The sequence below is a fragment of the Salmo trutta genome, chromosome 13 (genome assembly GCF_901001165.1).
Source record: "Salmo trutta chromosome 13, fSalTru1.1, whole genome shotgun sequence".
Lineage (NCBI taxonomy): Eukaryota > Metazoa > Chordata > Actinopteri > Salmoniformes > Salmonidae > Salmo > Salmo trutta.
Window position 1 is genome coordinate 39,740,974 of NC_042969.1, and position 65,495 is coordinate 39,806,468.

Genomic DNA, 65,495 nt, shown 5'->3' on the forward strand with positions numbered 1-65,495 from the left:
GTACTATAGGGATGTGTGTAGTGTAGTGTAGTACTATAGGGATGTGTGTAGTGTAGTGTAGTACTATAGGGATGTGTGTAGTGTAGTGCTATATGGATGTGTGCAGTGTAGTACTATAGGGATGTGTGTAGTGTAGTGTAGTACTATAGGGATGTGTGTAGCGTAGTACTATAGGGATGTGTGTAGCGTAGTGTAGTACTATAGGGATGTGTGTAGCGTAGTGTAGTACTATAGGGATGTGTGTAGTGTAGTACTATAGGGATGTGTGTAGTGTAGTACTATAGGGATGTGTGTAGCGTAGTGTAGTACTATAGGGATGTGTGTAGTGTAGTGTAGTACTATAGGGATGTGTGTAGTGTAGTACTATAGGGGTGTGATTCTGCAACTACGGGCACTTCCATGTCCTCGGGTTAATTTTGATAATTTTATCAAAAATAAAACAAATATTTGTATGTTAAGTTCACACTGGAATCACCCCATACTTTTATAAATGCCTCTCTATCAAGTATTTTAGCTACTTTTCAGATGCATTTTATACCTCAACTTCACTATTTTGCCCTTGTCCCTGACCCAGACTTTTAAGTTTCTACTATGTTTTTCTATGAGAAAACTATAATTACACATTATATAATGTTATGTACTACAGAAAGAGTCAATTAAATAAAATCTATATAAATATTTATCGTGAGTATGCCCTTTATATTGTTTGTTTTTTTACACAAAATATACCTGTCCTTTGGGAGGTGGTGTCATTTCCACCACTGAGGACAAATTCCTCATTAATAAAGTTTTTTTTCAAGAGGATGTTAATTTAGTTACCATGGAAACCGTATTGTGACACTGAAGCACATGGCTGCAGCGGACAGTTGTCCCAGATGCGATGTTCAGTAGTTGAAGAAAAATCTAGGTAAATATTGCTTGTGTAGAGAATATTTTAATTGTCAGTCATTTCCAAACAGGCTATAATTTCTTTCATTTGTGGTAGAACTTTTTTAATTAAAAAAAAATATTTTATGTATTTAGTGTAAACGTTATGCTAGCTGTAATACTAATCATGCTAAGCTGTCTGTCAATTTTCTCCAGAAACTGTAGAAATGTCATTTCCATCACAGTCATTTCCATCACAAACTTACGTGTGGTGGAAATGACAGAAAGTGGTAGAAATTACATAAATCCATTATCTTATTCATTTTTACTTTTTTTTTTTACTTTAGGCTTATTTAATCATGTTTTAAATCAATGTAATCTAGAAAATACTCCAAGATGTGCACAAGTTGAAAACTAAGTAGTATTTGTCTTTATTTTTAGAAGATGCCACATAAAACAGCACAGAGGTCACAGACATATAGAAACAACATTAAAAAAAATGATCCTATACGATACCAGGAACATCTGCAAACAGACAGGGAGAGATACTGGAAGAAAAAAAGAGAAGGGAGAAGTGAAATCTCTGAGCTTACAAAGCGAGAACAAAGAAACAAGAGATGGCAATGAAAATGTAACCAACGGAATAGAAGACAGACAGTTGCAATGGAGACCTACCTATCAGGCACCACACCACCTCAGTCACCAGATGGAGACCTACCTATCAGGCACCACACCACCTCAGTCACCAGATGGAGACCTACCCATCAGGCACCACACCACCTCAGTCACCAGATGGAGACCTACCTATCAGGCACCACACCACCTCAGTCACCAGATGGAGACCTACCTATCAGGCACCACACCACCTCAGTCACCAGATGGAGACCTACCTATCAGGCACCACACCACCTCAGTCACCAGATGGAGACCTACCTATCAGGCACCACACCACCTCAGTCACCAGATGGAGACCTACCTATCAGGCAACACACCACCTCAGTCACCAGATGGAGACCTACCTATCAGGCACCACACCACCTCAGTCACCAGATGGAGACCTACCTATCAGGCAACACGCCACCTTAGTCACCAGATGGAGACCTACCTATCAGGCACCACACCACCTCAGTCACCTACCTATCAGGCACCACACCACCTCAGTCACCAGATGGAGACCTACCTATCAGGCACCACACCACCTCAGTCACCAGATGGAGACCTACCTATCAGGCACCACAACACCTCAGTCACCAGATGACTTGCAGCCAGAACATGAGGCTAACATACCTGCCCCTAACTTACCTGCCCCTGATGCACACCCTGATACCCCTTCCTCATCATCTGCAACATGAATGAGAAGTCGAATACTTGCTGGAAGGAAAAAGGTTGGAAGAGGTCAGACAAAAGCATACAGAGATCTTAGTATGACAAATGTCAAATGTGATAATGCTTTACGGAAAGCTGAGAAATACAAAAAAAAGGTATGATCGACTGATGAACAAAATGAAGAGACAAGATTCCCCAAAGACAAAGACAAAACAGCAAATGAAGGGAACTCAGAAGAACTTGAGAAGGATTTTATTGTTTCAAAATGCCATCATTGCAGAGTTAAAACAAAAGTCTAAAAAAATGTGCAGTGCCAAAGACAAACAAGTGGCTTGAAAAATGTTCAGAGGCAACATCCTGAGAAAGTATGGCCTGGTCAAAGCTGCAAACAGAATTTGGATTTTCAGCTAAAGCAATGAGGGCAAATGAAAACAGGCCAAGTCTTCAATACTCCAGGAAAAATCAGTGTAACAGAATTAGCACTGCCACAGAAGAGAAAATCACTAGATTCTATGAATGTGATGACAACAGCAGAGCAACAACAGGGGGAAAAGGACACACTAACGAGGAACAAGAAGAAAAAGCAGAAGCACTTCTTGAATGGCACAATTCAGAACCTTTTATCAGAAGTTTAAGAGGGAATATTCAGAAATTCAAATTTACTACTGCGAATTCTGCAAAATACATAATTTTTGGGTTGTCAAGGCAACAGTCCAGGATAGGGACACATGTCTCTGCAAAACCCACGCCAACGTCCTGTTCATGGCGGACAAACTACAGCATCACAAAGTGATCAGCTTCAGCAACATTGAGAACCTTATTGAGTCTTTGCCCTGTGAGAACCTTATTGAGTCTTTGCCCTGTGAGAACCTTATTGAGTCTCTGTGCTGTGAGAACCTTATTGAGTCTGTGCCTTCAGAATCTTATTGAATCTTTGTGCTGTCAGAACCTTATTGAGTCTGTGCTGTCAGAACCTTATTGAGTCTGTGCTGTCAGAACCTTATTGAGTCTCTGTGCTGTGAGAACCTTATTGAGTCTCAGTGATGTGAGAACCTTATTGAGTCTCTGTGCTGTGAGAACCTTATTGAGTCTCTGTGCTGTGAGAACCTTATTGAGTCTCTGTGCTGTGAGAACCTTATTGAGTCTCTGTGCTGTCAGAACCTTATTGAGTCTCTGTGCTGTCAGAACCTTATTGAGTCTCTGTGCTGTCAGAACCTTATTGAGTCTCTGTGCTGTGAGAACCTTATTGAGTCTCTGTGCTGTGAGAACCTTATTGAGTCTCTGTGCTGTGAGAACCTTATTGAGTCTCTGTGCTGTGAGAACCTTATTGAGTCTCTGTGCTGTGAGAACCTTATTGAGTCTCTGTGCTGTGAGAACCTTATTGAGTCTCTGTGCTGTGAGAACCTTATTGAGTCTCTGTGCTGTGAGAACCTTATTGAGTCTCTGTGCTGTGAGAACCGTATTGAGTCTCTGTGCTGTCAGAACCTTATTGAGTCTCTGTGCTGTCAGAACCTTATTGAGTCTCTGTGCTGTCAGAACCTTATTGAGTCTCTGTGCTGTCAGAACCTTAGAGTCTCTGTGCTGTCAGAACCTGAAGAAAGAGTGCATGTATAGAGAGTGCTCCCTTTGTCAAGCAAAAGAGCTTAAAACATCTGACTTTGATGCTGGTGAGCAGACATGGTGGTTTGAGCTGGAAAAACAAACAGGGGAAACATGGAGAAGTTCACTGTACATTTGACAGTAAAAGAAAAGGTATGTGGCACACTGCAGTTTCTACTGGAGGACTTCTCCAAAGGATTGAAAGAGAAGTTGGGGAAACACGTGAACAACCTTCAACACCAATACTCCAAACTGAGAGAATTAAGAGAATCTGGGGAAAGAGGAGATGATTGTGCATACCTGTATAAATACACCAGTGAAATCCAGGCAGTTCTCACAAGCAGGTGACCCTCCACACCTGTGTTGGATATTACCACAAATGATACAGTTTCACTTTGCTCACTGAGCTCTTCTATGTGGCATGACACTTCTGCTATCTGGGCCCATCTCTTAAAAACACCAGCCTACCTCCTTGAGCTCTGCCCATCAGCTACTGCTGTACACTTTGTGAGTGATGGACCTACAACCCAGTATAGGTCTGAAATGTTTAACAATGGTTGTTGTTCAAAATGTTTGCAATAAAATATTGTTCTCATATTTCATTTATTTTTTTACATAGATGTCATTTTCACCACACCTTGTCATTTCCATCACAACCCATATTTTGAGGTAAATTAGTATATTATGTATAATTTACATACATTTATTTGTTTTAGATATGGAAATCATATGGTTGTTATCATAATCTCACAAAAAGGTTGGGTAGAAATATCTTATTTTTCATGATAAATAAATGTTTTCAGCTGTCACCAAGGCAAGTATAAACATTCAGGAGTCGTGTTGAATTATTCATATTAGGAAAAACTTAAAAATCACTTTAAATAATATTCAATACAAGTTCATGTACAAATGTATAAGAAATCCGATTTTAGAAGCCAATGACCTACTTATATACAAGTGATCTTGACCGCCGACACATGACATTGGGGATATTACACCGTCACACTCATACTGTCATTACGGTAAAACAGACAGGATGGAGTGCGCTCTCTCAAATGCGCCCAAATGGGGGTAAAACGTTTACTGCCAAACCCAAAACAAGTGTCAGGGTTTTCTACCGGCCATGTACAATCAGCTGGAGTATATTGTGATTACAGTTTGGCGGCGTCTTGTCAGATATCCCGCGTAGGATGTTGGTTTCAGGCGTTTTGGAATACAAGGTGTAATGTTTGTACCTTTCTTTATAATAGTGGTGAAATCCACGGAATATTCCACATTGGAACAGCTGACGATAATGCCGCACCGAAAATATGAACGAGATATGAAGAATTACAAGGAGAAATATAATTAAATCAAATGCTTGCTAATTAACAAATCAGGTAACGATGTTGGACTATATTTATCAAGTTGTCACTACCGTTTGCATAGGTGTTGTGTTTCTGTTTGCGTGTTTGCAGTTTTTCCAGGGGCTGCGTTGAGCCTCGCTGTTTGTCTTTTCCCCTAGACTGCCTTGAGCCCCTCCTTGTTTTGTATCTCGCTAGGAGAGAGAGAGAGAGTAATGTTTACATTCTGCACAGGGTCTATAGCGCAAGGCTAGAGACCGTGTCCTATCTCCCATTTTACGAACCGGTGTTATGTGACAGATGATTAGAACATCCCAATAAGAATGCATTGGTCTCCTTCCCCCCTTTTTATAGTGATATTTCCGTCTGCAACATTGCAGTGTTTTTTCTCTGCAGTGAAGCAATCGGACAGCCAGGCCTGACGTGCAGATAGATGCTCAGACATAATACATGATGTAATGTTTCTGGGTAAAATATGTATGCTGGATCAATAGACTTCTAAAGACACTATTTCTTTCTTTGGTCTAAGGCAATTCGCACTGTCTGTCTCTCCCTCCCATTACAGGCCCACTTCATTTTATTCCACAGATAACGATCCGGTGCAAGGACTTCTATCGTGAGTACCTTTACATGCATAGTGATAAAGTGATTATGGCAGTAGGGAGATTTATATAATAATCATGTAAACACCATACTATGTTTATCTTAATCCGCATAAAGGGCAAAGTCAAAGTAAGAATACCCCGTTTAAAACACCAGATTTTCTGAGAAATCTTTCGAATTATTAGGACACGTAAACACCCTAAACTGTGATCAAGAGGTGTGTTTGATCTGCGCATGTGCTAGAACAGAGCAAGCCTTTCAAGAGCAGGTGTTCCCCAAACTTTTTCACTCGGGGCCCCCCATCCAGCATTGGGGAACATTTCCCCCCCCACCACCTCATTCGCATGCGTCACGTCTATTTCTATGGGCACAAGCACTGTTCATGACACAAAATGTTCACTTCCATCTTGTTGGAGGGAATTTTGCAGGTTTAAAGTATATTTCATGCAATTCGAAACATTTTTGTTCATAGGGTGCAAAGAACATTTTGCAGTTTTAAAGCAAAATGAATGGTGGATAGACGACTGGAACCATTTCCCTGTTTGACCACTAGGTTTTATGGGTATTATGACACCTCCACTGTGGGGCTTTCATTAGTGAGAGTGAAGTGAGCTCGGAAAAACTGAATGTATAGAGGTAGTTTTCCACATACAAACTTAATATGTCCGAACTCAGAATCAAATATGGTTCCCAAAATAACATGGTCGCTGTGGTAGAAAGTTTTATTTTGATTGGTGATTTTCTGCATTTATCAGAGTGCCATCAGGTAGCCTGATTTTCAGATGTCTCCATGTAAACATCATTATTAGGGAAATCGCAAAGCATGTAAACGTTTTAATTGAATTATTATAGTAATCTGACTTTCTACAAATATCTCTATCTCATGCATGTAACCATACTCAAGACTTTTAACCACTTTTTTTTTTTTTACATACTGGCATTCATAACAAGTTGTGTTATAACATATCAAGGCCCCGTTCCTGACAATTAGGCCCTAATTTGGCCCTCCAGAGTTGCATGTGTTACCTAATTGGCTAAGAGGCCAGAGTCCTCTGTGGGGTCTCATATAGATTACTGTATGCATTCACTGATGAGGAAAGCACAAACTAGGCTATACACAGCCTACAGTGCCATCTGCTGGATAGGATAAATAGGGTTTAGTGTTGTCTCAGACTGGTCTCATAATAGACGTAACATAGTTCATGTAAATGCGGGACTCTCAAATTAGTATGATATGTTACGTTTTGGTATGATTACATAAGATAAGGTTACTTTTTTAAAGCAAATGTCAAAGAAGGCTGAATGGGCGGGCGTGTAACGCAAACGTCTAACAACCCAAAGGTTGCGTGTTCGAATCTCATCATGGACAACTTGATCATTCTAGTTAATTAGCAAATACTTACTACTTTTTTTTCGCAACTTTGCAACTACTTATGTTAGTTAACTGTTCCCCTAACCTTAACCCTTTTAGTTAACCCTTTACTAACCTTAACCATAATCTTAACCCTTAACCCCTAGTGCTAGCTAACGTTAGCCACCTAGCTAATGTTAGTCACATGTTTTGCAAATTTGTTACTGTATATAAAAAATATACTTTTTTTTACAAGGCCTAGGCTACATGTGAAGTCATTTTGGTTATGAGTCATAAACCAGCATACTGTCTCAGTTGTGCTGCATGCATGCAAAAAATATATGTTGGAGAAAAAAAATACATTGTGTATGAATGTTACTGTATGTGATTTCTTGTAGTCATTGTTCCAGGACAAGTACAGTCAAATCAAAATCAAATGTTATTTGTCACATGCTTTGTAAACAACAGGTGTTGACTAAAAGTGAAATGCTGACTGATGGGTCCTTCCCAAAACAATGCAGAGGGGAAAACAACAGAAATAACATCACAAGGATGAAATACACAATGAGTAGCAATAAACGGGGTGCCGGCACTGAATAAACGGGGTGCCAGCACTGAGTAAACGGGGTGCCAGCACTGAGTAAACGGGGTGCCAGCACTGAATAAATGGGGTACCAGTACTGAGTCGATGTGCAGGGTTTATGAGGTCATTGAGGTAGATAAAGTGACTAGGTAACAGGACAGATAATAAACAGTAACAGCAGCGTATGTGATGAGTCAAAAGAGTGCAGAAAGGATCAATGCAGATAGTCCGGGTAGCTATTGGTTAACTATTTTAACTATTTATCCATTTTATGTCATGGCGGTAGAAGCTGTTTTAGGGTCCTGTTGGTTCCAGACTTGGTCCATCGGTACAGCTTGCCGTGCGGTAGCAGAGAGAACAGACTATGACTTGGGTGGCTGGAGTCTTGGACCATTTTTAGGACCCCTTCTGACAGTTTCTCTATTGTTCATGAAGGGAAATGACAGACTGGTTCCCTAAGGCTGTCTTGGTTTAGAGGGAAGGATATAACTGGCTGAGATCCCATAGAGGAAGTTACTAGTAGAGAGTACATAGAATGACTGAGGGGCAATCTGAAATTCGAACAACAAACCGGACACCCTGTCTCTTGTTTTGGTATACAGTTGAGGGATGAAACTGGATAAATTGAACTACTCTCATATTTCTAGACAGAGCTATAGAGCCAAGCACTGAACATCCATATCACATATTTTAAAGTAAAAAAAAAAAAAAAAATAAAGTATTCATCCTGGATTGCCCCTTTAACAAATATGGGGAAAGTTGTTGTCTGAAGCAGAATGTATGTGTACTTAATCCCCCCCTCCTCCCCCCATATGGTTTAGGTCCCATCTGCCTTGTTGTGACTAGTTTACACGTGAGACTATAAAATGTGAGACATGAAACAGCAGGCAGAGCAGCCAGCAGTTGGCGGCAATTGCCAGTTTTTATCTTTGTTTGGCTTCTGTCTGGGCAAAGGTGATCGACTTATAGTGATGTTGATCTGTCTAAGCTTCAGATTGTTACACCAGATCATGGGATTTAACCAAAGATTTTTTTTTTTGGTATCCATTAATGGGAGTTACAGGATAGGTACTGTTTGGTGTAAAATGTTTGACCAACCTTTGCTTGGCGTTAGCGATACTGTCTTCGTCCTCGATTCGTCGAAACAGGAGTCTCATAATAAGTCTATATCCAGATACAGGGGGGTCTGTTTGAATTTTTAAAAAAATGCTCTATTAAAATAAATACCTTTTTGCTCCATGAAGTAATCCAACAATGTGTACGCTGCCATCTTGTCTATTTCAAGTCTTCTCTCAACTCTAGGTCTGTGATTGATTAGTAAGGTGCAGCATCATAGCCTGATGTTACTAACTAGCAGGGTGTGCTAACATTTTTAAAATATATATATTATTTAACTTTTTAACTAGGCAAGTCAGTTAAGAAGAAATTCTTATTTACAATGACTGCCTAGGAACAGTGGGTTAACTGCCTTGTTCAGGGGCAGAACGACAGATGTTAACCTTGTCAGCTCGGGGATTCGATCCAGCAACCTTTTGGTTACTGGCCCAACGCTCATGACTAACCTAGCAGGCTGTGCCAACACGACTAACCTAGCAGGCTGTGCCAACACGACTAACCTAGCAGGCTGTGCCAACACGACTAACCTAGCAGGCTGTGCCAACACGACTAACCTAACAGAGTGTGCCAACACGACTAACCTAGCAGAGTGTGCCAACACGACTAACCTAGCAGAGTGTGCCAACACGACTAACCTAGCAGAGTGTGCCAACACGACTAACCTAGCAGAGTGTGCCAACACGACTAACCTAGCAGAGTGTGCCAACACGACTAACCTAGCAGAGTGTGCCAACACGACTAACCTAGCAGAGTGTGCCAACACGACTAACCTAGCAGAGTGTGCCAACACGACTAACCTAGCAGAGTGTGCCAACACGACTAACCTAGCAGAGTGTGCCAACACGACTAACCTAGCAGAGTGTGCCAACACGACTAACCTAGCAGAGTGTGCCAACACGGGAAGGGGGGGTAAGGGGGGGCTTGCCTGCACTGCAGATGGCTATATTAGTCTGGTTATTAAATACCCACTGCACTACTACCCAGACTTCCTGCGGCTATGGTTACATGCTACTTCAAGATTGAGTGGAATTCATTAGGCACCAAACGGAATTAAACTGACCAGGTGGTTTGAGTTAAATAAAGGATATCTACCTACGCACGCACGCAACATGTAAAGTGTCGAAATGAGCGGAAATAAAAGTTCCAATAAATTTTCCAAATGCACAAAAAGCTTATTTCTCTCAAATGTTTGTGCACAAATTTGTTTACATCCCTGTTAGTGAGCATTTTATCCTTTGCTAAAATAATCCATCCACCTGACAGGTGTGGCATATCAAGAATCAGATTAAACAGTGTGATCATTACACAGGTGCACCTTGTGCTGGGACAAAAGGCCACTAAAATGTGCAATTTTGTCACACAACACAATGCCACAGATGTCTCAAGTTTTGAGCGCGAGTGAAATTGGCATGCTGACTGCAGGAATGTCCACCAGAACTGTTGCCAGATAATTTAATGGTAATTTCTCTACCATAAGCTGCCTTCAACATCGTTTTAGAGAATTTGACAGTACGTCCAACCTGCCTCACAACCACAGATCATGTGTATGGCGTCATGTGGGCGAGAGGTTTGCTGATGTCAATGTTGTGAACAGAGTGCCCCATGGTGGCGGTGGTGTTATGGTATGGGCAGGCATAAAGTACGGACAACGAACACTTGCATTTCATTGATGGCAATTTGAATGCACAAAAATACCGTGACTCAATCCTGAGGCCCATTTCTTTTTTAAGGTACCTGTGACCAACATATGCATATCTGTATTCCCAGTCATGTTAAATACAAAGATTAGGCTGTCATTAATTTATTTCAATTGACTGATTTCCTCATATGAACTGTAACTCAGTAAAATAAATGAAATTGTTGCCTGTTGCGTTTATATTTTTGTTAAGTATATTTTAGATTTACATTTAGTGTTTCTTGTCCGGACCGAGTGGCGCTGCGGTCTAAGGCACTGTATCGCAGTGCTAGAGGCGTCACTACAGACCCGGGTTCGATCCCGGGCTGTATCACAACCAGCCGTGATCGGGAGGTGCACAATTGGCCAAGCATCGTCCGGGTTAGGGGAGGATTCGGCCGGGGTAGGCCGTCATTGTAAATAAGAATTTGGTCTTCACTGACTTGCCTAGTTAAATAAAAATAATCACCAAAATTAAAGCTAGACAGTCAGGGAGCATCGTACATTCCCAAAACAATGGATAGAGGACCATTTTTATTTTTATAATTTTGACAGCAGGCAGGGGTGAAAATCTTATATCAACTTTGGAGGGGACAATTACATTAAATTTTCTCAAGAGCAATTCCTGAGGGGGACACCAAAAGTAGTGCTGTAACACAGCCTACATTGTAATATGGTAAATGTATATTGAGGAACCAAAGAAATAAGGTGTTTGCCGTACTCCTAACTAGCGGTACCCAAAACTACACAACTAATCACAACAGCAATACCATTGCCTTAAACTGGTGACTGAACTAAGATTTGTTAAAGTCGAGAGTGGGGGCATCCATGGCATTTTCCAATTATGTTCCTATTTTACAAGTAAAAAAAATGGAGAACCTTTCATAATGTTGCCAAAAAAAGACTCAACAAACTTACCTGAGACTCCCTGTCTCTGCCAGTCTGTCCCTGCATATCTGTCCCCAACTCTGCTGTCTGTGTGCCATCTGTTGCCTGCTCTGCCTAATGACATCATTGTGAAACATTTCCATTAGAATTTCATTTCTTTCTTATGAACATTTTATCAACTAGTCTGTGAGATATTAGGCTACTAGGGTTCTTACTTTGCATTTTGGTGTACTGAAAAATACTCTGATGTCCGTCTTATTTATTTTTCTGCCATTTTTCTACCTGGCTGGCTGGCTGGCTGGCTACACACACACAGCGTGTAGGTTATTTACAGTAGGAGATGGGCTTCTATCATCTTATCTTCTATCATTCTATTTGGGCTTTGATCTAAAAGGTAGCTAGCAAATGTGAAACGGATTGCAGTGACAAGAGTTGACAGCTGTATGAGTTCACCTTTTACACAACATATGCTGCAACCTTTTGTAATTTTAATAGTTTGTTTCATATTGGCTGGCTTCCAACAATAGCTGAATTTGCAAAGCTAGGGAGCACCAATTCCGTTTCAGTGGTGTTTGCTATAATCTTCGCTACCCGGGTTAAATAAAGGTGAAATTAAATAAATAAAAGTTCCCTTTGCGACAATTTAGCTTTTGCAACGAGACCATTAAATATATTTAAGACAATGGTAGAAGAGTGTAGTTCTGTTCAGTTTGGACTTCAGTTTATCGCTAACCTTATCACAGGGACTTTGAAGCACTAACTTACATCTGCATGCTGATCTTGGAATAAATTGACGATAGCAAAGATTCCATTTTTGACGACGCCACAAATGGAATAGGTACTAGCTAGCTTAATAGTTAATATTTGCGCGCTAGCTCTGCAAATTCAGCTAGTGTGTGTGTGAACCCTGCCAACATAAAACAAAACATTGCTATGGCACGATTGACTGGATGAACCTCCCGTCAGTTACGTGCATTGAGTGCTTTTCAGACAGTAGACACGAACCCTCTTACCTTGCCAACTAAGGAACTGGCAGTGGATCAACCATTGTGAGGCAAAGGGTGGGGGGGTCGCAATCTTTTGAAACTTAAAAACGCGCTATTAAGTGTCTATAATCAGCACAATTGCTTTCATTGCGTATTATTAATATTATTTAAATTATAGTTATGTTTACAGTGATATATTGGGGGAGACAAATCATATTTTTCCCAGGATGGGGGTCGTGTCCCCCCCGGGATTTCCGCCCCTGCAGCAAGGAAATATAACCGATTTTCAGTGCAGTCCTCTGACTGAATGCGCCCACCGGGGCAAAATGAGTTTGACAACGCTGGTTCTCGTCCTTCTTACAAGCTGTGCATGGTTGAGTTGCATCGTTTGTTCAGCATCAAACCTGTGTATGTCTCGTGCCTGTATTGGCTTCTTGATTTTATTGTATTTGTGATCAAGGATTCATAACCTCACAGGATGTGTTTATGTGGGATATAATGTAGCTGATTGGTGTTTTTAACACTAGCGCAGGACAGAGGTGTGGCTTCATCAAAACAAGTAACTACAACCTTTTCTTACTGTACCACCGTGACAACACGCCAATGTTGTCAAATACATTTATCGGAATTTATCATTCTAAACTAAGTACATACACATATATATATATATATCATTTAAAAAAATATGTTTCTAGCTTTTATTTCTTTAGAATGATGGATGGACTATGCAATAACGTTAGCTAGCACATAGGCTATCTACTAGCATAACAACAGTCGGCGAACGTTAACCCAGGAGGTAGCTAAGCTAACGATATCTGCATTATCGTCGCAACTGAAACTTCAGACACCCAAGGGCACCTGTCAAACTTAAAAAACGACAGCACTTGCACTCCCCACCTCATAGCTAACATAACCTCGGCCCGTTCACCCCTCGTCTTCTTTGTTGAGACTAAAGCAAGTAAGCTAAAGATGGCTAGCTAGTTCTGCATGCTCAGTTAGCTATAAGGAAAACACGATTAGCTAGTTAACTGTAGCTTACCTTACTACAGTTACTAAGCTCGCTAATCATGTGTTCCTTTTTTGCATTTAGTTATTGATAATAGCTAGCATAATTGTGAAATATGAATTGAAAAGCTTGATTATTTTGTGCATGTGTTGCACACTGCAGAAATGTGGTTGACAGTTGATGGCTACCTCCTTGGCTTATAACGGCTAGCTAGCTCCTGTGTCCATTGCAAGCAATGCCTTTGTGCTTTTTGAGGCTAAATGCGTTAGCATCATGGAATATCAGCAATGCAACTTGAAATTAAAATAGAAGTGTAACGTTAGATGCTTTATCGTTGCATGCCTGTCTTATTGAAATGTGAAAAATCTATTATTGCTACTTATTTAGCTAGCTAACTCCTCGTCCTTTGTTGTTGCTTTGTTTTTCTGAGCACATGGCTTTCCTTGTTTTTGTTTCAGTTAGCTACAGCGCCCCCTATTTATAAACTGATGATGTCAAATAATTCAGCATTTCTTTGGCTGCGTTTTATACAGGCAGCCCAATTATTTTCTTATTTTTTTGTTACTAATTGGTCTTTTGACCTAATTGGTCTTTTGACCAATCATATCAGCTCTGAAAAAGATCTGGTGTGGAAAAATTGGACTTGGTCAAAGGACCAATAGTGGAAGAAATATCAGAATGGGCTGCCTGTGTAATTTCCATTTTTGTAAAAAAAAAAAAAAAAAATGTATACCTTTAACTTATTTACAATGACGATAAATGCATTGCAACTTGCACAACTCGCTAGATAGCTATACATTTCTATTTAGCTGATGCTTTTATCCAGAGCAACTTAGTTAGGCCTATTGCAGTCAAAATCCAAATGTTTCCTGTGTTTTATCTCATATTGTACAACAGTTGATGAAACTAACACTGTAAAAGTTATGACAAGTGTTATTTCCAGATAGTTGCTGGTTGAAAATCTAATCTGCAGGTTTGGATGGGTGTGTTTCTGCTTTCCATGGTGACATCACCATGCGGTAAATTAGTTAATAGACCAATAACAAAGAGTTCCAAACCTCTCTGCCAATAACAGCTAGTTTTCAGTTTTCCACTCCCAGACAGTCCTAGCAAAATTATTGTTGAGAAATAGTTGTTTGCTTAAAAAAAAACATTTGCCCATTTTTTTTATTTTTATGGAAATGTATTACAGTAAGGTACTAAATTGTTACCCAGAAATGAGTTGATATATTGCAGTAAGATATACAGTGGGTATAGAAAGTCACCACCCTCTTTCAAAATGTTCACCTTTTGTTGCCTTACAGCCTGTAATGAAAACACATAAAATCAGACTTTTTACGGCTGTATTTACACACAGTAACCCACAATATCCAAGTGAAAAAAATTATCTAAAAAAACTCTGAAAACGAATTAAAAGTGAACCCCCCCCAATTGCAAACATGCTGAGGTATAACCAACCACCTTCCAGATCACAAATCAAACTAATTGACTTCTGTCTGTGATCAATTGTAGTGACTTTGATTAGTTCAGAATAAAAGCAGTTGTTCATAGAGGACTCCACTCCAAAGCAAATAATCCACTATGGCCGGAAAGATACTTTCAAAAGATCTACGAGATAAAGTTGCGGAAAGGCACAAGTCAGGGGATGGAGATTAAAAGACTTCAAATGCTTTGTCGATCCCTCTGAGCACAGTTAGCGCCATTATTAATTAGTGGAAGGCGTATGGCGCCACCCAGACCCTGCATAGATCAGGCCGTCCCTCCAAACTGGATGACCGGGTACGGAGGAGACTGATCAGAGGCGCTACCCAAGAAGCCAATGGTGACTGAAAGAGTTCCAGGCCTTTATGGCAAAGACTGGTCAATGTATGCATGTGACCACAAGCTCTCCACAAATCTGGCCTCTATGGGAGGGTGGCAAGAACAGAAAAAATAAAAAAAGCCACATTAAGTCTCGTTTGAAGCTTTGCCAAATAGCACATTGTAGATTCCGAGGCCAAGTGGCAAAAGGTGCTGTGGTCAGATGAGACCAAAGTTGGCCTGAATGCAAAACGATATGTCTGGTGAAAACCCAATACATCTTTCTACCCAAAGAACGCCACGCCTACGGTAAAGAACGCCACGCCTACGGTAAAGCACGGCGGTGGCAGCATCCTGTTGTGGGGGTGTTTCTCTTCAGCTGGGACTGGAGCACTTGTCACAATAGAAGGGAAAATGGACCATGCAAAATACCGACAGATTCTTGAAGAGAACCTGCAGCCCTTTGCCAGGAAGTTGAAGATGGTTCACGTTTCAACGTGAACTATGACCTAAAGCAACCATACAGTGGTTGAAGTGCAAGAAGGTGAATGTCCTTGAGTGGCCTAGTCAGGGCCCTGACCTAAATCCCGTTGAGAATCTGTGGAATGACTTGAAGAGTTCAGTCCATGAGCGGTCGCCATGCAATTTGACTGAGCTTGAACAATTTTGCAAGGAAGAATGGGCAAATATTTCAGTCTAGGTGTGCAAAGTTAGTAGACACGTATTCAAAGAGACTCATGTGGTATTAACTCAGGAGGGGGTGTTCATGTAACCGATGTGAAATGGCTAGTTAGTTAGCGGTAGTGCGCGCTAATAGCATTTCAATCAGTGACGTCACTCGCTCTGAGACTTGAAGTAGGGTTTCCCCTTGCGTTGCAAGGGCCGTGGCTCTTGTGGCGCGATGGGTAACGATGCTTCGGTGGGTGTCAGTTGTTGATGTGTGCAAGGGTCCCTGGTTCGAGCCCGGGTTGGGGCGAAGAGAGGGACGGAACCTACACTGTTACATTCACTTATCCAAATAGGATATTTTACTGTTTGAAGTTTATTTAAAACTTTTTTTTCACTTGGATATTGTGGGTTACTGTGTAAATAAAGCTGGAAAAAGTCAGATTTGATGTGTTATCATTTTAGGCTGTAAGGCAACAAAAGGTGAACATTTTTGAAAGGGGGTGGTGACTTTCTATATCCACTGTATATATTACAGTAAGGAACATAATTGTTACACAGAAATTCTTTAATATATATATATATATATATGCGCTACATGACCAAAAGTCTGTGGACACCTTCTCGTCGAACATCTTATTCCTAAATCATGGGCATTAATATGGAGTTGGTCCCCCCCCTTTGCTGCGATAACAGCCTCCACTCTTCTGGGAAGGCTTTCCACTAGATTTTGGAACATTGCTGTGGGGATTTGCTTCCATTCAACCACAAACATTAGTGAGCTCGGCCACTGTTGGGTGATTAGTCCTGGCTCACAGTCAGCATTCCAATTCATCTCAAAGGTGTTTGATGGGGTTGAGGTCAGGGCTCTGTGCAGGCCAGTCATGTTCTTCCACACTGATTTCGACAAACCATTTCTGTATGGAGCTCGCTTTGTGCAAGGGGGCATTGTCATGCTAAACAGAAAAGGGCTTTCCCCAAACTTGCCACAGAGTTGTAAGCACAGAATCATCTAGAATGTCATTGTATGCTGTAGCATTAGTATTTCCTTTCACACTAACTAAGGATCCTAGCCCGAACCATGAAAAACAGCTCCAGACCATTATTCCTCCACCAAACTTTACAGTTAGCGCTATGTATTGGGAAACGTAGCATTCTCCTGGCATCCACCAAATCCAGATTCGTCCGTCGGACTGCCAGATGGTGAAGCGTGGTGATATTAGGCTTGTGTGTGGCTGCTCAGCCATGGAAATCCATTTCATGAAGCTCCCGACAAACTGTTATTGTGCTGACATTGTTTTCAGAGGCATTTTGGATCTCAGTAGTGAGTGTTGGAACTGAGGACAGAAGATTGTTATGTGCTTCAGCACTCGGCGGTACTGTTCTGTTAGCTTGTGTGGCCTGCCACTTGGCGGCTGAGCCGTTGTTGCTCCTAGACGTTTCCACTTCACAATATCAGTACTTGCAGTTGACCGGGCCGGTCTAGCAGGGGAGAAATTTGACAAACTGACTGTTGGAAAGGTGGCATCCTATGACGGTGCCACGTTGAAAGTCACTGAGCTCTTCAGTAAGGCCATTCTACTGTCAATGTTTGTCTATGGAGATTGCGTGGTTGTGTGCTCGATTTTATACACCTGTCCTGGCTGAAATAGCCAAATCCACTAATTTGAAGGCGTGTCCACATACTTTTGTGTATATTTTTTTATTTAACTAAGCAAGTCAGTTAAGAACAAATTCTTATTCACAATGACGGCCTACCGGGGAACAGTGGGTTTACTGCCTTGTTCAGGGGCGGAACGACAGATGTTTACCTTGTCAGCTCGGGGATTCGATCTAGCAACCTTTCGGGTTACTAGTTCAACGTTCTAACCACTAGGCTACCTGTATTCAGACCCCTTCCCTTTTTCCACATTTTGTTACATTACAGCTTTATTCTGAAATGGATTAATTCAAAATTCCTCAATCTACACACACCCATTATGACGAAGTGAAAACAGGTTTTCCCCCAAAAAATGTTGCAAGTGTATTAAAAAAATAAACATACCTTATTTACATAAGTATTCAGACCCTTTGCTATGCGACTCAAAATTGAGCTCAGGTGCATCCTGTTTCCAGTGATCATCCTTGATGTTTCTACAACTTGATTGGAATCCACCTGTGCTAAATTAAATTGATTTGGAAAGGCACACCTGTCTATATTAGTTCCCAAAATCGACAGTGCATGTCAGAGTAAAAATCAAGCCATGAGGTTGAAGGAATTGTCTGTAGCGTTCCGAGACAGGATTGTGTTGAGGCACAGATCTTCCTAGATGGTCTTGGTCAGGAAGGTGACTAAGAATCCAATGGTCACTCTGACAGAGCTCCAGAGTTCCTCTGTGGAGATGGGAGAACCTTCCAGAAGGACAACCATCTCTGCAGCACTCCACCAATCAGGCCTTTATGGTAGAGTGGCTTGACGGAAGCCACTCCTCAGTAAAAGGCACATGACAACCCTCTTGGAGTTTGCCAAAAGGCACCTAAAGTACTGTCAGACCACGAGAAACAAGATTCTCTGGTCTGATGAAACCAAGATTGAACTCTTTAGCCTGAATGCCAAGCGTCACGTCAGGAGGAAACCTGGCACCATCCCAACGATGTACAATGGTGGTAGCAGCATCATGCTGTGGGGATGTTTTTCAGTGGTAGGGACTGGGAGACTATTCAGGGGAAAGATGAACAGAGCAAAGAACGTCTCTGGAGAGACCTGAAAATAGCTGTGCAGCGACGCTCCCCATCCAACCTGACTGCGTATTGAGAGGACCTGCAGAGAAGAATGGGAGAAACTCCCCAAATACAGGTGTGCCAAGCTTGTAGCGTCATACCCAAGAAGATTCTAGGCTGTAATTGCTGCCAAATGTGCTTCAACAAAGTACTGAGTAAAGGGTCTGAATACTTATGTAAATGTGATTATTTCAGTATTTTTTTATATACATTTAAAAAAATGTTTGCTTTGTCATCATGGGGTATTGTGTGTGTAAAAAAAACAAAAACAACAATTCAATCAATTTCAGAATAAGGCTGTAATGTAACAAAGTGGAAAAAGTCAAGAGGTCTGAATACTTAAAATGCACTGTATGTTAATACATTTCAAATCACTCTCAGTTTTGAATATCCAGGCTAGTATTTGTATTTTTTATGGATCACCATTAGCTGCTGCCAAAGCAGCAGCTGCTCTTCCTGGGGTCCAGCAAAATTAAGGTAGTTTATACAATTTTAAAACATTTAAAATACATTCACAGATGTCACAACACACTGTGTGCCCTCAGACCCCTACTTCACCACTACCACATATCTACAGTACTAAATCCATGTGTATGTATAGTGCATATGTTATTCTGTGTGTGTGTGTGTGTGTGTGCATGCATGTGTCTGTGCCAATGTTTGTGTTGCTGCACAGTCCCGGCGGTTTCATAAGGTGTGTTTTTAGCTGTTTTTTAAAATCAAATTTTACAACTTGCGTCAGTTACTTGATGTGGAATAGAGTTACATGTAGTCATGGCTCTATGTAGTACTGTGTGCCTCCCATAGTCTGTTCTGGACTTGGGGACTGTGAAGAGACCTCTGGTGGCATGTCTTGTTAGGTATGCATGGGTGTCCGAGCTGTGTGCCAGTAGTTTAGACAGACAGCTTGGTGCATTCAACATGTCAATACCTCTCATAAATACAAGTAGTGATGAAGTCAATCTCTCCTCCACTTTGAGCCAGGAGAGATTGACATGCATATTATTAATATTAGCTCTCTGTGTATGTCCAAGGGCCAGCCGTGCTTCCTTGTTCTGAGCCAATTGCAATTTTCCTGAGTCCTCTTTTGTGGCACCTGACCACACGACTGAACAGTAGTCCAGGTGCGACAAAACTAGGGCCTGTAGGACCTGCCTTGTTGACAGTGTGTTGTTAACAAGGCAGAGCATCGCTTTATTACAGACAGACTTCTCCCCATCTTAGCTACTACTGCATCAATATGTTTTGACCATGACCGTTTACAATCTAGTGTTACTCCAAGCAGTTTAGTCATCTCAACTAGCTCAATTTCCACATTATTTATTACAAGATTTAGTTGAGGTTTAGGGTTTAGTGAGTGTTTTGTTCCAAATACAATGCTTTTAGTTTTAGAAATATTTAGGGCTAACTTATTCCTTGCCACCCACTCTGAAACTAACTGCAGCTCTTTGTTGAGTGTTTCTTAAGTGTTGCAGTCATTTCAGTCGCTGTAGTAGCTGACGTGTATAGTGTTGAGTCATCCGCATACATAGACACTGGCTTTACTCAGTCAGTGGCATGTCGTTAGTAAAAAATGTAAAAAGCAAGGGGCCTAAACGGCTACCCTGGGGAATTCCTGATTCTAACTGGATTATATTTGATAGGCTTAAATTAAAGAACATCTTCTGTGTTCTGTTACTTGTCTAACCTAATCCACAATATAGCAGGGGGTGTAAAGCCATAAAAAAGTTTTTCCAGCAGTAGACTATGATCGATAATGTCAAACGTTGCACTGAAGTTTAACAAGACAGCCCCCACAATCATTTTATCAATTTCTCTCAGCCAATCAGTAATTTGTGTAAGTGCTGTGCTTGTTGAGTGTCCTTCCCTATAAGTGTGCTGAAAGTCTGTTTGTTTACTGTAAAATGGCATTGTATGTGGTCAAACATAAATTTTTTTTCCAGATGTTTACTAAGGGTTGTTAACAGGCTGATTGGTTGGCTATTTGAGCCAGTAAAGGGGGCTTTACTATGCTTGGGTAGTGAAATGACTTTAGCTTCCCTCCAGGCCTGAGGGCACACACTTTCTAGTAGGCTTAAATAGAAGATGTGGCAAATAGGAGTGGCAATATTGTCTGCTATTATCCTCAGTAATATTCAATCTAGATTGTTAGACCTGTCTGGCTTGTCATTGTTGATAGACAACAATAACTTTTGACCAGGGCCTGTAGGGTAGTGTACTATATAGTGAAAATTGTGCCGTATGGTGCTAGTGAGTGAGGTTAGGTAGTTTTAATGGTGTTTTATTTTCAGGGTAAAGACAGAGGTTAATAGCCACAAGTGCCGCCAGCACCCCTGGTCTCCTTTTCGTCGGGTCCCCACGACGTCACCAATGCGACCATGGGACATAGCAGTGAATAGGTGGCCACCGACAGCCCCCTTGAACCAAAGGAGGTTCCTAGGAGAGCCCTGCAACACCCCAGTGCACCTCAGGAGAAGGTGAATAGGTACTCCCTTAGTACTTGGATGTGTTCCAAATGACACCGTATTCCCTATATAGTACACTACCCTATAGGCCCTGGTCAAAAGTAGTGCACTATAAAGGGAATAGGTTGCCATTTGGGAAGCAGAGCCCCTTTTTTTTTTTTTTTTAAATCAACTGTCATCATGCGATGACGGGCTATCCATCCTGATGTTTCCTGTATAGTGTGTTCTGGTCTACTCCATACAGTTTAGGAATCATTTGTGCTGTATTCAATGACCAAATGCCCAGACAACACTTATTTGAATGTATTTGATACACTATTTTCCCAGTTTACATGAAAAAAAAAGTTTATCAAAAAAATGACAATTGTCTAAGTACAGTTGAAGTTGGAAGTTTAGGTTGGAGTCATAAACTCGTTTTTCAAAAACTCCACAAATTTCTTGTTAACAAACTATGGTTTTGGCATGTTGGTTAGGACATCTACTTTGTGCATGACACAAGTAATTTCTCCAACAATTGTTTACAGATTATTTCACTTATAATTCACTGTATCAAAATTCCAGTGGGTCAGAAGTTTACATACACTATGTTGACTGTGCCTTTAAACAGCTTTGAAAATTCCAGAAAATGATGCCCTGGCTTCTGATAGGCAAATTGACATAATTTGAGTCAATTGGAGGTGTAGCTGTGGATGTATTTCAAGGCCTACCTTCAAACTCAGTGCCTCTTTGCTTGACATCATGGGAAAATCAAAAGAAATCAGCCAAGACCTCAGAAGAAAATTGTAGACCTCCACAAGTCTGGTTCATACTTGGGAAAAATGTCCAACTGCCTGAAGGTACCACGTTCATAATAATAGTACGCAAGTATAAACACCATGGGACCACACAGCCGTCATACCTTTTAGGAAGGAGACGCGTTCTGTCTCCTAGAGATGAACGTACTTTGGTGCGAAAAGTGCAAATCAATCCCAGAACAACAGCAAAGGACCTTGGGAAGATGCTGGAGGAAACGGGTACAAATGTATCTATATCCACAGTAAAACGAGTCCTATATCAACATAACCTGAAAGGCCGCTCAGCAAGGAAGAAGCCACTGCTCCAAAACCGCCATTAAAAAAGCCAGACTACGGTTTGCAACTGCACATGGGGACAAAGATCGTACTTTTAGGAGAAAAGCATGCTGTGGGGGTGCTTTGCTGCAGGAGGGACTGGTGCACTTCACAAAATAAATGGCATCATGAGGAAAGAGAATTATGTGGATATATTGAAACATCTCAAGACATCAGTCAGGAAGTTAAATCTTGGTCGCAAATGGGTCTTCCAAATGGACACTGACCCCAAGCATACTTCCAAAGTTGTGGCAAAATGGCGTAAGGACAACAAAGTTAAGGTATTGGAGTGGCCATCACAAAGCCCTGACCTCAATCCCATAGAAAATGTGGGCAGAACTGAAAAGGCGTGTGTGAGCAAGGAGTTCTACAAACCTCACTCAGTTACACCAGCTCTGTCAGGAGAAATGGGCCAAAATTCACCCAACTTATTGTGGGAAGCTTGTGGAAGGCTACCTGAAACATTTGACCCAAGTTAAAGAATTTAAAGGCAATGCTACCAAACACTAAATGAGTGTATGTAAACTTCTGACCCACTGGGAATGTCATGAAAGAAATAAAAGCTGAAATAAATCACTCTCTACTATTATTCTGACATTAAACATTCTTAAAATAAAGTGGTGATCCTAACTGACCAAAGACAGGGAATTCTTACTAGGATTAAATGTCAGGAGTTGTGGAAAAACTGAGTTTAAATGTATTTGGCTTAGGTGTACGTAAACTTCGACTTCAACTGTATATCCTAAACTGATCATGTTAATTGTCCATGCATGGTATCCTTGATGTTTCATGGTATGCTTACAATAAGGCTACCACCATATCTTTTGGATTCTAGCTGTTGTTTAAGTACCTTTTTCCCACTGACCTTCTCTAACTTGTAATGTTCATAACATTTATGTAAAAAAACAACAACATTACTTTAAAGGCAATCTAAGTATACCCTAAACAGAATTTCATACCCTTTTTTAAATGCATGATGTTTCATGATGTGCTTACTTGATGTTCCTGCAGCCCGCCAGTGAGACGACAGTGGGGGAGTCGAGACCGACTGGTAGTACTGCATAACGCCTTGCTCCAGGATGAGAACTTCCACCACCCTCTCTTCTCCCAGCAAAATCAGCAGGTTCTTTTAGATGAGGCCAGACAGTACAGCCATACCAGTGCACCGCCGCGCATGCTTCACCCTGCCGCACACCCACCTCAGCATCAACAGACCTCCATCATGGTGGAGCTAAACGACCAGGTACGTAGGTACACACTGTTGTAGTAGTGGGGACAGAAGATAAAAGGTGATGTCCAGATGGGGCCCTGGTTCCCTTTCATTACTATCACAGTGTATGTTGTAGTCTAGCTAATTGAAATTCACACTGGTTTAAGATCTGGGCTAGATGTGGGGTATTTATACCGTCTGTTAGGCTCTATGGTACCGTGAGTTTTGGAGAAAGAACCTATGTGAATATGATACGCAGAACAGTCTTCAAAATTAAGAGTTTCGAAGTTGTTTTGAAAATTGTCTGAATTACTGTTCTCTCCTGTACCAAGATGCACCAGGAATCCGTTCCAATCTCTTACACCGTTACCACGGTGACAACGCACGGTTTCCCCATCCACACTGGGCAACCTCTCCCAGGGTGCAACAGTCAGCAGCTCCCAGCATGCTCGGTAATGTTCAGCGGACAGCTCTCTCTGCTCTGCTGCCTTCCTCCTCCTGTGAGTTTGAAAAGGAAGAGCTGGAATGTCAGTGAAGTCCATGTCAGCAACGCACCATACCCACTGTTAACACACCGCTCCCTACGCGCCATACCCACTGTTAACACACCGCTCCCTACGCGCCATACCCACTGTTAACACACCGCTCCCTACGCGCCATACCCACTGTTAACACACCGCTCCCTACGCGCCATACCCACTGTTAACACACCGCTCCCTACGCGCCATACCCACTGTTAACACACCGCTCCCTACGCGCCATACCCACTGTTAACACACCGCTCCCTACGCGCCATACCCACTGTTAATACACCGCTACCAACAACACACCATACCCACTGTTAATACACCGCTTCCTACGCGCCATACCCACTGTTAATACACCGCTACCAACGCGCCATACCCACTGTTAATACACCGCTACCAACACACCATATCCACTGTTAATACACCGCTTCCTACGCGCCATACCCACTGTTAATACACCGCTTCCTACGCGCCATACCCACTGTTAATACACCGCTACCAACGCGCCATACCCACTGTTAATACACCGCTACCAACGCGCCATACCCACTGTTAATACACCGCTACCAACACACCATATCCACTGTTAATACACCGCTTCCTACGCGCCATACCCACTGTTAATACACCGCTTCCTACGCGCCATACCCACTGTTAATACACCGCTACCAACGCGCCATACCCACTGTTAATACACCGCTACCAACAACACACCATACCCACTGTTAATACACCGCTACCAACACACCATATCCACTGTTAATACACCGCTACCAACAACACACCATACCCACTGTTAATACACCGCTTCCTACCCGCCATACCCACTGTTAATACACAGCTTCCTACGCACCATACCCACTGTCAAGTTGTGTATGGTTCACACCGCAGCTCTTTGCCCAAACTTGAAAAAGGCCTCTTTAAGGACTGAAGGATGCAAGGGACAACTCAATTTTCTTCTGACTTCTTTTATTTAGTCAGTTAGTTTGTTCGTTTTTTAGTTAATTAGTTAGGTTGATAACCTTCAAAGGCAAAACACAAAAATAAATATACATTACTTCAAGTAAGGTCATTTCAAATTAAATATATAATCTCAATGTAGTCATTATCTAAATTATACTATATACTAAATTAGACACTTGGTCTCAATTCTCAACACAAATAAACACCTAACTGGCAACAATTTTACACAACAATGTCCATGTGCCTACCGGTTGAGTGTCCAGAATCCTAAATGAGCTGAATGTGTATGAATGAGAGTCTCCTCTTCCATGAAGGACTTCCAGTGAAATGCTTTTTCACCAAACATTTCACCACCTGCTATCACAAAGGTGCACCAGTATATATGTTCCCCAGGGAAACACAAGCTAATGATGGGTTTCACAATGCATACACTCTTTCGCCCCTGCTGGTGTTTTATCTTTGAAATCAATTGAAAATGTGAATGCCTTGAATATGAATACCTGTCTTGACGCAACACCCACTGTTAATACACCACTTCCTACGCACCATACCCACTGTTAATACCCCGCTTCCTACGCACCATACCCACTGTTAACACACCGCTTCCTACGCACCATACCCACTGTTAAAACACCGCTTGCTACGCACCATACCCACTGTTAATACCCCGCTTCCTACGCACCATACCCACTGTTAACACACCACTTCCTACGCACCATACCCACTGTTAATACCCCGCTTCCTACGCACCATACCCACTGTTAATACCCCGCTTCCTACGCACCATACCCACTGTTAATACCCCGCTTCCTACGCACCATACCCACTGTTAATACCCCGCTTCCTACGCACCATACCCACTGTTAATACCCCGCTTCCTACGCACCATACCCACTGTTAATACCCCGCTTCCTACGCACCATACCCACTGTTAATACACCGCTTCCTACGCACCATACCCACTGTTAATACACCGCTTCCTACGCACCATACCCACTGTTAATACACCGCTTCCTACGCACCATACCCACTGTTAATACCCCGCTTCCTACGCACCATACCCACTGTTAATACCCCGCTTCCTACGCACCATACCCACTGTTAATACACCGCTACCAACAACACACCATACCACTTCAGTCGTGTTCACTGTTGATGTAGCACCCCTACCAACAATGCTTCTTTGTGCTGCTAAACAGCATAAGAATCTTTGCAAATACTTTTGACATCATTGCATCTGAGCTGTGGACATATTCCCTCCTGCCCAGGTGTTTGTGTAGAGTAAGGATTGGCCATATTTGGCTGGTAATACCCATAGAGCCGACAAGGTAAAAATCAGTCGTTCTTCCCCTGAACAAGGCAGTTAACCCACTGTTCCTAGGCCGCCACTGTAAATAAGAATTTGTTCTTAACTGACTTGCCTAGTTAAATAAAGGTTAAATAAAATGTAATAAGAAATTCATAGATTGCTTATAATCCATAGATGATTATTTTCTTACTGCTTTGACTGATGTAGAATTGGTTTCTTGAGGACGGCCCTGCCAGTGTTGTTCTGTATGGTTAACCACTGTTTATTACTACTGTTCTTGTTATTAACAGTGTGTCTGTTTTTTCCTCTATTTTTCTAGCTCATCCAAGCCTGTACAATGCAGCATTTGCCAGTGTCTTACCAAGCTTTCCCACCCCTGATCTCCAGTGAACATTTTATATTGCACCCCAACCCCCCGGGGCCACCACCCCACCAGCCTCCTCACCTTACTCCTCTCAGCCAGTTTCTCCCTCTCCAGAGGCAGCACCCACGCATGGTGAGTACCTCCATCTGAGTCCCAAATGGCTCCCTCCACCCTACATAGTGCACTACTTTTGACCAGAGCCCTGTTCCCTATATAGTGCACTACTTTTGACCAGGGCCCTGTTCCCTATATAGTGCGCTACTTTTGACCAGGGCCCTGTTCCCTATATAGTGCGCTACTTTTGACCAGGGCCCTGTTCCCTATATACTGCACTACTTTTGACCAGGGCCCTGTTCCCTATATAGTGCGCTACTTTTGACCAGGGCCCTGTTCCCTATATACTGCGCTACTTTTGACCAGGGCCCTGTTCCCTATATAGTGCACTACTTTAGACCGGGGCCCTATTCCCTAAATAGTGCATTACTTTTGACCATGGGCCCTGGTCAAAAGTAATAATCAATTATTACACTTTTATAGCGCTATTCATTACATTTAAAAACATCTAAGCGCTTTAAAGTAATAACAATACATGCCATTTTAGAAAAACCAACATGATGGACAGTCATTAGAAAGTTCATGGCTTGAGTGGTCGTCTGAGGGAGGTGGTCAAGTTGGGAGAGAAAGTCTGTGGGCAGGAAGGAAGCACGGTCTCTTCAAGGTATCTCGCTTTCTCTGGCTTTTCCATAGTAGGAGCTCAGCCACTGCAGATATGCATCTGTTGGTCACAGATACCTTAAAAGAAAGGTAGGGGTGTGGCTCAGAAAACCAGTCAGTATCTCTCCTGTGACCACCGTTTGACACATCTCCTTCGCATAGAGTTGATCAGGCTGTTGATTGTGGCCTGTGGAATGTTGTCCCGCTCCTCTTCAATTGCTATGCAAAGTTGCTGTATTTTGGCGGGAACTGGAACACGCTGTCGTACACGTCGATCCAGAGCATCCCAAACATGCTCAATGGGTGACACGTCTGAGTATTCAGGTCCGTGGAAGAACTGGGACATTTTCAGCTACCAGGAATTTTGACATGGGGCCGTGCATTATCATGCTAAAACATGAGGTGATGGTGGTGGATGAATGGCACGACAATGGGTCTCAGCATCTCGTCATGGTATCTCTGTGCATTCAAATTTCCATTGATAAAATGCAATAGTATTCGTTGTCCGCAGCTTATGCCTGCCCCATACCATAACCCCACCACCACCTTGGGGCACTCTGTCCACAACGTTGACATCAGCAAACCGCTCGCCCACACAACGCCATACACGCTGTCGGCTATCTGCCCGGTACAGTTGAAACTGGGATTCATTTGTGAACAGCACATTTCTCCAGCGTGCCAGTGGTTATCGAAGGTGAGCATTTGCCCACTGAGGTCGGTTACGATGCCGAACTGCAGTCAGGTCATGACCCTGGTGAGGACGACGAACACACAGATGAGCATCCCTGAGACGGTTTCTGACAGTTTGTGAAGAAGTTCTTCAGTTCTGCAAACCCCCAAGGTTTCATCAGCTGACCTGGTGGCTGGTCTTAGACGATTCCGCAGGTGAAGAAGCCGGATGTGGAGGTCCTGGGCTGGCGTGGTTACACGTGGTCTGCGGCTGGTTGGATGAACTGCCAACTTCTCTAAAACGATGTTGGAGGCTGCATATGGTAGAGAAATGTAACTTTAAATTCTCTGGCAACAGCTCTGGTGGACATTCCTGCAGTCAGCATGCCAATTGCACGCTCCTTCAACTTGAGACATCTGTGGCATTGTGTTGTGTGACAAAACTGCACATTTTAGAGTGGCCTTTTATTGTCCCCTGACCAAGGTGCACCTGTGTAATGATCATGCTGATTAATCAGCTTCTTGATATGCCACACCTGTCAGGTGGATGGTTTATCTTGGCAAAGGAGAAAAGCTCACGAACAGGGATGTAAACACGTTTGTGCACAAAATGTGAGTGAAATAAGCTTTGTGCGTATGGAACATTTCTGTGATTTTTATTTATATCATCTCATGAAACATGAGACCAACACTTGCATTTTATATTTTTTGTACAGTGCATTCGGAAAGTATTCAGACCTGGTGACAATTTCCACATTTCTTTTACGTTCTAACCTTATTCTAAAATAGATTTTTTTACAATTATTTTTACCTCATCAAGCTACACACAATACCCCCATAATGACAAAGCGAAAATACATTTTTAGCAAATTTATTACAAATAAAAAAACAGAGACCTTATTTACATTATTTGGAAAGGCACACACCTGTTTTATATAACGTCCCACAGTTCACAATGCATGTCAGAGCAAAAAACCAAGCCATGAGGTCTTAGGAATTGTCCGTAGAGCCCCAAGACAGGATTGTGTCGAGGCACAGATCTAGGGAAGGGTACCAAAACATTTCTGCAGCGTTGAAGGTTCCCAAGAACACAGTGGCCTCCATCATTCTTCAATGGATGTTTGGAACCACCGACTCTTCGTAGAGCTGGCCACCTGGCCAAACTGAGTAATTGGGGGGAAAAGGGCCTTGGTCAGGGAGGTAACAAAGAACCTGATGGTCACTCTTGCAGCGCTCTAGAGTTCCTCTGTGGAGATGGGAGAACCTTCCAGACGGACAACCATCTCTGCAGCACTCCATCAATCAGGTCTTTATAGTAGAGTGACCAGATGGAAGCCACTCCTCAGTAAAAGGCACATGACAGCCCGCTTGGAGTTTGCCAAAAGGCACCAAAAAGACTTTCAGACCATGAGAAACAAGATTCTCTGGTCTGATGAAACCAAGATTGAATTCTTTGGCCTGAACGCCAAGCGTCACGTCAGGAGGAAAGCTGGCACCATCCCTACGGTGAAGCGGAGCAAAGTACAGAGAGATCCTTGATGAAAACCTGTTCCAGAGCGCTTAGGACCTCAGACTGGGGCAAAGGTTCACCTTCCAACAGGACAAAAATCCTAAGCTCACAGCCAAGACAACGCAGGAGTGGCTTTGGTACAAGTCTCTGAAAAGCTGTAACGTAACAAAATGTGGGAAAAGTCAAGGTGTCTAAATACTTTCTGAATGCGATGTATACATTTTTGGAAAAGGTAGTGACCAGGGTGGGAGGGGTCGGCAATCATTTCCCCCACATGCTTCCTTGCCCTGGAGTCGTGCAAAACCTTGAATGTAGGGCAGGTGGCAGGTGATGACCATCTGCAGCCTGGACAATGCATTGCAGTTTGCCCTTGCAGTGGGCAGACCCAAACCAGATGGTAATGGAGGAGGAGGTGAGGATGGACTCAAAGGTTGATGTGTAAAAACCAGATCAGGATTGACTAGGGGATTGGGGTTTTTTCAGTCACCATTGGCCTCATGGTGAAATTCCTGAGCGGTTTCCTTCCTCTTCGGCAACTGAGTTAGGAAGGGCGCCTGTATCTTTGTAGTGACTTGGTGTATTGATACACCATCTAAAGTGTAATTAATATCTTCACCATGTTCAATGGGATATTCAATGTCTGCTTTAAAAATATATATATATATTATGCATATACCAATAAGTGCCCCTCTTTGCAAGGCATTGGAAAACCTCTCTGGTCTTTGTGTTGGATATTCACTACTTAAATGAGGGACCTTACAATAATTTGTATGTGTGGGGTACAGAGATGAGGTAGTCATTCAAAAAATCATATTAAACACTTATTGCACAGAGTGAGTCTATGCAACTTATGTGACTTGTTAAGCACATTTTTACTCCTGAACTTAAGGCTTGCTACAGCAAAGGGGTTGAATAATTATTGACTCAAGACGTTTAATTTCATCTTATTTGTAATTCATTTTAAAAAGTTTCTAAAAACACAATTCCACTTTGACATTGTGGGATATTGGCGTGTAGGCCAGTGACACACAATCTCAATTTAATCCATTTTAAATTGAGGCTACAGCACAACATTTGGTAAAGGCAAGGGGTGTGAATATTTTCTGAAGGCATTGTATGTCCATTTACCATTTCTACATACTTTCTATCAAGTTGTAGATGTTCATAGAGTGGCCTTGGGGTGTTTTTTTCCTCCCTGCAGGGCGTAGTTTTGCCTGATGTAAGGAATAGGGTTTGGGACTAAACCCCTGTCCGTTACAAATAACATTAGAAGTATGCCTCATGTCGTCTAGTATACATACACAGTAGTTAATCCACATGAATAAAAAAGCGACGAGTCAATCAATCAAATGTATTTATAAAGCTCTTCTTACATTAGCTGATGTCACAAAGTGCTGTACAGAAACCCAGCCTAAAACCCCAAACAGCTAGTAATGCAGGTGTAGAAGCACAGTGGCTAGGAAAAACTCCCTAGAAAGGCCGGAACCTAGGAAGAAACCTAGAGAGGAACCAGGCTATGAGGGGTGGCCAGTCCTCTTCTGGCTGTGCCGGATGGAGATTATAACAATATGGCCAAGATGTTCAAATGTTCATAGATGACCAGCAGGGTCAAATAATAATAATCACAGTGGTTGTCGAGGGTGCAACAGGTCAACATCTCAGGAGTAAATGTCAGTTGGCTTTTCATAGCCGATCATTCAGAGTATCTCTACCGCTCCTGCTGTCGATAGAGAGTTGGAAACAGCAGGTCTGGGACAGGTAGCACGTCCGGTGAACAGGTCAGGGTTCTATAGCCGCAGGCAGAAAGTATTGCAGCATAAATACTGGAGGCTGAGACAGCAGGGGTCGGGAGACACTGGTCCCATCCGACGATACCCCCGGACAGGGCCAAACAGGCAGGATATAACCCCACCCTCTTTTCCAAAGCACAGCACCCACACCACTAGAGGGATACCTTCAACCACCAACTTACCATCCTGAGACAAGGCAGAGTATAGCCCACAAAGATCTCCGCCACGGCACAACCCAAGGGGGGGGCGCCAACCCGGACAGGAAGACCACGTCAGTGACTCAAACCACTCAAGTGACACACCCCTCCTAGGGACGGCATGGAAGAGCACCAGTAAGCCAGTGACTCGGCCCCTGTAATAGGGTTAGAGGCAGAGAATCCCAGTGGAGAGAGGGGAACCGGCCAGGCAGAGACAGCAAGGGCGGTTTGTTGCTCCAGTACCTTTCCGTTCACTTTCACACTCCTGGGCCAGACTACACTCAATCATAGGAGCTACTGAAGAGATGAGTCTTCAATAAAGACTTAAAGGTTGAGACCAAGTCTGCGTCTCTCACATGGATAGGCAGACCATTCCATAAAAATGGAGCTCGAAATGAGAAAGCCCTGCCTCCAGCTGTTTGCTTAGACATTCTAGGGACAATTAGGAGGCCTGCGTCTTGTGACCGTAGCGTACGTGTAGGTATGTACGGCAGGACCAAATCGGAAAGATGGGTAGGAGCAAGCCCGTGTAATGCTTAGGATTTATTTAGTGTGTATGAACCAAATACTTCTATTACTTTCTGAATGCACATTCTGTATTGTAGTTGATCCTCATGAATTAAAATGGAATGAGTTAGAATGTATGAAACCTGACTTTTTTAGTTCACTCACTCATTCCCTCTCCTGTCGGTCAGCCTCTCCAGAGGGTAGAGAATGAAGTGGACCTCAGAGGGGACCAGCATCCATTAAGAACGTTCTCTTACCCTGCCTCGAGTCACCACCACCCACCAGCGATGCCTCCCTCTGTCCCCCTCCAGTACCTCCCTCAGGAGCCTCTGCACCAGGAGATGCCCTTCCCAGTGGTAAGACTTTTATCTCACACCTGCCCTTCTCAGTGGTAAGACTACCTCACACCTGCCCTTCTCAGTGGTAAAACTTTACCTCCCACCTGCCCTTCCCAGTGGTAAGACTTTTATCTCACACCTGCCCTTCTCAGTGGTAAGACTTTTACCTCCCACCTGCCCTTCTCAGTGGTAAAACTTTACCTCCCACCTGCCCTTCTCAGTGGTAAGACTACCTCACACCTGCCCTTCTCAGTGGTAAAACTTTACCTCACACCTGCCCTTCTCAGTGGTAAGACTTTACCTCACACCTGCCCTTCTCAGTGGTAAGACTACCTCACACCTGCCCTTCTCAGTGGTAAAACTTTACCTCACACCTGCCCTTCCCAGTGGTAAGACTTTACCTCACACCTGCCCTTCTCAGTGGTAAGACTTTACCTCACACCTGCCCTTCTCAGTGGTAAAACTTTACCTCACACCTGCCCTTCTCAGTGGTAAGACTTTACCTCACACCTGCCCTTCTCAGTGGTAAGACTACCTCACACCTGCCCTTCTCAGTGGTAAGACTTTACCTCACACCTGCCCTTCTCAGTGGTAAGACTACCTCAAACCTGCCCTTCTCAGTGGTAAGACTACCTCACACCTGCCCTTCTCAGTGGTAAGACTACCTCACACCTGCCCTTCTCAGTGGTAAAACTTTACCTCACACCTGCCCTTCCCAGTGGTAAGACTTTACCTCACACCTGCCCTTCTCAGTGGTAAAACTTTACCTCACACCTGCCCTTCTCAGTGGTAAGACTTTACCTCACACCTGCCCTTCCCAGTGGTAAGACTTTTATCTCACACCTGCCCTTCCCAGTGGTAAAACTTCACATCATATAGCGCTATCTAGCTGAACCCGTATCTGATTGAAACTCACCAGCAGCTATCGTCATTTGTCCTGTTATATTCTATCAGAGTAAATAAATCACGGACACTAGAGAAGCTTAACCAAGTCGAATTCTTCCCAAAGGGTCGTTACAGCTGTAATTCAGACACAGACATGGCTTCCCCTGTGATGGTATTCATACCCCCCCCACTTTGGGTGGAGTCTCCTCCTTATCGCTAAACATTGCATAATTCTTGCTAAGCAGGGAACTAAGTGATATGAGTCTTTTTAACGGTTTCTCCCCGTATCAGTACTGTCACGTGATTGTTTTCTCTGCACTCAGCCCCTCCCAAGCTTCATTATGGCACCTCTCATGTAACTAATGTTCCTATACTTCTGAGTATAACAATGTTCCAAGTTTAACCCCAAATCCAACATTCCCGTTACGGCCGGTATGTACTTCCAAAAGTTACATGCAATCAAAAAAAAAGGCCTCTTCGTTCAGCACCTCCAATGTATTGTGCTGTTGTAGATCTCTGATCTCTGTGCATAAGCAGTAAGGTTAGTGCTATCCGGGAATCCTTGGGACGTGAGTGATTTATTTTTATACTGAACAAAAAAATAGGAATGTACTCAACACAATGATGAAAAGGACAGAGACAGTTCGTGAAAGTATACCTCATCTACTTTGAAGAACTAGTAAAAATGATTTTAAGTCGGACATTTTCTGCAGCATACATAGGCAGGCTAAAATAGGATGAATTAAGACAGTACAGTATGGGGAAAACCTAAAGTTCGATGGTCTGGCTGACTGTTACTGCCTGAGTAGAGATTATTTTTTCATTCCTAATAGTCATCAAATGTTTAAAAACGAAGTAATAAACAACTATATATGTATAAATATGTTATTATTTCATAGTAATTTCCCATGTATCTATTGATGTCGACCCAATATGGACCTGACCGAGACAATGGAATATTTTCAATGTTTTTTGCAATTGAATGTTCACTATTTTTTGGAATTTTCATTAAAAAGCTCAGTAATTGTAACATCATTATTTAATGTTTTTTTTTAAATCGAAATCTAAAACCGTAATTTATTTTTTAATAATCGAACCCGAAACTGAACCGACTTCAAAAAGCACTGATCCACTCATCACTAGATTTATACCCATTATCTTTCATCAGTGAGAGATAATCGTTCAAATAAAGCAGTTTTGCACAGATCCATGTGCCTCCAGTCGAAGAACTACACTTCCTCCCCAGTTAGCTTACACACAGGTGTTAGATGGCTAGCACGCTAGATGGCTAATTAGCACAGGTGTTGGGAGCACGTTAGATGGCTAATTAGCACAGGTGTTGGGAGCACGCTAGATGGCTAATTAGCACAGGTGGGCCGCCTCTTGTCTTCCGTAAACAAGCGCTGTAACCTGGTGATATGGCTGTGTGGGAACACTAACCCTATAAAGTTGTGTATTAATTTAACCTTTTTTTTGTATTTATTATTTTTCGCTGAAATAAAAGATACTTCCTTATGTTTCAAAAACCGTAACCAATGCAATGTTTTTAACGTTCAAAACGAGCGTAGTTAGCATCTATAAATGTGTTAACCCTTCACAGTGGTAAGACCTCATGTCTTCACCGTTGCACAGTTTAGCAAAACATTGAGCTATCTATCCCAATGGTAAGACTTCAGCATCACGTCACACAGAAAGCATAGCATAGAGCTAGCTAACCTTTCCCAGTGGTAGGACTTTAGCATCACTTCGCACAGAAAGCATAGCATAGAGCTAGCTAACCTTTCCCAGTGGTAAGGCTTCAGATTGTAGAGCTAGCTTAAGCTACAGAGCTGGCATTGTTGCAGTTTCCCATTTTAAATAACCAGCCACTTCCATAGGATAGTTCACCACCACCACGTTAACAGCTCTTTGTCTCTGTCTGTCTCCTGGTCAGCCATACCCCCACATGCTGCCGCGACGTATCAGTGGTCACAGGTACCGGTTACAGCAGCCCCTGCCCCCACCGCCGCCGCCACCACCTTACTACCCAGGCTTCCTGCCGTACTTCCTGTGAGTATGACATTTAATACAGAACTAAATGATACACGTACTTCAGTGCTTTTCAACCCAAAGTCATTCAGGACCTAGAATTGTACACCCATTTTTTTAAAAGTGAGGTGCTAACGTAACTGAACATAACACTCAGGAAAAAAAAAAAGTGAATATTTATTCCACCACCACCAATACATTGCCTTTTTTCACTTTCTTATTTGATCTGGGTGATTTATTTTACTGTTCTGTCTCTGTGCAGGTCGATGCTTCCTGTGCCTCCTACAGCAGTGGGACCAGCCATCAGTCTGGACCTGGATGTAGATGATGTGGAGATGGAGAACTATGAGGTGAGAGGACCAAGTAATCAATACACTTAGAAACACACTGTGTGTTTCTTTCTGTGTCTGTGTGTTTCTGTGTTTGGCATCTGCGCGTGCGTGTGTGTGTTTTTACCTGTATTTCCAGAATTATCCACTAAGTTTGCTGCAGGTAGAAAATCGTCTTTAGCTAGAACACACTCCAATCAATTTCAGTTTGTGCGTAAGTGTTTGGGGGGGGGGCGGGGGGGGCGTAGCTCCTATGAATGTTAATGGCAAAAAAAATATTATTTGTAGATCAGTGATTCTACACATCACTTTTATCAAGCTAATCCTCTCCAGCGGACTCGGAAGTTAAAACGGGGTAAAATAGGGGGCAGTTTAGGTGGACTCCCCCCCCCACCTAACACTCACAACCAGGCATTGATTGATTGATTGGAGACAGCTTGTGTCAATTAAAGACCATTTCCTTGAATGTTTTTACCTGCAGCAAACCTAGTGGATAATGCTGGAAATACCGGTCAATAAATATGTAAATAAACCAAAAACAACTGGCTTTAAATATGTATGTCTCTCACACACCCTCAGGCATTACTGAACCTGGCTGAAAGGCTGGGAGAGGCTAAACCACGAGGAATCACCAAGGCAGACATTGAGCAGCTTCCATCCTACAGGTTCAACCTCGACAACCATCAATCTGAACAAACGCTGTAAGATAAGCTCCTACTGTCTTTTCTTGTGTTATACCACCCACCTATCCATCTGACTGGCTGGCCAAGTAGGGCTGGGCGGTATACAGTATTTTACTATATACCGGTATTGATGCACAGACCGGTTTGGGCTTTTAATTTAATTTCTATAACGGTATTTATTTGGTTTGTTAAATGTGATACCCAACGCCGGGACGTCTGTCTGTTTTTACTCCGTTTGCTACTTGAGTTGTCTTTCTCCCTCCCTCTCGCTCCAAGCCACGCCCCTCTCGCGCCAGGCCCCGCCCCCCTCTTCGGCCCCCTCTCGCGCCAGGCCCCGCCCCCCTCTCGCGCCAGGCCCCGCCCCCTGTCACCCAAGGAGAGAGCAGTTGCTCGACCATGGAGTCAGGAACACTTTCTTGCCGTTCACTCTGCAGTCTGCATGGTCAGATAGATGTTGGTGACAACTAGTGAGGCACCGATATGACAGTTTTGGCCGATACCGATATCCAATATTTTCCCTGCCAAAAAAAAACAATACCGATGTTATACATTCTAGCGGCCTTTTAAGCATTGTAGTACAGTTAAATAGTTACACACACACACACACACATATGGGCACAGCGGTCTAAGGCACTGCATCTCAGTGCAAGAGGCGTCACTACAGTCCCTGGTTCGAATCCAGGCTGTATCACATCCGGCTGTGATTGGGAGTCCGGGCAGCGCACAATTGGCCCAGCGTCGTCCGGGTTTGGCCGAGGTAGGCTTTTATTGTAAATAAGAATTTGTTCTTAACTGACTTGCGTAGTTAAATAAAGGTTACACACAAGCACACAGACACCACATTGACCAAAAAGTTATTTTGTTGGCATTTACATATGTCCCCATTACCAGTAAAACATAATCAAAACCTATTTCTTTCACTTACTTGCTGTGCTGTTTCGTTGTTCATTTGTTAAGTCGTTTCATTCTCAACCAGGATTTCTTTGGAACGCCGTTTGGGTTATTGCGTGTTGACCAATCAGGACCTGAATATGACTGCACGTCACATAATAATTTAACGCGTTAATAAAATTTTTTATGTACTTATTACACATTGATTACACTACCACTCGTATTTCATATGTCACAACGATTCATCGATACGTATGCTATGATGCTGGTGAAGTTGTCTCGCTAGCTAGCTCATGGATGCAAACAATGTCCTTCCCCAAAACGCCAATCTGTTTCAGTAGCTATAGCTAACTATATAAAAAATAATTAAAAACACAGCAAAACGACAATGTGTTTCAGTAGCTATAATTAGCTAGGTGTCATCTAAAATAACCCTAATTTATAAGACAGTTCTAGTTTGATTAATGGTGGTCGGACCCATCTGTGAATCTAGCCACAATAAGGATTAGCCACAACAGTGGACTTTTGAGGTTAGCCTTCAAAATAAAAGTATGGCATAATTCTACTATTTGTATTCATTTGCATCACTGTCAATGAAGGCAAACCGCAAATTCCACTATTTTGCCTAATCCTTATTGTGGCTAGCTTCACAACACAACCTGGTCCGGTCAAGCCTCACTAGCCAGATGAAGCTAGCTGGCAACGTTAGCTTTGGGCTACAGACATTTACATTTACATTTAAGTCATTTAGCAGACGCTCTTATCCAGAGCGACTTACAAATTGGTGCATTCACCTATAATATCCAGTAGAACAACCACTTTACAATAGTGCATCTAAATCTTTTAAAGGGGGGGGGGGGTTAGAAGGATTACTTTATCCTATCCCAGGTATTCCTTAAAGAGGTGGGGTTTCAGGTGTCTCTGGAAGGTGGTGATTGACTCCGCTGTCCTGGCATCATGAGGGAGCTTGTTCCACCATTGGGGTGCCAGAGCAGCGAACAGTTTTGACTGGGCTGAGCGGGAACTGTGCTTCCTCAGAGGTAGGGAGGCGAGCAGGCCAGAGGTGGATGAACGCAGTGCCCTTGTTTGGGTGTAGGGCCTGATCAGAGCCTGAAGGTACGGAGGTGCCGTTCCCCTCACAGCTCCGTAGGCAAGCACCATGGTCTTGTAGCGGATGCGAGCTTCAACTGGAGAGAGCGGAGGAGCGGGGTGACGTGAGAGAATTTGGGAAGGTTGAACACCAGACGGGCTGCGGCGTTCTGGATGAGTTGTAGGGGTTTGATGGCACAGGCAGGGAGCCCAGCCAACAGCGAGTTGCAGTAATCCAGACGGGAGATGACAAGTGCCTGGATTAGGACCTGCGCCGCTTCCTGTGTGAGGCAGGGTCGTACTCTGCGAATGTTGTAGAGCATGAACCTACAGGATCGGGTCACCGCCTTGATGTTAGTGGAGAACGACAGGGTGTTGTCCAGGATCACGCCAAGGTTCTTAGCACTCTGGAAGGAGGACACAAGGGAGTTGTCAACCGTGATGGCGAGATCATGGAATGGGCAGTCCTTCCCCGGGAGGAAGAGCAGCTCCGTCTTGCCGAGGTTCAGCTTGAGGTGGTGATCCGTCATCCACACTGATATGTCTGCCAGACATGCAGAGATGCGATTCGCCACCTGGCTGTCAGAAGGGGGAAAGGAGAAGATTAATTGTGTGTCGTCTGCATAGCAATGATAGGAGAGACCGTGTGAGGATATGACAGAGCCAAGTGACTTGGTGTATAGTGAGAATAGGAGAGGGCCTAGAACAGAGCCCTGGGGGACACCAGTGGTGAGAGCACGTGGTGCGGAGACAGATTCTCGCCACTCCACCTGGTAGGAGCGACCTGTCAGGTAGGACGCAATCCAAGCGTGGGCCGCACCGGAGATGCCCAGCTCGGAGAGGGTGGAGAGGAGGATCTGATGGTTCACAGTATCAAAGGCAGCAGATAGGTCTAGAAGGATGAGAGCAGAGGAGAGAGAGTTAGCTTTAGCAGTGCGGAGAGCCTCCGTGACACAGAGAAGAGCAGTCTCAGTTGAATGCCCAGTCTTGAAACCTGACTGATTAGGATCAAGAAGGTCGTTCTGAGAGAGATAGCAGGAGAGCTGGCCAAGGACGGCACGTTCAAGAGTTTTGGAGAGAAAAGAAAGAAGGGATACTGGTCTGTAGTTGTTGACATCGGAGGGATCGAGTGTAGGTTTTTTCAGAAGGGGTGCAACTCTCGCTCTCTTGAAGACGGAAGGGACGTAGCCAGCGGTCAAGGATGAGTTGATGAGCGAGGTGAGGTAGGGGAGAAGGTCTCCGGAAATGGTCTGGAGAAGAGAGGAGGGGATAGGGTCAAGTGGGCAGGTTGTTGGGCGGCCGGCCGTCACAAGACGCGAGATTTCATCTGGAGAGAGAGGGGAGAAAGAGGTCAAAGCACAGGGTAGGGCAGTGTGAGCAGGACCAGCGGTGTCGCTTGACTTAGCAAACGAGGATCGGATGTCGTCAACCTTCTTTTCAAAATGGTTGACGAAGTCATCCGCAGTGAGGGAGGAGGGGGGGGGGGGATTCAGGAGGGAGGAGAAGGTAGCAAAAAGCTTCCTAGGGTTAGAGGCAGATGCTTGGAATTTAGAGTGGTAGAAAGTGGCTTTAGCAGCAGAGACAGAAGAGGAAAATGTAGAGAGGAGGGAGTGAAAGGATGCCAGGTCAGCAGGGAGGCGAGTTTTCCTCCATACAGGGTTAAGTAGCTGGCTAGCTATTTATTTTCATGAACTGAAGTTCAATTTCAATAGGCAAACAACAGTGGCAACCTAGCTAATACTTAAAGCAAATTGTATTGGTCACATACAAGGTTAGCGGATGTTAATGCGAGTGTAGCGAAATGCTTGTGCTTCTAGTTCTGACAGTGCAGTAATATCTAACAAGTACTCTAACAAATTCACAACGACTACCTTACACACACAAATGTAAAGGGATGAATAAGAATATGTACATACAAATATACGGATGAGTGATGGCCGTGAGGCATAGGCAAGAGGCAGTAGATGGTATAGAGTACAGTATATACATATGAGATGAGTAATGTAGGATATGTAGACAATATTAAAGTGACGTTATTTAAAGTGACTAGTGATACCTTTATTAAATGTATTAAAGTGGCCAGAGATTTGAGTCAGTATGTTGGCAGCAGCCACACTGTTAGTGATGGCTGTTTAATAGTCCGATGGCCTTGAGATAGAAGCTGTTTTTCAGTCTCTCGGTCCCAGCTTTGATGCACCTGTACTGACCTCGTCTTCTGGATGACAGGCAGTGGCTCGGGTGGTTGTTGTCCTTGATGATCTTTTTGGCCTTCCTTTGACATCGGGTGGTGTAGGTGTCCTGGAGGGCAGGTAGTTTGCCCCCGCTGATGCGTTGTGCTACCCTCTGGAGAGCCTTGCGGTTGTGGGCGGAGCAGTTGCCGTACCAGGCGGTGATACAGCACAACAGGATGCTCTCAATTGTGCATCTGTAAAAATGTGTGAGCGTTTTGGGTGACAAGCCAAATTTCTTAAGCCTCCTGAGGTTGAATAGGCGCTGTTGCATTTCAGTTTGTCCGTGATGTGTACTCCTAGGTAGAGGTCGACCGATTAATCGGAATGGGCGATTTTAATTAGGGCCGATTTTTATGTTTTCATAACAATCGGTAATCGGCATTTTTGGACACTGGCCGAATACATTGCACTCCACGAGGAGACTGCGTGGCAGGCTGACTAGCTGTTATGCGAGTGCAGCAAGGAGCCAAGGTAAGGTGCTAGCTAGCATTAAACGTATCTTATTTAAAACAATCAATCTTAACATAATCACTAGTTAACTACACATGGTTGATGATATTACTAGTTTATCTAGCATGTCCTGCGTTGCATATAATCGATGCGGTGCCTGTTAATTTCTCATTGAATCACAGCCTACTTCGCCAAACGGGTGATTTAACAAGCACATTCGCGAAAAAGCACTGTCGTTGCACCAATGTGTACCTAACCATAAACATCAACGCCTTTCTTAAAATCAATACACAAGTATATATTTTTAAACCTGCATATTTAGTTAATATTGCCTGCTAACATGAATTTCTTTTAACTAGGGAAATTGTGTCACTTCTCTTGCATTCTGTGCAACAGAGTCAGGGTATATGCAGCAGTTTGAGCCGCCTGGCACGTTGCGAACTAATTTGCCAGAATTGTATGTAATTATGACATAACATTGAAGGTTGTGCAATGTAACAGCAATATTTAGACTTATGGATGCCACCCGCTAGATAAAATACGGAACAGTTCCATATTTAACTGAAAGAATAAACGTATTGTTTTCGAAATGATCGTTTCTGGATTTGACCATATTAATGACCTAAGGCTCGTATTTCTGTGTGTTATTATATTATAATTAAGTCTATGATTTAATAGAGCAGTCTGACTGAGCGGTGGTAGGCAGCAGCAGGCTCGTAAGCATTCATTCAAACAGGACTTTACTGCGTTTGCCAGCAGCTCTTCGCAATGCTTCAAGCATTGCGCTGTTTATGACTTCAAGCCTATCAACTACCGAGATTAGGCTGGCAATACTGTAGTGCCTATTAGAACATCCAAAAGTCAAAGGTATATGAAATACAAATGGTATAGAGAGAAATAGTCCTATAATAACTACAACCTAAAACTTCTTACCTGGGAATATTGAAGACTCATGTTAAAAGGAATCATGTTCTGAGCAAGGAACTTAAACGTTAGCTTTTTTACATGGCACATATTGCACTTTTACTTTCTTCTCCAACACTTTGTTTTTGCATTATTTAAACGATACTAAAGATTTTATTGATGTATTATATTAAGTTAAAATAAGTGTTCATTCAGTATTGTTGTAATTGTCATTATTACAAATATATAGAAATAAAAATCGGCCGATTTAATCGGTATCGGCTTTTTTTGGTCCTCCAATAATTGGAATCGGCGTTGAAAAATCATAAATCGGTCAACCTCTACTCCGAGGAACTAAAAACTTTTCACCTTCTCCACTACTGTCCCGTCGATGTGGATAGGGGGATACTCCCTCTGCTGTTTCCTGAAGTCCACGATCATCTCCTTTGTTTTGTTGATGTTAAGTGAGAGGCTATTTTCCTGACACCACACACCGAGGGAACAGGGAGTACAGGAGAGGGCTGAGAACGCACCCTTGTGGGGCCCCAGTGTTGAGGATCTGCGGGGTGACGATGTTTCCTACCTTCACCACCTGGGGGCGGCCTGTCAAAGTCCAGGACCCAGTTGCACAGGGCTGGGTCAAGACACAGGGTCTCGAGTTTGGAGGGTACTATGGTTTTAAATGCTGAGCTGTAGTCAATGAACAGCATTCTTACATAGGTATTCCTCTTGTCCAGATGGGATAGGGCAGTGTGATGGCGATTGCATCGTCAGTGGACCTATTGGGGCGGTAAGCAAATTGGAGTGGGTCTAGGGTATCGGGTAGGGTGGAGGTGATATGATCCTTGACTAGTCTCTCAAAGCACTTCATGATGACGGAAGTGAGTGCTACAGGGCGATAGTCGTTTAGTTCAGTTACCTTAGCTTTCTTGGGAACAGGAACAATGGTGGCCATCTTGAAGCATGTGGGCACAGCAGACTGGGATAGGGATTGATTGAATATGTCCGTAAACACACCAGCCATCTTTTATATCCAAAAGTTCTTCCCGGCTGTATGTAATAATACTTCAGATTTTCTGGGCTAACAATGTTTGAAATAAATCATTAAAAAAAACGAATTACTGCATAGTTTCCTAAGGACCTGAAGCGAGGCGACCATCTCTGTCGGCGCCATCTCCCTCACAAGGATTCCTAAATCATTGCGAAGAATAATGAAAATGACTGCACTTTCTACTGGTCATTGTTTTCAGGCTGGTTGTATTGGTGCTAGCTAGGTACCAAGCTAAAGCTTGCTACCCCAGAAGATGCGGTCGAACAAATTATGCTTTATTACCAACGCGGTATTGAAAACACATCGTTCGTGGCCATAGTATGTATGTCGTGAAGCTAATAGCAGTGACGCTATTACTGTGTAACTCCGGTAGGGCAACATCTGAAAAATAGCGCACTTGGTAGTGTGTACCGGTGCTCGACCAGTCGGCCGAAGCCAACATCACCCACGACAGAGAATGGTTGATTGTCAAGGGCAATCTGGGCTTTAATGGATTTCGCCTTTGAGTTATCTTGCTGAAATGTTCTTACTATTTCAAATGACTGCTCGACTTGTAGACTGCTCAATCCACACAGTGGACATTGTGGGCTAGGTTAGGAATGCTGTGTTGCACGTGTAGCGGCAAATCTTACGTGGCGTCATTATTTCATGTACCTATGTTATATAGGTATGCAGGTCAGCTTTGACATCGGTTTTGCACATCGCCGTTAAGCTAGACATCGGCCGATGTTGGCATTTTTAGCTAATATCGTCCGATTCCGATATGTTCGCCGATATATCGTGCATCCCTAGTGACAACGATGCTGCTTTCGACAAGCATTCTATAACTACAATATTAGTTTGTCGTACTATCTGCTAACTACTGTTTGCTAGTTTGTATTTTCTTAGCAAGTTGTGGCTAAAATAAATAGTTTAAGCTGCTAATCGCTATATAGCTGGCTAGCTAGCCTACTAAATGTACACGGAACAAAAATATATATGCAACAATTTCAAAGATTTTACTGAGTTAGTTCATATAAGGAAATAAGTCAGTTTGAATAAATTAATTAGGCCCTAATCTATGGGTTTCACATGACTGGGAATACAGATATGCATCTGTTAGTCACAGATACCAATTATTATTATTTTTTTAAAGTAGGGGTGTGGTTCAGAAAACTAGTCAGTATCTGGTGTGACCACCATTTGCCTCATGCAGCGGGACACAACTCCTTCGCATAGAGTTGATCAGGCTGTTGATTGTGGCCTGTTGAATGTTGTCCCACTCCTCTTCAATTGCTGTGTGAAGTTGCTGGATATTGGCGGGAACTGGAACACGCTGTCGTACACGTCGATCCAGAGCATCCCAAACATGCTCAATGGGTGACATGTCTGGTGAGTATGCAGGCCATGTAAGAACTGGGAGAATTTCAGCTTCCAGGAATTGTGTACAGATCCTTGCGAGGTGGGGCCTTGCATTATCATGCTGAAACATGAGGTGATGGCGGTGGATGAATGGCACTAAAATAGGCCTCAGCATCTCGTCACGGTATCTCTGTGCATTCAAATTGCCATCGATAAAATGCAGTTGTGTTCATTGTCCATAGCTTATGCCTGCCCCATACCATAACCCCACCACCACCATGGGGCACTCTGTCCACAACGTTGACATCAGCAAACCGCTCGCCCACGTGACGCCATACACGCTGTCGGCCATCTGCCCGGTGCAGTTTAAACCGGGATTAATTTGTGAACAGCACATTTCTCCAGTGTGCCAGTGGCCATCGAAGGTGAGCATTTGCCCACTGAAGTCTGTTATGATGCCGTACTGCAGTCAGGTCATGACCCTGGTGAGGACGCCAAGCATGCAGATGAGCTTCCCTGATACAGTTTTTGCAGAAATTCTTCGGTTGTGGAAACCCACAATTTCATCAGCTGTCCGGGTGGCTGGTCTCAGACAATCCTGCAGGTGAAGAAGCCGGATGTGGAGGTCCTGGGCTGGCATGGTTACACGTGGTCTGCAGATGTGAGGCCGGTTGGACATACTGCCAAATTTTCTGAAATTATGTTGGATGCGGCTTATGGTAGAGAAATGAACATTAAATGATCTGGCAACAGCTCTGGTGGACATTCCTGCAGTCAGCATGCCAATTTCACACTCCCTCAAAACATTAGACATTTTAGAGTGTACTTTTATTGTTCCCAGCACAAGGTGCACCTGTGTAATGATAATGCTATTTAAACAGCTTATTGATATGCCATACCTGTCAGGAAGATGGATTATCTTGGCAAAGGAGAAATGCTCACTAAAATGGATGGAAGCAAATTTAGGCACAACATTTCAGAGAAATTAGCGTTTTGTGCGTATGGAACATTTCTGGGATCTTTTTATTTCAGAAACCCACACTACATGTTGTGTTTTCTATTTTTATTCAGAGTAACTAAGAGTCTGTAGGGACGATAAATGTTCAGCCTGCTGCACAGACTCAATGGACTCTGATTTAAATTGTGTTTAGTTAATTGTGTCAAACACTCTCCATGGTTAAAGTAGGAAAGAAATAGATGTCATTGTTGTAAAAAACAATTACTTTTGGTCATGTAGTCTATAATAATAAATGTATGTGGACACTTGCTCGTTGAACATCTTTATTCCAAAATCATCGGCATTAATATGGACTTGGTCCCCCTTTGCAGCTATAACAGCCTCCACTCTTCTGAGAATGCTTTCCACTAGACGTGGGAACATTGTCGCGGGGACTTGCTTCCATTCAGGCATGAGCGTTTAGTGAGGCCTGATTAGTCCTGGCTCGCAGTCGGCGTTCCAATTCATCCCAAAGGTGTTCAATGAGGTTGAGATCAAGGCTTTGTGCAGGCCAGTGAAGTTTTTCCACACCGATCTCGACAAACCATTTTTGTATGGACCTCGCTTTGTGCACGGGGACATGCTGAAACAGGACAAATGTTGCCACAAAGTTGGAAGCACAGAATTGTCTTGAATGTCATGTAAGATTCCCCTTCACTGGAACTAAGGGGCCTGGCCTGAATCATGAAAAACAGCCCTAGACCATTTTTCCTCCTCCACCAAACTTTACAGTTGGCAGGTTGGCAGGTAGCGTTCTCCTGGCATCCGCCAAACCCAGATTTGTCCGTCGGACTGCCAGATGGGGAAGCTCTGACAGAGCTCCAGTTCCTCTGTGGAGATGGAACTTTCCAGAAGGACAACCATCTTTACAGCCTTTATGGTAAAGTGGCCAGACGGAAGCCACTCCTCAGTAAAAGGCACCTAAAGGACTCTGACCATGAGAAACAAGATTCTCTGGTCTAATGACACCAAGATTGAACTCTTTGGCCTGAATGCCAAGCGTCACGTCTGGAGGAAACCTGGCACCATGCCTACGGTGAAGCATGGTGGTGGCAGCATCATGCTGTGGGGATGTTTTTCAGTGGCAGGGACTGGGAGACTAGTCAGGATCAAGGGAAAGATGAACGGAGCAAAGTACAGAGATCCTTAATGCTCCAGAGCGCTAAGGACCTCAGCCAAGTCAATGCAGGTGTGGCTTCGGGACAAGTCTCTGAACGTCATTGAGTGGCCCAGCCAGAGCCCGGACTTGAACCCAATCGAACATCTCTGGAGAGACCTGAAAATAGCTGCGCAGCGACACTCCCCATCCAACCTGACAGAGCCTGAGAGGTTAAATTGTAATTATTTCGCCTCTATGGCCTATTTATTGCCATACCTCCCTACTCTTCTACATTTGCACACACTGTACATAGATGTTCCTATTGTTATTGGCGGTACGTTTGTTTGTGTGCAACTGTGTTGTTTTTGTCGTACTGCTTTGCTTTATCTTGGCCAGGTCACAGTTGTAAATGAGAACTTGTTCTCAACTGGCCTACATGGTTAAATAAAGGTGAAATAAAAACATTAGTAAGAGGATCTGCAGAGAAGATTGGGAGAAACTCCACAGATACAGGTGTGCTAAGCTTGTAGCGTCATACACAAGAAGAGGCTGTAATCGCTGCCAAAGATGCTTCAACAAAGTATTGAGTAAAGGGTCTGAATACTTATGTAAATGTGATATTTCGCTTTTTATATTTTTATAAATTTGCTAAAATATCTTAACCTGTTTTTGCTTTGTCATTATGGGGTATTGTGTGTAAATTTGTATGAAAGGGGGGGGGACAATTGAATCAATTTTAGAATTAGGCTGTAATGTAACAAAATATGGAAAAAGTCTTGGTCTGAATACTTTCTAAATGCATATTCTCATCTATTGATATGGTATATGTATTATACCCAAGTTCGTTGTGGCTTGTGTTTTAGAAGAGTGCAAGTGGCAGATGTAGCTGCATTTCTGTTATAAGAATTTTATATCTTTATGATAATAATCAATTCGCCTTGACTAATGTCCAAGGTTTGTAAGACAATGGGTTAAAATAATTAGGCAAGGACTCAGCTTTCTGCAAAAGGTTTCCGTAGCTTTATTCATGAGAACGTTCTGGCGTCAGGATAACAAAACAGTCATTATATAGTTCTTGCTTACTTACGCACATGCATTTACTCACAATCCGTTGGTGACCTGCAACCCCCATAAACTTCTCACACTGTTTATCACCTTCTGGCTCAGCCTGTTCCTTTCCTTCAAGGTTAGGAACTCTCTGAGGTTTTACTCCCTTGACCATCTGCTTCTCTATCTCTCTATACTAATTGCATACACACATTTCTTTCCCTCTCCAGTGGTTCCTGGACTTTCCGGAACTAATCATTACATTGATTATTCATTAACCATGCTGTATGACTAATAATTCATCATGGTTTATTGATTCATTTACCTTTATTAGATAATTCTCTTATCAATTCCACCCTTAAATGATTCAATAATTCACCATGATGATCAGATGCTATATGAGAACCCTACTAATCACACGCTATATGGAAATACAATAATCATACGCTATATGGAAATACATAATTGTGAAATCACACACTATATGGAATTTAATTGTGATACAAGGATTAAACAAGACTAATACATAATTATTCCTCCTATACCCATCAATGACAGTCCTAGGCCTCTTTCCAATTATGACACTTTGATTCAGGATTTTCATCATAATTTTCATTAAAAGAACAGTCTATCAAAACGTTAAATTGTTTCATCAAACATTGGCTCCTCGTTATCGAAAGAGACGGAGCCATCTTCCTGGCCTGGAGGCCCGCATTCGCCATCCCACTGATCGGAGCTCGGAATTGGTCCATATCTCACCATCTGCTGCGTCATCGATCTCTCTAGAGTCCTGGTGATTGAACCTCTCACACATGGGACGAGACAACATCCACACAACACAAACACACTCATACAGGTGAAAGCAACCCATAATACAGTTCTTACAACACTTTTCCATTTCCCAAACATGGGATGTGTTATCAGGAATGTACGTGTAGCGATGAACCTAATCATTCTACCTACATCGCCCTCTTCTGCCAATAACATATCGAGAGTCAGTCTATTTTACCAGGTCATGAGGGGGGTGGCGGATAATTGGTCAGAGAACCTCTACTGCATCCCCGTTTTCATTCATGAATCTCTGTTGATTATTAAAGATGTCATTAATCCAATCCACATTTCTATTTATTGTCAACCACCAAAATAATGTAGTGTTAAAGCCTTCACATATTTGATTCATAGCTTTGTATTCATCTGGAACTTCCCTGAGGATGCCAATAGCATCCATCTAGACAAAGCTACTCCCATCCTAATCAAAACTCCTCCTGTGCCTACTTTAGCCTCCTATAACTGGCCTCTGATGACTAACTTGACTTGGTTGGCCCTATAACCCCAGGGCGCAAGTTCCTAACTACCCTTTGTGGTAATTTCTGTCGTATGCGTCCTTTGCTGGTACTAGCCCACCCTTCATCAGTTATAGGTGCTGTGAGGTTAAGAATGTTCTATTCATCTCTCAAACCTAAGTCAGTCACATTACCAATTACCTTTCAGTCATTAAAATCATCTAAGTTCTCGGTGCCATTCTTGTATCTATAACACTGGTGCTCATCAGGAATTTAGGTGAACCGAGGTGGGTTGGCTGAGTACTTCAATCTGGCCAACCCCAATTCCTGTACAGTTGTCTGCTTCCCCAGGAAATTGTTTAATGTTTACCTTAAATTCTACATCTTGATTTTCTTTGATTCCTTATTCTGTATGTCACTCATCAGTGTATTATATAGTTTATCTTCTACTTCTTCTCAATGACAATGGTGTCCTATGATTAGTACCGGAAGGTGGTGGATCTGAATGTATCAGAAAGATTAGACTATGATGCAGCTCAGAGTCTCTACTCTTCCCAAAAACCGCCAACCCTCTCCTGCCCTTAGTCTCTCTGCTAGGTACAGCCCCATACTCACACCTCTAGGAGCACACACAGTGATGAACGGTTGGGATAGGAAATCTTCGTTAAGGAGGTAACCCCCGGACCCTGTTGGTATCGGTTCTTCTCCTAACTCTGTGTGTGTTCAGCAGTGCTCATATGTGTACATACCTCCTTGCAGTGGGTAACGTGGACCCAAGTGACTCTCTCAGCTTTTCTAATGGCAAAGGCAGTGGTTTAACAGAACCTGGTATGGGCCTTCCCCACGGGGTTGCTTCCAGTTTTTTCTCCTCAGGGACTGGATCCACACCCAGTCTCCTGGTTGGATTGAGTGAATCACCTTCTCCTGTAATTCACCTGTTGGACACACAATCTTGGACATACGGGTTTGGTTAACAAACAGTCTTCTCATGTGCTCTGCTAGTATATCTTTAACTTCTATGTCTACCTGTTCTGGTATCTCTAACTCTGGCATTCTATAGGCTCTACCTGATTAGCTAAACTGTCATCCATCATTTAAAGAGATGGCTCCTAGTAAACCAACTCTAGGGATAATATCTTGACTTAATATTTTAGCTACCATAATCATGTCCACCAAGTAAGTTGAACGCTTCTACCCATTTGCTATACGTATCTATTCTTGTTAAACACCCCTTCTTCCCCTTAATTCGGAATAGTTCAATAAGTCCAATTCCAAATGTTGGAATGGATCTTCTTACAAAAAAAAATTGTTTAAGTAATTATCCTCTAGGCCATCACTCTTTCCTAACTACTCTACTATACTTCCCTCCCCTTGATACATTGCTTAGCCTATGTATCAATATTGCTGCGTATCCATACAATGTCTTTGGTAGGATAATTAAATTATCCTTATGTCAGACCTTCTTTTGTAGGATGCCCCATTTCATTTTCCACATGTCCAATTCTCCCTGGGGCCTTCATCCTTGGCTATCATTTAACAATCCTCTGTCAAGATTCTTATCGTCTTTAAGATTTATCTATGCTGCTTTGTATGGTTTTAAATGTCTATGTGCTTGTCTGTGTAAATAGTAACTTTTCTCTCCTTTCTTATTTCACCGGTTCTAGTCAATGCTACTATTTCGGCCTACTGTGCAGAATAGTGTCTGGGCAATGGTTCAGTGTCTAACACCTGAAACCAACTAAGCTTTCATTGTCCTTTTAGTTAAGGTAACAATTACTTTCAACAAAATGATCATATCTCCTCCTAGCGAATTTACCAGACATAAACTTAAAATCAAAACTAAAATACATGCCTATGGAGCCGATAGTTTCTCCATGAATTAATATCCTAAAGCTAAGTGAACCAAATTCTCTTCCTATCTACTCCTGCTGGCCCCCCTCCTTTCTTCCTGCTACTCCCCAACCCTCAAGGTTTCAGCAGTGCAGGGGAGGATCTCTCCGTCTGCCCTTCTATCTGTCTCCAACTTTTTGTCATAATATGGGTTGTTTCTAAATATTGATTAAATGTCTCATTGTCTCCTTGGTTGCACTCCTGAGGTTTAGAAAAATCAACCTGTCTAGATATTGCATATCTACTTAAATTTATCTCGATATCCTCAATAATCCTGGATCACCTACAGATGTCATATATCCCTGTCCTGTTGACATAAGTCTACCATTATTAAACTTATTCACAACAAAATATAGTAATACTAGTATATCAATTCCACAGCCTTGTTGTGTTAAATCTCTTACACTGAATTCAACAACAGCTGACTTCCTAAGGGAAAATAAACGTATCTAGATCATGTAAAAAATACCCCTGCTACTGGTCAAAATATTTTCAAATAACATAATCAGATCAAAATGACTAATCTGATTTACTCCACCAAGAAAAATTATTTTACCCTTATTGTTCTAGGAAAATAGACTTAACTTCTTGGGGCTATGTGGGACGTTAGCGTGCCACCCGTGGTGCACCCTATCAACAGCAGGTGCATTTCAAGAGCGGCAAATTTGAAACCAAATAAATGTCAAAATTCAAGTTTCTCAAACATACAACTAACTTACAGCCTTTGAAAGATAAACATCTCCTTAATCTAACCACGTTTTCCGATTTCAAAAAGGTTTTACGGGGAAAGCATAAAGTTAGGTTATGTTAGGAGAGTACATTGACAATAGCTGTGTGTAGTGTATTGTCGATTCAAAGACAGGCGTCACCAAACCATAAAATCAGCTAAAATTATGCACTAACCTTTTACAATCTCCATCAGATGACACTCCTAGGACATTATGTTAGACAATGCATGCATTTTTAGTTCTATCAAGTTCATATTTATATCTAAAAACAGCGTTTTACTATGGCGTTGATGTTCAGGAAATCGTTTCCCTCCAATACCGGCAGTCAAGTCATGACAACAAAATAATTAATTAATATTAGAAAACATTGGTAAAATATTATATTGTCATTCAAAGAATTATAGATTTACATCTCTTGAACGCAATGGACTTGCCAGATTTAAAATTAACCTTACTGGGAAATCACACTTTGCAATAATCTGAGCACTGCGCCAGAAAAATACGCATTGCGATACAGACTAACCGCCATGTTGGAGAGATCTAAAATCGAAAATACTATGTAAATAATCCATTACCTTTGATTCTCTTCATCAGATGTCACTTCCAAAGAATCCCAGGTCCATAACGAATGTAGTTTTGTTCAAAAAAGCTCATCATTTATGTCCAAAAACCTCCGTGTTGTAGCACATGATCTAAGCCAGCCAGCCGGACTTCACTTCACTTCAAGAACGGAAAAAATATATTTACGTTCGTTCAAACATGTCAAACGTTGTATCGCATAAATCATTAGGGCCTTTTTTAACCAGAACATGAATAAAATTCAAGGCGGACCATTGGGTTCTCTTTTAAAACGTTTCGGAATGAGAGTACCCACCATCAACTCGCACGCCAGGTGTCTAATGGGCCATCACGTTCCAAGGCTCTTCTTCAGTCAGATCTCACTGTAGAAGACTCAAAACACTTTGTAAAGGCTGGGGACATCTTGTGGAAGTAATAGGAAGTGCCAAAATATTCCTCAGCCCCTTTGTTTGTCAATGGTATAGGCTTAAAGTCAATTCAACACATCAGGTATCCACTTCCTGTCAGAATCTGTCTCAGGGTTTTGCCTGCCAAATGAGTTCTGTTATACTCACAGACACCATTCAAACAGTTTTTGAAACTTTAGGGTGTTTTCTATCCATATATAATAAGTATATGCATATTGTAGTTACTGGGTAGGATTAGTAACCAGATTAAATCGGGTACATTTTTTTATCCAGCCGTGAAAATACTGCCCCCTATACCCTAACAGGTTAAAGAAGCCTACCCTTAGTCTAAGGCTTTGCCCTTTTAGTCTTCTCATTGGTTCAAATTATCAATTGTGTCTAAGAACTTTAACTCCATCATAATTATCAGTTATCCAAATTCCCTTAAAATCAATATCACCAATGACCTTAATTCACCATCCAAATGGCTTTTCAATGTGGCTGATCAGACCACACAGGAAAAGTCACCAGAGGGGTCAAAAGTCATACCACCCTTTCAGAACCGTGTTTCTTACTACATTAAACAAATTCAAGCTAAGAACTTTATCTACATTTTGTATCCCATGTTTCCCAGAACATTCCCTATCAAAAGAATTTCATGTGTTTATTAAAACTCTGAAAACAAGACACGCCCCAGTATCACACAGAAATTTGATTCTCTCTCCCATTACTGTTAGTGTCAAATAGGGTTTCTGTTCTTGTTGTAATGCCAAATCAATTGTAGCCAATTCAAAAACTTCACAATCGCTGTTTATAACTAAATTCTGAAAATCGTCCTTCCCCTCACTAGTGTCTGCTCTCCCACTCTCCATAGTTAGTCATGCCTCCTCCTCCTCCTCTGAGTCTGGCTGTGGGCGCCTGACCTTCTCTTTGTATCTGTCTCTACTCCCTCTCTGGCCTTGCTTACTTCCCTCAGATCTGCTAGCCCCCACCCTACGAGGTTCTGTTTGGTGGCACGATTTATCTCGGGACACATTCCACTGAGGAAAGCAAGTTTTAATTGCTGATAATACGGGGCATCAAATCCATCCACTACCGGGGGTTCTATTAACCCACTATTTGCGTTGGACACGTCCTTCAATCTCTCTAGGTATTGGTTTATAGTCTTATGAAATGTCCAAGGGTTTAAAAAAATATCATGTATATCGCCACAATTCTGTCGCAATTATTAATTTCAGCTCCTTATAATTCATTAGATTTAGGTAACTGCCTTTTCCTTGATTCCGTCATTCAAATACAACTCCCATTCTCTATAAATCCTTAACAGGCAATTTAGACCACAAACAACGTACTTTATCGACTCTGTCTTTCTATTTAAACTAAACAAGCTATCAAAACGTTCGGTTTCTATCTTAAACAAACACTAACAACCATATGGTTCCAGTCATAACATAACAATAATTAAATTTTAGTCCCATGGTGCATGGGCTGGGAACCGAACCTGGGCCCCCTGCATGGTAGGCAAGAATTCTACCACTGAAGCACTATTGTTCATGTTTACAATTTCGGTAGTTGTGTTCTACTCGGTCACAATTCTTACAGGGTGTTTTACAGTCTCTGGCGAAATGTCCTGTTCTATCGCAATTAAAACACATCTTCTCTCCGTCTTTGTCAGCGCGTCTCCCTGTTTTTCCCCTTCTGTCTACAGTGTCTCTATCCACTTTTCTCAATACGTTTGCTAAATCCTGTTCTCCTCTCTGTCTATCCCTAAACTGTCTCTGTCTACGGTTCCTTGGTTACCCAAATCATTGTTAGCAACGCCCTTATCCCTGGCCCCCTCCGCTCTCTTCCTAGCTTCTGCCAGCCAAACACGAGCGGTGTCAAGGCCTTCTGTGCGCTGCTTTTCTGTCTTATCCCCACAGACCCTATGTATTTGTTTTACCATTAATTCTAATCTTTCAATATTTAAACATCCATCAAAATCGTATTTCTTCCTCCATTTCAGGCCAAAATAAATGTTCCTCTTACCAGGATTTCCTTAGAGGATTTACTACCCATGTTGTTAAAGTACACTCGTATTTATTATGCTACTTCTCCCAATCTAGAATTTTAGAAGGATTATTCGTAAGAACCTTAAACTATATTTTATTCTATGTGCTTTAATTGATAAAACTCTGATTCAATTACAATCTGTGTGTACTTGCTATTGATCTCTATGTGTGTGCTGTATTTTCCTTTGTCCATGTCCTACTGGTAATTTCCTCTAGGGTCCCAGAATAATTTCTTTCATGACTTTTGATAGATCCATTATCCATCTCACACGCAATTATCCTCTTACCCCTGTGGAAACTTCCCAATGTGTCTGTGTTATACAATCTATGTGTATCTCCTTCTTGAAACTTTATCTATAGTGGTGACTTTTGATCGGACATTAGGTCGCATACGTATGCAACTATAAACTATCTTCCAGGGGTCTTAAAGCCCTAGTTAACAGCCTATTTATCTGTTGCTTCATGTAACTTTTGACAATAATATCTGTATCTCACTCCGCCATATTAGGTCTCCCTTCTCCCATGGATAATCAGACCTAGGTTGCGCCTCCGGAAGATCTGACCATCCCCTCCTAGACGTATTTAGACAGGCGACCTATATTAATGTAATCATGTCTCTGACCTCCTCCCTCATAATTATATTACTATATTTCGCCTTCCAATTTACGTTTCCGGCCAATGTCTTTCCACCAATTTTACGTTTTAGGTACTCAACATTTAGCTAGTTTATATTGGTAGTGGCCACAGATACCATGGAGTCATTTCGGACCCCTCCTCCTCCTGTTTGAACTTATAACTGATTCCTATCTTCCATTTGCACAGAATACTTGGTTCCCTTTAAAACCGATTTTTCTCCACGCAAACTTATAAAGACAGGTCACCAGATACAAACTCCCTTCCGGATAGTTCCAGCGTCTAACACCCAGAGTACATTAAAATCCTCTACTTGCTCCCGCCTTTCACATCAATCGTTTTTGCCTTTCACTCTCACAACAATGACATTTTGAATTTACAACTGATTCCTGCCTTCTATTCGCGCAGAATACTTGATTCCCTTTAAAACCGATTTTTCTCCACGCGAACTTCTGAAGCCAGATCACCAGCTATAACATTCATCAATTTCAGCGTCTAACACCCAGAGTACCTTTCACTCACAACAATCGCTTTTGTCTTTCACTCTCAACAATCGCTTTTGCCTTTCACTCACAACAATCGCTTCCTCATCAAATGCCAACACCCAATTGTGTCCCTTATTCCATCATGCAATGCAGACATACAGGTGTATTTCTCATTTCATCATGTAATGCAGACCTACAGGTGTATTACTCATCATGCAACGCAGGTGTACCACTCATTCCTTATTTAATGTAATCATACAGGTGCTATTCCCCAAAACAATGAATAAAGCTTACTAACCTTGTTATTTGCAGCTGAGTTTTTCAATGTTCGTTGAATCTCGTCACCACCTCTGTCGCGTACCAGTTTGCCACCGGCCTGTAAAGAACCCACAGAAAAGGGCCAGGTCTTTGATGTATGGATTTTTCATCCGCCCGTGCACGGTTTCGGTGTCTCCATGGAACGACAGCGGCAGTTTTTGAGATCCGGCTCGAATAGGACCAATTGTTATACGAATTTTATATCTTGATGATAATAATCAATTCGCCTTGACTAATGCCCAAGGTTTGTAAGACAATGGGTTAAAATAATTAGGCAAGGACTCAGCTTTCTGCAAAAGGTTTCCGTAGCTTTATTCATGAGAACGTTCTGGCGTCAGGATAACAAAACAGTCATTATATAGTTCTTGCTTACTTACGCACATGCATTTACACACAATCCGTTGGTGACCTGCAACCCCCATAAACTTCTCACACTGTTTATCACCTTCTGGCTCAGCCTGTTCCTTTCCTTCAAGGTTAGGAACTCTCTGAGGTTTTACTCCCTTGACCATCTGCTTCTCTATCTCTCTATACTAATTGCATACACACATTTCTTTCCCTCTCCAGTGGTTCCTGGACTTTCCAGAACTAATCAGACTAATCGATCCCTACATTGATCATTACATTGATTATTCATTAACCATGCTGTATGACTAATAATTCATCATGGTTTATTGATTCATTTACCTTTATTAGATCATTCTCTTATCAATTTCCATGCAATATTGAGGTGATTGATTCATCTGCGTGATCTATTGATTACATTAGAACAAACTAGCTTTTCAATTTCAGTCTGTAATGACCACTTGGTAAATGTTGACACGTGACCATTTTAAGGTACTTATTTAGCAAAATACAAGTAATAAACTCAGCAAAAGAAAAGTCCCTTTTTCAGGACCCTGTCTTTCAAAGATAATTCGTAAAAATCCAAATAACTTCACAGATCTTCATTGTAATGGGTTTAAACGTTGTTTCCCATGTTTGTTCAATGAACATGCACCTGTGGAACGGTCGTTAAGGCACTAACAGCTTACAGACGGTAGGAAATTAAGGTCACAGTTATGAAAACTTAGGATGCTAAAAGAGGCCTTTCTACTGACTCTGAAAAACACCAAAAGAAAGATGCCCAGGGTCCCTGCTCATCTGTGTGAACGTGCCTTAGACATGCTGCAAGGAGGCATGAGGACTGCAGATGTGGCCAGGGCAATAAATTGCAATGTCCGTACTGTGAGACGCCTAAGACAGCACTACAGGGAGACAGGACGGAGAGCTGATCATCCCCGCAGTGGCAGACCACGTGTAACAACACCTGCACAGGATCGGTACATCTTAACATCACACCTACGGGACAGGTACAGGATGGCAACAACTGCCCGAGTTACACTAGGAACGCACAATCCCTCCATCGGTGCTCAGACTGTCCGCAATAGGCTGAGAGGGACTGAGGGCTTGTAGGCCTGTTGTAAGGCAGTTCCTCACCAGACATCATCGGCAACAATGTCGCCTCTGGGCACAAACCCGCCGTCGCTGGACCAGACAGGACTGGCAAAAAGTGGTCTTCACTGAAGAGTCACGATTTTGTCTCACCAGGGGTGATGGTCGGATTCGCGTTTATCGTCGACGGAATGAGCGTTACACCGAGGCCTTTACTCTGGAGCGGGATCGATTTGGAGGTGGAGGGTCCGTCATGGTCTGGGGCGGTGTGTGTGTCACAGCATCATCGGACTGAGCTTGTTGTCATTGCAGGCAATCTCAACGCTGTGCGTTACAGGGAAGACATCCTCCTCCCTCATGTGGTACCCTTCCTGCAGGCTCATCCTGACATGACCCTCCAGCATGACAATGCCACCAGCCATACTGCTCGTTCTGTGCGTAATTTCCTGCAAGACAGGAATGTCAGTGTTCTGCCATGGCCAGCGAAGAGCCCGGATCTCAATCCCATTGAGCACATCTGGGACCTTTTGGATTGGAGGGTGGGGACTAGGGCCATTCTCCCCAGAAATGTCTGGGAACTTGCAGGTGCCTTGGTGGAAGAGTGGGGTAACATCTCACAGCAAGAACTGGCAAATCTGGTGCAGTCCATGAGGAGGAGATGCACTGCAGTACTTAATGCAGCTGGTGGCCACACCAGATACTGACTGTTACTTTTGATTTTGACCCCTCCTTTGTTCAGGTACACATTATTCAATTTCTGTTAGTCACATGTCTGTCGAACTAGTTCAGTTTATGTCTCAGTTGTTGAATCTTATGTTTATACAAATATTTACACGTGTTAAGTTTGCTGAAAATAAACGCAGTTGACAGTGAGAGGATGTTTCTTTTTTTGCTGAGTGTGTGTGTGGGGTCTAATTTGTATGTATTGGCCTTCAACATATCGTGACTTATTTCAGCATGATTTATTGATTTTGATATTAATGAAAATGAGTTTGTCCTGGCAAGTCAGCAAACTTAGCTAGCCAGTACAGCCTAATACCAGTGAGTTTGTCCTGGCTAGTCAGAGCAAATGTAGCTAGCCAATACAGCCTGTGTAGTGCTGGTGGTGTAGGCATAGTTAAGCATGTTGTTCGTGCAACAGTATCTTCTAAATCAGAGAGGAATAGGTGAAGCATGAATGTGAGCCAGCTACATGAAGTAAGAAAACATGTAATGTAACATCTAATTTGGGTCCCCTGGAAACACTGACCAAAACTTTGATTTTACCCTGTTAATAATTCCTCTCTGGCTTAATCATTCGTTGTCATGTCAAACAACAACGCATTCAAGGTGCTGCCAACTATATTCCAACTATAGAATTAGAATCATCATGATTCCAGCAGTTCACCAGTTAACTAGGCCTAGAGATTTTGCTCTGATGCATAGCACAGTGTGAAAATGATAACAAAAGTGCAGGAAATGCTCAAGTTGTATTGAACAGTATAAAACCATCAAGCCCCATTTTTGAAATCACTTTATAATATATGTTGCCACGCTAGGGTCATGAACTACTTAAAAACATAAAATACTGCCAAAAATATTGCCCGGCCCTACCATCCATCCATCCATCGTAACAATAACTGTCTTGTCCTTTTTAAACATGCAGTATTTCAGAATCTGATGATGCTCTGTGTAATACTCTGTTCTCTCTTCCAGGTGTGTTGTGTGCTTTAGTGACTTTGAGTGTAGGCAGCTACTGAGGGTTTTACCCTGCAACCACGAGTTCCATGCTAAGTGTGTCGACAAATGGTTAAAGGTAAGCCCATTCCATCCATCGCTAACTCTACGGTTACGTCTCAAATGGCACCATATATATATATATATATATATATATATATATATATATATATATATATATATATATATATATATATACTGCTCAAAAAAAATAAAGGGAACACTTAAACAACACAATGTAACTCCAAGTCAATCACACTTCTGTGAAATCAAACTGTCCACTTAGGAAGCAACACTGATTGACAATACATTTCACATGCTGTTGTGCAAATGGAATAGACAACAGGTGGAAATTATAGGCAATTAGCAAGACACCCCCAATAAAGGAGTGGTTCTGCAGGTGGTGACCACAGACCAATTTTCAGTTCCTATGCTTTCTGGCTGATGTTTTGGTCACTTTTGAATGCTGGCGGTGCTTTCACTCTAGTGGTAGCATGAGACGGAGTCTACAACCCACACAAGTGGCTCAGGTAGTGCAGCTCATCCAGGATGGCACATCAATGCGAGCTGTGGCAAGAAGGTTTGCTGTGTCTGTCAGCGTAGTGTCCAGAGCATGGAGGCGCTACCAGGAGACAGGCCAGTACATCAGGAGACGTGGAGGAGGCCGTAGGAGGGCAACAACCCAGCAGCAGGACCGCTACCTCCACCTTTGTGCAAGGAGGAGCAGGAGGAGCACTGCCAGAGCCCTGCAAAATGACCTCCAGCAGGCCACAAATGTGCATGTGTCTGCTCAAACGGTCAGAAACAGACTCCATGAGGGTGGTATGAGGGCCCGACGTCCACAGGTGGGGGTTGTGCTTACAGCCCAACACCGTGCAGGACGTTTGGCATTTGCCAGAGAACACCAAGATTGGCAAATTCGCCACTGGTGCCCTGTGCTCTTCACAGATGAAAGCAGGTTCACACTGAGCACATGTGACAGACGTGACAGAGTCTGGAGACGCCGTGGAGAACGTTCTGCTGCCTGCAACATCCTCCAGCATGACAGGTTTGGCGGTGGGTCAGTCATGGTGTGGGGTGGCATTTCTTTGGGGGGCCGCACAGCCCTCCATGTGCTCGCCAGAGGTAGCCTGACTGCCATTAGGTACCGAGATGAGATCCTCAGACCCCTTTTGAGACCATATGCTGGTGCGGTTGGCCCTGGGTTCCTCCTAATGCAAGACAATGCTAGACCTCATGTGGCTGGAGTGTGTCAGCAGTTCCTGCAAGAGGAAGGCATTGATGCTATGGACTGGCCCGCCCGTTCCCCAGACCTGAATCCAATTGAGCACATCTGGGACATCATGTCTCGCTCCATCCACCAACGCCACGTTGCACCACAGACTGTCCAGGAGTTGGCAGATGCTTTAGTCCAGGTCTGGGAGGAGATCCCTCAGGAGACCATCCGCCACCTCATCAGGAGCATGCCCAGGCGTTGTAGGGAGGTCATAAAGGCACGTGGAGGCCACACACACTACTGAGCCTCATTTTGACTTGTTTTAAGGACTTTACATCAAAGTTGGATCAGCCTGATGAGGTTAAAAAAATTAGTGGTTTTCCACTTTAATTTTGAGTGTGACTCCAAATCCAGACCTCCATGGGTTGATAAATTGGATTTCCATTGATTATTTTTGTGATTTTGTTGTCAGCACATTCAACTATGTAAAGAAAAAAGTATTTAATAAGATTATTTCATTCATTCAGATCTAGGATGTGTTATTTTAGTGTTCCCTTTATTTTTTTGAGCAGTGTATATTGCTAGGTCCGGTCAAAAGTAGTGTACTAACACCTTTTTGTTCCCTTTTATCTTCCTTCCAGACCAATCGCACTTGTCCAATCTGCCGGGCGGACGCGTCAGAGGTGCACCGCGAGGTGGAGTGACTGATACCCAGGCTTTGAGATCTTTGATTGGAAAGCAGCACAAAACTAAACCCACGGAGCCTGTCTTAGCGCCTGCCTGAGACCTCCTGCCACCTACCCTCCCTGCTTCCTGCGGCCTCCTGCCACCACTCCTGCCTGCTTCCTGCGGCCTCCTGCCACCAATTCTGCCTGCTGCCTCCTGCCACCACTCCTGCCTGCTTCCTGCGGCCTCCTGCCACCTACCCTGCCTGCCTCCTGCGGCCTCCTGCCACCTACCCTGCCTGCTTCCTGCCACCACTCCTGCCTGCTTCCTGCGGCCTCCTGCCACCTACCCTGTCTGCCTCCTGCGGCCTCCTGCCACCTACCCTGCCTGCTTCCTGCCACCACTCCTGCCTGCTTCCTGTGGCCTCCTGCCACCACTCCTGCCTGCTTCCTGCGGCCTCCTGCCACCACTCCTGCCTGCTTCCTGCGGCCTCCTGCCACCACTCCTGCCTGCTTCCTGCGGCCTCCTGCCACCTACCCTGCCTGCTTCCTGCGGCCTCCTGCCACCACTCCTGCCTGCTTCCTGCGGCCTCCTGCCACCTCTCCTTCCCCACCTCAACAACAATAAGCAATCTAAGATTGTATGATTGGAGCCCCTTCCCCCGGTCGTTCCTCTGCTGTGCTTCTACTGCTGCGTCTGATGAAAAGCTACTGCCTACCATAGCCTCATAGCCGGAGTTGTCCAGTCAGTCTGTCTGCCTGGGATAGCCATTGATCCACCAACTCGATCTGCTCCTCTGCCTGCCCCAAGTGTTGCAGATTCCAAAGATGTGACCTACCGTATGTTGTTATTGTCGTAGGGCTTTTACGTTTACAAGGTTTTTCCCTTTTTGTTATCTTGTGGTTCTTGGTTAGTTCTTTGTGACAGATGGGAGATGGTGATAACGGGGGGATGTGGGGTGAGGGCCTGGTGGAGTGGAGAGGCGTCACACATTGTTCAATCAGCAGACCAATAATGGAAATACTTCAACACGGTTAAAACTGTAGGAGACCATTCCACTGGCTCGGAGAAGCCTGGTTGACTGACCGTCATAGTACTGTAGGAGACTAGACCATTCCACTGGCATGGGAGGAGAAGCCTGGCTGACTGACCGTCTTAGATGCATGTTTGTGTAGGTGACTGATGGGCAAAGTGACCTGTCAATAATGTATGTTTTGCAATAATGTATTGATGATTTCAATAGTTCGTTACCTTTTGTGTTCTTTTTCAATCTGCTAATGCTATTGTGAAAATATGACTTGCTGTGGTTAAAATTAGCCTGAGGTTATGGACACATCTGGCACTGAGAATGATGGTCCACCACCGACCTGTTGGAGATATATCCGCTCCTCTACGCCCTGTTGTTCCACACTGTGATACACAACTGACTGGATGGATGGAGGAGGAGAATATGCTGTGGAGTTTACCTTTTTGTTCTGGTGAAGGTCCTCAGATCGGCCCCCAGAGAGAGAGAGAGAGGAGAGGGACAAAGCACTGCCTGTCTGTGAAGTCATCTGCCCTTTCTGCAAATTAACCACATCCATCCTCCTCGCCAGCCTTGGCCCTGTGTGAGTGCCGGGCCGGCTGGATCTCAGGCAGCGCTGAGGGGGTTGCATAGACTGTTGATTCAGACTAGCAATATTTTAATCAAACGTCGCAATTTTAAGGGAAAAAACAACAAGCAAACAAACAAAAACAAGTAATTCTGGCTCACCCAGCGAGGGGCACCCGGGGGGGGGGGGGGGTGTAGGAAATGTGTCTGCTGCACCTCTGCATTGGTGGGGGGGGGGGTGTAGGAAATGTGTCTGCTGCACCTCTGCATCGGGGAGGGGGGGAGGAAATGTGTCTGCAGCACCTCTGCATCGGTGAGGGGGCCAGGATGGGGCCTTCACTACCCCAGTATCACCCACGCTAACTGTGGAGCTTGCTGCAGACAGCAGTATGCAATGAGTGATGGGTTTTAACGCGGACATTATTCTTCCTGTTTTTTGGAAGAACCAGGCATTTATTTGTTTGAGCCAAATATTCAATATTATATATATAGTATATATATACTCTTTCAAGATTTCAGATCTGCCTTCAAGACCTTGACAAGCACAAACCCTATTTACTTACTAATCTTAAAGAAATTGAAAAAAATCCCTTTGTCATTTCCACTTGTTTTTAAGAGTATAATTTTGAAATGGTATTATTTATTGGTTTTAGCTATCTTAGAGACAACGTGTTAAAGGACAAGGTCAGAGCACTAACATGGAAGCGTGTGGTTAAATAGATGTGTTCTATTCCAAAAGGCAACTTAACTTGGTCTTGTTGTTAGGCCGTGCTAACTAATGGGTGTTGTAAAAGATTCATGTTGTATGCTGCATAGCTTCAGTGTGAAAAGCTTCTCGATAATCGTCTTGTTTTGAAGACAAAAGAATGTTATAACTCCCTGTTGTAAACATCTCTAGTGACCTGACAAGACAGACACTCTGGCTTTGTCCCAGCTGAGCTGACTACTTTTTACAGTGATGATCAGGACAGGAAGGGGGGAGTGGTGTTTGGTAGAGTGATACACTGTTAGACATCTATAGGTTTGCGTCCCAAATGGTACCCTAAGTAGTGCACTACTTTTGACCAGGGCCCGTAGGAACTAGTGCACTACTTTTGACCAGGGCCCATCGGGGCTAGTGCACTATATAGGGAATAGAATGCCATTTGGGTCTCTGTGTTTATCTTTGACTTCCAAAAGGGAATGTTGTTGGGGTGTTAAAAAAAATTATTAAATTAAAAGTTAGTCCGGGTGTTTTTTTTGTAAGTGTTGTGTGAGTAGGGTGGACTCCTTTCTATTCCCAACTACCCTTATAAGCACTGCGAGGCAGATGTACCTTTTCGGATGGACATTTTGCTTTCTTGTGTAAAAGGACCTTGCCATGTTTTCTATAGCGAATGTGAGTCTCTTTGTGACGTGTGTGTTACCACCTTTTAAAGAAGAAAAAAAAGCCATCTTGATGAATTTAAAGTAAAAACCCACAGCTTTGAGAGTTAATCTGTGTACATATCTGTCCGCTGGCATATATTGTGAGTTTGAAAAAAAAAAAAAAAAAAAAAAAAAAAAAATCACTCAGGGCCTCTCAGTATATAAGAATAAAGGAAAACAATCTGTTCTAATTTGACAGATGCCATGAAAAGATTGGTGTTGGATTTGAATTTTCTTGGTTGTTTTCCTCAGGCCTCGCATATTTTTAATGTAATCAATTAAAAAAAACATTTTTTAGTTTTTTTTGCCAGAGTAGTGGATATTTCATCATATAATTACAAATTTAGTTTGTGTTCTTGAACAACCACGCGACGTACAGACATGCATAGTTACATAAAGTTTGATCCCATTTTAAAACGTGCCATTGACGCACACTATCCTACCTAAAAACTACAAGGTGTTTGCATGATTAAAAAAAAAAAAAAAGTATAAAAACCAATTTTGTGTATTTCCAGTGAAAGATATCTAGCCATGGGGGACGGTGGACTATTTAAACGGTGCTCAATATGCATGCATGTCTTACCAGGTCCCAACTGGTTTTTAGCTAGCTCTAGTTGGCTTCGGGTCCGTTCTTCAGATGGTGGAGTTACGTTACTGCTCAGCTGATAACTGCCATGCATTGTACTGCACACATTTGTAACCCAACTGAATGACTACAAGATTTTATTGCACTTTAAAAAAATAAAAAAAAAACTTTTTATAAAGTTGCCTGGACTTGGAACTGGGGAGAAATCCAGGATTTTAAAGTTGTTTTGGTTATATGTCTGCTATGTTGTTATTGCCTCAGATAATAAACATGTCTAGAACCTAGTTAACTGAAAGCCATAGTGAAAATGCATTCTGATCTGATTTAGGTATGATGCTGTTTGACATGAGGATCGGATCAGATGGATTCTTAGAACATGTTGCTATGCTAATAGCCTTTAAAAAAGTCAGTTACATTTTTAAAGAAGATTTGTTCGTCAAATTAATAACCTAACTCTCAATGTAGATTTGACATCTAGATACCAGTTGGAGACTGCTGAGGGGGGAACAGCTCGTAATTATTTCTGGAACGGAGTGTAAATGAAATGAAATCAAAGACATGGTAACGTGTTTCATACCATTCCGCTGATTTACGCTCCAGCAATTACAGCAAGCCAGTCCTCCCTAATTAAGGTCCCACCAACCTCCTGTGTTAGATACCTTTTATTCACTTATTAAAACATTAGTGCCATAGTTTGGGGGGGGTTAAACATTATTTGGCAGGTTTTAATGACCATATTATGATTTTTCTTCTGTCCCAAATACCAGAAAACCTCATATCTTCAAAACATAAAATTTGAAATAGAATCTTGTAGTCTTTCTGTGATCCAATTAATGAATAATAAATCCAATAATAAATCAGCTAAAATAATTTTATTTTGATTTTATTTCTTTGCGTCGTAGATTCACTGTTTTCCCAATGATGTGTTGCTGTGTTGAGAATAGTGGTCTGTTTTACTGATTCTACTGCTCCCTCCAGCTTCTAGGGGGGCTCCCACCCAACAGGCCAGGGGCATTAGAAACAACAGATGTTTGGCTTTGGTACTTGCACATTTTACAGTTACCTCATTTTTGCCATGTTTGGATTTGAAAAAATTAAAATGCTTATATATATATATATATAAAAATAGAGAAAAGGTTCTGAATGCTATAATTGTTTCATTCCATTGAAATCCTTGTTTGTAGCATTTAACTAGTTAGTGTATTATTTATATACATACACACATATATATACATACACATATATATATATATACATACAC

The 65,495-nt window shown here is 42.8% G+C and overlaps 1 protein-coding gene across 7 annotated transcripts; it reads left to right on the plus strand.

The window, feature by feature from the left end:
• Positions 1-4,871: 4,871 nt before the first annotated feature.
• Positions 4,872-60,733, plus strand: LOC115205766 (RING finger protein 44). 7 transcript variants are annotated; one of them, XM_029772074.1, is made up of 12 exons: positions 4,872-5,171; positions 5,701-5,751; positions 20,861-21,046; positions 23,155-23,386; positions 23,686-23,853; positions 26,472-26,648; positions 32,092-32,259; positions 35,060-35,175; positions 35,417-35,504; positions 36,063-36,184; positions 58,748-58,847; positions 60,626-60,733. In XM_029772074.1, exons 3-12 carry the CDS (start codon positions 20,940-20,942, stop codon positions 60,686-60,688), a joined length of 1,341 nt encoding a protein of 446 aa, XP_029627934.1. In that variant the 5' UTR covers positions 4,872-5,171; positions 5,701-5,751; positions 20,861-20,939; the 3' UTR covers positions 60,689-60,733. The 7 variants fall into 7 exon arrangements, with proteins under 7 accessions (XP_029627934.1, XP_029627932.1, XP_029627933.1 ...); XM_029772072.1 differs by lacking the exons at positions 4,872-5,171; positions 5,701-5,751 and adding an exon at positions 12,645-12,745; XM_029772073.1 differs by lacking the exons at positions 4,872-5,171; positions 5,701-5,751 and adding an exon at positions 12,646-12,745 and having other exon boundaries at positions 23,686-23,805.
• The last annotated feature ends 4,762 nt before the right edge of the window (positions 60,734-65,495 follow it).

Bases quoted from the DNA above. Each gene is read 5' to 3' on its own strand.
- LOC115205766 (XM_029772072.1), top strand. From the start codon at position 12,645: ATGCGCCCACCGGGGCAAAATGAGTTTGACAACGCTGGTTCTCGTCCT. The intron at 26,649-32,091 runs GTGAGTACCTCC...CCTGTCGGTCAG, and splicing joins AGAGGCAGCACCCACGCATG to CCTCTCCAGAGGGTAGAGAA. The intron at 32,260-35,059 runs GTAAGACTTTTA...TCTCCTGGTCAG, and splicing joins AGGAGATGCCCTTCCCAGTG to CCATACCCCCACATGCTGCC.